This window comes from Oncorhynchus mykiss, chromosome 5 (genome assembly GCF_013265735.2).
Source record: "Oncorhynchus mykiss isolate Arlee chromosome 5, USDA_OmykA_1.1, whole genome shotgun sequence".
NCBI classification, from domain to species: Eukaryota; Metazoa; Chordata; class Actinopteri; order Salmoniformes; family Salmonidae; genus Oncorhynchus; species Oncorhynchus mykiss.
In genome coordinates this window covers 18000066-18071984 of record NC_048569.1, presented here as the reverse complement: position 1 = coordinate 18071984, position 71919 = coordinate 18000066, and the positions used below count along the sequence as shown (strand labels likewise).

The 71919-nt window shown below is 42.8% G+C and overlaps 4 protein-coding genes across 11 annotated transcripts in view; 2 read left to right on the top strand and 2 right to left on the bottom strand.

Annotated features, from left to right (window-relative positions):
• Window positions 1-4635, bottom strand: part of arhgef28a (Rho guanine nucleotide exchange factor (GEF) 28a) — a 109686-nt gene extending 105051 nt beyond the window's left edge. For all 4 annotated transcript variants that reach the window (XM_036976985.1, XM_036976986.1, XM_036976987.1 and 1 more), the window contains exon 1: window positions 4346-4635. The gene's annotated coding sequence lies outside the window, so the exon portion shown is untranslated. The remainder of the gene's footprint in view (window positions 1-4345) is intronic.
• A 7379-nt stretch (window positions 4636-12014) lies between these two features.
• ankra2 (ankyrin repeat, family A (RFXANK-like), 2) lies at window positions 12015-19015 on the top strand. Of its 4 annotated transcripts, none has more exons than XM_036976984.1 (9): window positions 12015-12169; window positions 12835-13239; window positions 13386-13544; window positions 13693-13758; window positions 13968-14065; window positions 16745-16870; window positions 16997-17063; window positions 17337-17417; window positions 18234-19015. In XM_036976984.1, exons 2-9 carry the CDS (start codon window positions 12957-12959, stop codon window positions 18287-18289), a joined length of 936 nt encoding a protein of 311 aa, XP_036832879.1. In that variant the 5' UTR covers window positions 12015-12169; window positions 12835-12956; the 3' UTR covers window positions 18290-19015. The 4 variants fall into 4 exon arrangements, with proteins under 4 accessions (XP_036832879.1, XP_036832876.1, XP_036832878.1 ...); XM_036976981.1 differs by having other exon boundaries at window positions 13693-13776; XM_036976983.1 differs by having other exon boundaries at window positions 12042-12169; window positions 12896-13239; window positions 13693-13776.
• A 5338-nt stretch (window positions 19016-24353) lies between these two features.
• Window positions 24354-31282, bottom strand: btf3 (basic transcription factor 3). 2 transcript variants are annotated; one of them, XM_021601989.2, is made up of 6 exons: window positions 31107-31282; window positions 27627-27695; window positions 27384-27497; window positions 26913-27114; window positions 26416-26472; window positions 24354-24688 (listed from the first exon to the last, which is right to left on the bottom strand). In XM_021601989.2, exons 2-6 carry the CDS (start codon window positions 27693-27695, stop codon window positions 24642-24644), a joined length of 489 nt encoding a protein of 162 aa, XP_021457664.1. In that variant the 5' UTR covers window positions 31107-31282; the 3' UTR covers window positions 24354-24641. The 2 variants fall into 2 exon arrangements, with proteins under 2 accessions (XP_021457664.1, XP_021457665.1); XM_021601990.2 differs by having other exon boundaries at window positions 31172-31258.
• Window positions 31283-37343: 6061 nt separating this feature from the next.
• Window positions 37344-39165, top strand: foxd1 (forkhead box D1). The gene has a single exon (XM_021601988.2). It carries the CDS (start codon window positions 37612-37614, stop codon window positions 38629-38631), a length of 1020 nt encoding a protein of 339 aa, XP_021457663.2. The 5' UTR covers window positions 37344-37611; the 3' UTR covers window positions 38632-39165.
• Window positions 39166-71919: the final 32754 nt, after the last annotated feature.

The window sequence follows — 71919 nt, the reverse complement described above, 5'->3', positions numbered from 1 at the left end:
ACTAGCTGTTATTGGAAGAGAGGTTCTTACTGGTCTCTTTCTTACTGGTCTATTAACTCATTTAATGCCTGGTGGAAAAAAATCTATCCTACCAAAACAGGCTGAAAAGGCCTTATCATCATTTTCACAATTTCACAGTATTATTCCAACCTCATAGTGTGGAAATATACTGAGTGTACAAAACATTAGGAACACCAGCTCTTTCCATGACATAGACTGACCGGGTGAATCCAGGTGAAAGCTATGATTCCTTATTGATGTCACTTGTTAAATCCACTTCAATTAGTGTAGATGAAGGGGAGGGTTAAAGAAGGATTTTAAGCCTTGAGACAATTGAGACATGGATTGTGTATGTGTTCCACTCAGAGGGTGAATTGGAAAAACAGAATATTGGAGTGCCTTTGAACAGGGTATGGTAGTAGGTGCCAGGCGTACTGTTTTGAGTGTGTCAAGAACTTCAATGTTGCTGGGTTTTTAACACTCAACAGTTTCCCTTGTGTATCAAGAATGGTCCAACACCCAAAGGACATCCAGCCAACTTGACACATCTGTGGGAAGCAATGGAGTCAAAATGGGCCAGCATCCCTGTGGAACGCTTTCGACACCTTGTAGAGTCCATGCCCTGAGGAACTGAGGCTGTTCTGAGGGCAAAAGGGGTCGTACAACTCAATATTAGGAAGGTTTTCCTAATGTTTTGTACACAGTGTATGTAAAACACTGGACAATCTCACTTTTTACTGCCTCAGGCCTTTAAAAAGAGCTGTCATTACACAATAAAAGGCTCGAAAACAACATCAAAACAACCCCATGTGATTCACCAGAAGATTCTGACAGGTGATAAACTGAGTGGTGTGCTGGAGAGTTGTCACGGTGTTGTGTTGTCTCTCTTGTCATGATGTGTGTTTTGTCCTATATTTTTATTTTTATCCCAGCCCCCGTCCCCGCGGGAGACCATTTGCCTTCTAGTAGGACGCCATTGTAAATAAGAATTTGTTCTTAACTGACTTTCCTAGTTAAATAAAGGCAAATAAAATCAAATTTTAAAAATGAATAGCACTGTCCTTTTCACTTACTATAGCTATTTTGCCAATAAAGAAAGTCCTGATGCCACAGGCTGGGGCATGATCCTCCTGATCCTGTAACAGGTACTACTATTATTATTGCGATACTCTACTGTATCGATGTTTCCCCCATCCCTACAGTTTATGTGTGTACTGTGTAGGGTGGCTGTTTGTAAGCTCAGGACAAGTAGTGTGTGTATCCTGGCCAGATGAGCCATGTGCTGCCATTTAGGAGTCAGAGAGGGACTCCCTGCTTTATTTGCATGCCTATTTTCCTATTAGGCCTTAGACTTTGGATTACACAACACACAAGATAGGTCCCAAACAAAAACACACTCCACTCTCCTTGAAAAAGACCTCCTAACACTGACCCCTGACCTCTCTACCTCTTCAGTGTGTCTGTGTGTAACAAACCAGACACTAGAACTGGCCCTGAGGAGACTAGCTAACGTGAACAATGAACAGCACACAGTAGAGTACAAAAACGTCAAAACCAGAAGGAACACTAGTTTTGACATCTGGTCATGTGCCAGAAATATTTTCAAATGTGAAGGTCCAGAGAGGTCAAGTGTGAACAAATCTGTTTCCTCTCACATGATATCACCCACATCAACCGTACATCACCTGAACAGGTAAATCTTGATTTCACCATACTATTTGGTAATTAGAAAATGTACCAGCTCATTGTCTTTGGCACATTGGCCACTTAGGTGTGGTTGTAAGATTGTTCTCAGGAACACCCAGCTATATACTCAGTTATGCATTAGAGAATGATTAATGGCCCCTGAGAAAAGGATGCAAGGTGGAATGATGACAATGTAACACAGCTGTCAAGAGAAGCACAACAAAAGTCCCCAGTCTAGGAAACGAATAGCTTCTACCCCCAAGCCATAAGGCTGCTAAATAATTAGTTAAATAGTTAACAAAATAGCTACCCGGACGATCTGCATTGACTGTTTTTGCTCTAACCTTTTTGTCTCATCACATACGCTGCTGCTACTGTTTCTTATCTGTCACTTTATTCCTAGTTGTGTACATACAGTATCTGCCTCGTACCCCTGCACATGGACTCAGTACTGGTACCACATGTACACTGAACAAAAATATAAACGCAATATAAAGTGTTGGTCCCGTGTTTCATGAGCTGAAATAAAAAAATGACGTACATTTTACATACACACAAAAAGCTTATTTCTCTCAAACGTTGTGCACTAATGTGTTTACATCCCTGTTAGGGAGCATTTCTCTTTTACCAAGATAATCCATTCACCTGACAGGTGTGGCATATCAAGAAGGTTATTAAACAGCATGATTATTACACAGGTGCACCTTGTGTTGGGAATAATAAAAGGACACTCTAAAATGTGCAGTTTTGTCTCACAACTAAATGCCACAGATGCCTCAAGTTTTGAGGGAGAGTGCAATTGGCAGGAATGTCCACCAGAGTTGCTGCCAGAGAATGTAATGTTAATTTCTCCACCATAAGCTGCCTCCAACATCGTTTCAGAGAATTTGGCAGTGCGTCCAGCTGACCTCAAAACTGGTTACCAAGTGTAACCACGCCAGCCCAGGACCTCCACATCCGGCTTCTTCACCTGCGGGATCGTCTGAGGGGTTTTTCTGTCTGTAATAAAGCCCTTTTGTTGGGGACAACTCATTCTGATTGGCTGGGCCTGGCCCCCTAGTGGGTGGACCTATGCCCTCCAAGGCCCACCAATGGCTGCACTCCTGCCCAGTCATGTGAAATCCATAGATTAGGGCCTCATTTATTTATTTCAATTGACTGATTACCTTATACGTACTGTAACTAAGTAAAATCTTTGAAATTGTTGCATGTCGCGTTTATATTTTTGTTCAGTATACATAGCCAAGTTATCATTACTCATTGTGCATTTATTATTACTTGAATTATTAATTGTTTAACTTTTCTATTTCTTCTCTATTTTCTTTCTCTCTGCATTGTTGGTCAGGGCCTGTAATGTAAGTAAGCATTTCACTATTTGTCTCCACCTGTTGTTTACGAAGCATGTGATGAATAAAATGTGATTTGATTCGATTTTTGTAGACAGTATAACCTATTAAAACTACGGCTGAACTCTTTGTCTTCCTCATAAGTGCTCCATTAGCTCACTTTTTGCAACCTTTTATAAGATAGCTGATATGGAAATATGATGAATTTTATGGTTGTGGCAACGTTATCTATTTTCTGTTATTAAGGAGCAGGTTTCAATAGAATATGGTACATTTTTCTGACAGAACAACTACACAGATCAAACAATCATCTAACATTTCACTCTCATCATCATCCTCCTCCTCCTCCCATTCCCCTCCTCCTCCTCCTTCTCCCTTCCCTTCTCTTCCTCCCCTCATCATCCTTCTCCCCTCCTCCTCCCACTCGTCCATATCCTTCTTCTACACCTCCTTTCCCTATCTAAATAAAACAATCATTATCATCTATCACCCCCCCCCCCCCTCCCCCCTCCCTCTCCTCTTTCCTCTCCAGTGAACCAGAGAGTGTGGAAAATAACCTTCTCACGCCAGGTCAGTCCAGGCCACCAACAGGATATAATTTCATACGAGGAAGTGAAACAGCTCTTAGATAATCAACAATACACACAATGCCTTATAAACGCTCTCACTACACTCTCAAACATGGATCCTTATCCAGGCTAACGGAGCCAATGACCTTCTCTAACAATACATTAGGAACTGACACATTTTTTGTTATTGTATTGCATTCGTTACAAAGTGATGAACAAAAACCTGGTTGGACCTAAGTACCCAGAAAGAACAGCGCAGGATGTCAGTGGCAAATAACTGCAGAGGTATGGAAGAAACCTTGAGAGGAACTAGACTCTAGAGAGAGGGAGCCCAACCTCAGCAGTAGTCTACACTTCATTATACAGGTGTGATTATGTATTTATAAGACATTGTATCATCAACATTATCCTTCTATAGACGCAGTCAGCTGAACTATGCCAATGTCCTATTGAAAGAGAAGTAACATACAAGTGCTTGAATTTTGAGTGGCATCAGAAAGCTATGCAGAAAGCAAGTAACGTTCGTTCAGCATCTTCATCTTGTACCTCTATCCTCTGCTCTGCTCAACAACTTTTAGACATGTTAGATAATAGTGACTTATTTTCAAGAATCCCTTTCAAGAATCCCTTCATCAATGTTGACAAAGAGACATCGCCTACGTGTAGGCTATATTTCGACATTGTCTGGATATATGTTTTGCAAGAGTAGGTGTAAAGCGCTAGTGTTCTCGGATTTGACATTACCTGAGTCGTCCGCAATCTGCAGTTAGACCTTGCTTCCTGTGTAGAAAGTTGAGCGACACTTTCCAATGTATTTTCTCCTAAAAGTCTGATGGTTTAGTCATTTCCCCAATAAGCAATGGTAAAAAAAACGGAGAAAAATAAGCGAATCTATTCTGTGAAGTCTTCCGTTCGGTAAGAAGAATGTAGTCAAACTTTATTTTTGGAGAAGTGGGTTTTCCAAAGCACGGCTGCCAGGCTTCGTTCAATCCGTCCTGTCCTCCACCCCGCGCCACGGTCCAGCCCCTCCTCTATCCGTGAAGAGGCAGGTCTCTCCTCGCCCGTTCACCGTCCACCGCGAGAGCCACAATAACACCGTCACGTGTTCACAGACCTGGATGAGATGGGAGAAATGACGCAACTTGATAGAACCCTTTTCATACACAGGTGAGGTTGTGATGAGTGGGAGTCTGTTTGCCATGTACATAGAATAGAATAGAATAGAATAGAATAGTATAATAGTATTGAATATAATAGGTTCCCTTATCACTGCCTTCTGAAGAGACAATAGTCTTTTGAAAATGTTAAAACTGTTCCCAAAAACGGTTGTTTTGTTACAGTAGCCTATTGCATGGTAAAATGGTAGCCTAATTAATAAGTAATAACATAAGAATTCATCTGTATGGAACAGTTTATTTCCATGGGTAGCTGGATGAGTATGCGATCCAAAACACTAAATATGCATGGGTAGTGAATTTTGCACTTTCTATTGCTCTGCTTGGCCTTCCATAAGGTCCACTATAAGTGACCAGTCTTGGAGCCTCCAACCCCCAACCATACTGAAAACAGATATCTTGCTGTTCTCCACTAACTTGTTGCTGCACTCGTGTATACAAGGTCATACTCGTACTAGTGCCCATAGCAACAGGGGAGGAAATGAAAGGGAGACCAAATGGAGTGCCCGCCTTTCCTGCTCTTTAGCCATTAACTAACATTGAGCAAATATTGAATGGAGAATATCTTTAGTTTAGGCTACAGCTCATCGGCAACAGCAACAGGAGCAGCAGTAAAACCATATATTAACATCAGCCTATGAGTATGCCTACAACGCATAGGGGGGCTGTGGAAACAGTTGAAGACCAGGCAGAGACCACTGCAGTGGTACCATTGTAACCCAAATTGGCTGCAGCAATTATTCAGCTGAGTTAATGAAGAAATGTGTGAAATGTATGGCAACACCAAAGGTGGTGGCTAAATGAAGATAGTTCACTCAGTCCGTGTACCATTGGAGAGAAAAAAACACAAATGCAATAGCAGCTGGGTCTGGTCTACTTAGTTTATTGACTTTTATTGAACCAGAAAAAAAAGTGAATGGGGTGTCTCGCTTCCTCTTCCATCTCTGACAACACTTAATTCATTAAGGTGATTAGACTTAACAAGGTCTGCCATCTGCAGGCAACATGATTCATATGCTACCTGTAGAATAATAGTTTTTTTGACCAGTCCAACATGTGCATATGATGACATATGACTGCATATACTGCATAATACATTGTTTTCTCAGAGGCTTCTCTTATACCCAGTATCTGAAAAATGAACTTTATAAATATTTTTGTTTAAAGACAAAACTACACTTTCATATGTTGTTAGTACAATCAGATTTGCCAACTCATTGTATGAGACACGTTCAATAGCAAAAAGTTTAGTTCAGCTACTCGTCATGAACTCGATTCAAGTGCAGGTATGTCAGATTGGTCTATACTGTCCCCCAGTGGTCATTAGATGACATCATATACTGGGATCAAATGCCCTAGCTGCAGATATAACCCCCATTTACCCAACACCGGTACAACCTTGAGTAAAGACCTTGAGTAAAAACTGAAATTTAGATCAGTTTAACTTCATCTTACATCCATTGACATGTTTTATTTTCTATTAAGGTTAAATAAATTAAATAAGACATGTTTATGTTATCCACATGTATTTGTCATACACTATTTAAAAAACACAGTTCTCTATTAGCCTGGGTCCCAGTTGGTTTCTGCATCAGCAAAATGTTGGTTTTGTTGACACATCCAATTTTTGTTACGAAGTCAACAATGTATGATGATATATTGTCATTCTGATTAAATGTACACGTTGAAAGACTTCACAGTATATTGTGGTTGTGGCATCTTCCAGACACATACATGAGTGTGCACCAATAATCAGATTTAACATCATTCTGTTACGCGGGGTTGAGCAGGTGAACAGGAGTGCAGACTCAGACGAGGAGACAGTGATGAGGTATTTATTGAAAAGTGATGGATGGGGGGGGGGGGGGGGGGGGGGCTTGTAGCAGGGAACCAGGAACTGAGGCTGCGGCTGGTGCAAAGGAAGCAGGGGCAGGGTAAGCAGGTCCGAGGCGGAATCCAAGGAAGCATTAGAGCGGAGGTCCAGGGCAGGGAAGCAGGACTTACGAGACAATGGGACTGGCGACAGGGACCGGAGTCAGAGCGAACTAAATTGTGGTGGAGAGAAAAGCAGGATCAGGTTAGGGAAACCAGGCACCACAAGATAATAAGCTCTATGCAGGCACAACTGGCTTGACCTGCAGACTGACTGAGCAGAGGCTATAATCTGACAGCATGGAAGTGGCAGGGCTGAGTATTTGTAGAGGTCTTGATTATGGAACAGGTTGCAGCTGGTGGGGATCTGCTCTGACTCCAGCACACCTGTCTCCACTCAAACAATCAGATACACCCACACAGAGGGAGACACAGGATGAGAAGTAGAGGGCGTGGCAGGGGCAGATGTAACACATTCAGTCTGGTAGAGGGTTGCGGTTAACTCTGCATCATTCAGTCAGGTAGAGGGTTGCGGTTAACTAGACATCATTCAGTCTGGTAGAGGGGTGCGGTTAACTCTGCATCATTCAGTCTGGTAGAGGGGTGCGGTTAACTCGGCATCCTTCTTTCAATAGCTAAGCGACAGGTAGCCTAGTGGTTAAGAGTGTTGGGCCAGTAACCCAAAAGGTTGTTGGTTTGAATCCCAGAGCCGACTAGGTGAAACATCTGTCACTGTGCCCTTGATCAAGGCACTTAACCCAAATTGCTCTAGATAAGCATGTCTGCTAAATGACTCAAATGTTAGCTGAGTTAACATGCAAGTCAGTAGGCTATTCTGTAGATGGTGTGAGGTGTATGAGTTATGGTCACAGCAGGAGGGCAGACTTATCGTGTGACTGTCCATCGTATGCTGGGGAAATAAGGTGACTCAGGCTTGAGCTGCGTGTGATAAGTGACATAGATTTTGGAGCGAGGTGATTTGCTCCATGCTATTGACCTGGAAGCTTTTTATCCTGCTGACCCCCTGTTGTCCCGTACTGCGCCAGTGGCAGGCCACAACCCCTGATCTCCCTCATTAGAGACTCTGAAAACAAACAGACAACTAAACAACAGTACAAAAGAGGATCCTGTGACAAACCCTCTGCCGTGGCTGGTTGTGTTGCATGAAATCACATCATGGGCTACGGTCATCCAGCACCAAACAGCAGGAGGCAGAGGACCAGGCATGGGAGGCACAAAGGACCCACAAGGACCCAGGCGCTGTGAATGGGATTGCTGACAACAAGCCCACAGATAATACTGTTCATTAGGGCATATGGACTAGAAGACGCATATGTGCCATCCAGCAGCATGGCATGGTCTACTCCCTTGTTACCCACCCCCCTACCCCAGCCCCCTCTCGTAGGCTAAAAGCCCCACTACCCATCTGGCCCTTGACCACCACTCTCAAAAACACTGGAAAGTCACAAAGCGTGTTTGGTTTGAGATGGTGCAATTGGTTCATTAACTTAATTGAAACAGTGTAAAAGCTATCCCTATCTCTCTTGGGATGCTGTACATTTTTATTCATAGAAGGCTGGAAAAGAAACCATTTCTCTCATTCTCAACTTTTCGTGTTCAGACTTATTTTAGACCTACAAGGCTTTTCTCATTGATCAGACAGCATGTTATAAGTGTATGGAATATATTGTGTATGAAATAGTTGACTTCTGACCTAAAGTTCACGTTTTTCATTCATGTAGGGGTAATCAGTTTTCAAGTAGTGGTAATCTCTACTTTAGACATGCACAATATGCCTTAGATGAACAGTGTTTTTCACTTTAAAATGAGGTGTGAGGCCTCAAGTGAAACTACAGTGATACATCATTGTGAGTGCATTGTTATAATATTTGCTTTATTTGTGTGTAAGCATGCAGAAAGAGAAAGTATGCACAAACAGCAAACAGGTTAGAGGTTACTTAATGTATGTCAATAGTGGAGATTATGGGCCTAATGAAATGCATAAATACTCCAGGGGCTTGAAAACCGTTTTCATTCAGCACAGCAGCAAAGCCTAATCATGTAGTCAGGAAATCTCCACTTTGCAGCAGCTTTGCAGACCTAAAAATAAACAAACAATGAAAGCAAGGCCACATAAGAAATAGAAGTCAACCAATACTCAATAGAAGGTGAAACGGATCTATTAAATCTACCATGGTTTACTTTCCTAGAGAGGCATCTTCTGGTTAAGAGGAAATTATGTAGCCTAATGAATGTGTCATTAACTATTTAATATGTCTTGTGATTTGCATACAGTTAGTTTCAGGAAGGCGTAATACCAGTAACACCCAGACATTGTTGTGACAAAACACCAGACTAGAATGGGTTGCTGTTAACAAACTATTCAGTGACCACATCTCAATGGTCAATTAAAATACAAACTATTCACCATGACCATACAAAACAATCTTTATTACTCAGACATAAACAACCCAGAGAAAGAAAGCTGTGATATGATATATGTTGAAAGTTGCTTGATTTAGCTGTTGATACTTTGTATCAAATCAGATTTCCACAGACAGAGAAATCCAATAATACTTATTGTCTATAGGCCTATTGATCCCTGACCAAAACTAATAACCATGTCCTGCAAAAATGTTATTCAATTATTCATACATTTTATGAGCTAAGTGAGCTACATTGTAAGTGCCCTAGCCATATCAAGTCAATCGTTATTTGTCACATGCACCGAATACAACAAGTGCAGACCTTACCGTGAAATGAAATACAAGTTAAGGGCTTGTATTTACCGTGAAATACAAGCCCTTAACCAATAGTGCAGTTCAAGAAGAGTTAAGAAGATATTTACCAAGTAGACTAAAATAAAAAATAATAAAAAGTAACACAATAAAATAACAATAACGAGGATATATACAGGGGTACCGGTACCGAGTCAATGTGCGGGGTATAGATTAGTTGAGGTAATTTTTATATGTAGGTCGGGGTGAAGTGACTATGCATAGATAATAAACAGCGAGTAGCAGGGGGGGGGGGGGGTCAATGTAAATAGAAATAGTCCGGTGGCCATTTAGTAAATTGTTCAGCAAAGTTGTTCGGAAAGTATTCTGACCCCTTGAGTTTTTCCACAATTTGCTTACGTTACAGCCTTACTTAAGAATGTATTACTTTTTTTGCTACATCAATCTACACATAATATCCCATAATGACAAAGTGAAAAGAGGTTTTTATATATTTTTGCAAATGTATTAAAAACTGAAATATCACATTTACATAAGTATTCAGACCCTTTGCTATGAGACTCTAAATTGAGCTCAGGTGCATCCTGTTTCCATTGATCATCCTTGAGATGTTTCTACAACTTGATTAAAGTCCACCTGTGGTAAATTCTATTGATTGGACATGATTTGGAAAGGCACACACCTATCTATATAAGGTTCCACAGTTGACAGTGCAAGTCAGAGCCAAAACCAAGCCATAAGGTCGAAGGAATTGTCCGTATAGCTCCAAGACCGGATTGTGTTGAGGCACAGATCTGGGGAAGGGACCCAACAAATGTGTGCAGCATTGAAGGTCCCAAAGAACACAGTGGCCTCCATCATTCTTAAATGGAAGAAGTTTGGAACCACCAAGACTCTTCCTACAGCTGGCCATTTGGCCAAACTGAGCAATCAGGTGAGAAGGGCCTTGGTCAGGGAGGTGACCAAGAACCTGATGGTCACACTGATAAAGCTCTAGAGTTGCTCTGTGGAGATGGGAGAACCTTCCAGAAGAACAACCATCTCTGCAGCACTCCACCAATCAGGCTTTTATGGTGGACTGGCCAGATGGTAGTGGCCAGACAGAAACCACTCCTCAGTAAAAGGCACATGACAGCCTACTCAGAGTTTGCCAAAAGGCACCTAAAGACTCTCAGACCATGAGAAACATGATAATCTTGTCTGATTAAACCAAGATTTAACTCTTTGGCCTGAATGCCAAGCGTCATGTTTGGAGGAAACCTGGCACCATCCCTACGGTGAAGCATGGTGGTGGCAGCACAACCTGCTTTAGAGCGTTCAGGACCTCAGACTGAGACGAAGGTTCACCTTCCAACAGGACAAAGACCCTAAACACACAGCCAAGACAACACAGGTGTGGCTTCGGGACAAGTCTTAATGTCCTTGAGTGGCCCAGCCAGAGCCTGGACTTGAACACTGATCGAACATCTCTGGAGAGACCTGAAAATAGCTGTGCATCCAGCCTGACAGGGCTTGAGAGGATCTGCAGAAAGAATGGGAGAAACTTTCCAAATACAGGTATGCCAAGCTTGTAGCGCCATACCCAAGAAGACTCAAGGCTGTAATCGCTGCCAAATGCATAGTAAATACTAGCGGTTGGAATAGAGAGATGTGCCCCAAATTCCCTGATCCGGACAGGGGTCTGGCTGTAAAAACACCTAGACAAAAACAAAAGTGAACAGTGGTTAATTTAAGCATACACTCTAAGGCAGGACTTGACAGATTAGAGAGAAATATTTGTCATATCCCCCTAAATCAGATGAGCATTTTGCAACTTTGACCAGTGAAGGGGAACCTCTGACCGCCTCAAACAAATGCGTAATTCCAGATTATTCAAGCAGAAATGACACACTTCAAATGGCGAGATGAACAGATTTTGCAGCACAAAGGAAACACTTAAAAAATAGCAAGCTAGGTCAATGCATGTTTTTAATTTGATCTGAATGGTACCATATACATTTATACATACTGTACCTTTCCCACTCCATTTTAGAATGAAATTAGCAACATAACATTTAACAAATCAAAGATTAAATAAACGCCTACCACACTTCTGCCTGGTTCTATTTCCTTGATAAATTTAATAATGAAACATTTCATTTGATACATGTAGTTCAAGGAAAATATGCCATTATTGTTCTAAAGAACCTGTGGACTTGGAAAAATAACTTTGCATGAACCAACTTTTAGCATTTGACCAAACTGTGATCTCTAGTCTCACAGCAGTGTAACCGGTGTGAGTGTAGCCCAATCTATTATTCAACATTTTGTATTAAAAGGGATTAAACAAACACTGCAAAATGTCATGGTAACTTTAATTCAACATGATTCAGGTTTTTAGCACTGACACAGGTAAAAACACAGGTCCCCAAGGCTTCAACGATTTTGATGCATAGGCCTACATGGGGCCTTTTGGAAATATCAATATTCTACCCACATTTTTAGTCCGTAGCCTGTATCTAATTTAGAGGTGGAGTTATTTTAGTGTAATTCATTTAACCAATTCACCCATTAATTTAAGTTAAAATACAAAAATATGTTTTAATAGGTCTTTCACTAGAATAAATAATTGTTTTCTGAATAGCATCGTTCACCCATACCTTTACAATTAAATCTGTCACATGTGGAGAAAAAAAAAACATTGATCTGAAGAAACTGCTCATGCGCGAGAAACATCAAAACAAGCTCAAAGCCAGCTGTCAAATCGTTGCAACACCGGCGAACATTACACAATGTGTTACTAGGTAAGATATCATTATGTATTATTGTGACTCACCTTACTACGGTTTCATTTGTGCTTGTAATCAGTACGTTAGTTTGCTTGTAAGGGATTCTGATGGGTCTGTTAGCTAGCTAACCATGCTAGCTAGCTAACACTAAGACCGAAGTACTTCAGACTTGGTTAGCTAGTTAGCTCTCGTTCACCCAAGAGGGCATACCTTGGGCTAGTTAACAATAACGTTAGCTAGACAGTTGGGGTTCGTAAGTCGGACAGAATTTGGTTGAAGGTTCAAGAATTAGCTAGCTAGCTCTTTTAAAACGAGCAAGTTGCATAGACAATGCTAGTCTCAACTGACGCTGAATACAAGCCTTCGAACTTGTTTGTGCACGCATGTTGTTATTTAGGAATGATCATTGTCTGTTAACTTACAACCCCACTCTCTCCTGTTGGATTTATGCATAACATCACTAACGTTACCCATTTTTTTTTATTTGAATTGTTGACACTTATTGTTTAAAAGGTATATACACAGCACACAGACAGTAGTAATTCATGATTGTTGTGGTATTAAATATTTATTTTTTTTACAAAAGAGATCAGCTTTACATGCTTAAATTGATGACATAGGCACACAGTAACTTGTATTAACGTTACAACATTCTGATATTGCTTTTGTATCCATTCAAGGCTTTTAGACGCATCTTCTATTGGAGACCGGATGTGGTGATCAAAGCGTTTTATTTACCAGATAGATCAAATCCACCCAGCGCAGAGTTGACCCTCTGACTCACTGTGTCACTGCCTCGGTCATGGACACCGGTTCAGTAGCAGGTAGGACCAGTTCGGTCTCCGAAGAGATGGAGGGGATATGTGTGATGCCAGATATGAGCAACATCAAGTCGGAACACCCAGGTGGGAGTGTGGACGACACAGGTGCACAGAACGTGGCCATGGGGATCAAGTTCATCCTGCCCAACCGCTTTGATATGAACGTGTGCTCAAGGTTCGTCAAGTCGCTCAATGAGGAGGACAGCAAAAACATCCAGGACCAGGTCAATTCCGACTTGGAGGTGGCGTCTGTTTTATTTAAAGGTACCAACTGACTACCAAGTGTTGATGCACTCTTTATTTGTATTACAATGTGATTTCCATATTTGACCCCAGAAAATCAGGAGATATTTTGCTCCTCAATTGAGCTGAGCTGATGGTTGATGCTATATCTCTTTTGCCTCTTTCAGCCGAGTGTAATATTCAGACGTCGCCCTCACCAGGGATACAAGTGCGTCATGTTTACACCCCATCCACCACCAAACACTTCTCCCCCATCAAACAGTCGACAACACTCACCAACAAGCACCGTGGAAACGAGGTGTCCTCCACTCCTCTTCTGGTCCACTGTAAGTACCTGAGCTCATCCTAAACTAAAAAAGTTTGTCACATGTCACTTACCCTCTTAAACATAGACTACAACCTAAAATGTACTCGACTCTAACATTGAATTATGGCTGCTTGACCTCTGACATGTGACTTATGCCTTCTTTCCAGCCCTGTCCATTCACCAGCTGGCAGCACAGGGAGAAATGGTGTTCTTGGCCAGCAGGATTGAACAAGGTGGCAATGTCCCTCATGGTGGAGTTGTATTTATATCTGTTTGTTAATGGTATATTGATGTTGGGTTCGTTACAACCATGAACAGTCACATAATTAACAGTTGGTAAGATAAGAATAACATTTACTCAAATGTCTATAAAGGGCTTCACAGGTTGACTAGAAATATGTGAAACATGTTACTGACCGCTTTGATGTTTGTATCGCTGTAGAGACGGTGATTAACCTGCAGGATGAGGAAGGCTTCACCCCCCTGATGTGGGCCGCAGCACACGGACAGATAGCTGTCGTAGAGTTCCTGCTCCAGAACGTAAGAACAACAACATGTTGAGACATGCACTATACACTACCGTTCAAAGGTTTGGGGTCACTTAGAAATGTCCTTGTTTTTGAAAGAAAAGCACTTTTTTTCTTTCCATTAAAATAACATAAAATTGATCAGAAATACAGTGTAGATATTGTTAATGTTGTAAATGACTATTGTAGCTGGAAATTGCTTTTTTTTAATGGAATTTCTACATCGGTGTACAGAGGCCCATTATCAGCAATCATCCTGTGTTCCAATGGCATGTTGTGTTAACTAATGAAATGTTATAATTTTAAAAGGCTAATTGATCATTAGAAAACCAAAGAGGACAAGTACATTCGTGTCTAGTTTGAGAATCGGACGCCTCACAAGTCCTCAACTGGCAGCTTCATTAAATTGTACCTGCAAAACACCAGTCTCAACGTCAACAGTGAAGAGGTGACTCCTGGATGCTGGCCTTCTAGGCAGAGTTGCAAAGAACAGCTCTAGTTCACCCAAGAGCAGGCCTATCTTGGGCTAGCTAACAATAACGTTAGCTAGACAGTTGAGTTTCATCTTTATTATTTCCTTAGACGTATTAGCTAACTATCAGTAATCGTAAGTCTGACAGGGATGCTGGCCTTCTAGGCAGAGTTGCAAAGAAAAAGCCCAATCTGACTGGCCAATAAAAAGAGAAGATTAAGATGGGCAAAAGAACAAACACTGGACAGAGGAACTCTGCCTAGAAAGCCAGCATCCCGGAGTCGCCTCTTCACTGACGTTGAGACTGGTGTTTTGCGGGTACTATTTAATGAAGCTACTCCCTTCACAGAAAAGCGCAAATTGGCCTTAACCAGAATAGAAAGAGGAGTGGGAGGCTCTGGTGCACAACTGAGCAAGAGGACAAGTACATTAGTGTCTAGTTTGAGAAACCAATGCCTCACAAGTCCTCAACTGGCAGCTTCATTAAATGGAACCTGCAAAACACCAGTCTCTGTTTCTGGACATTTTGAGCCTGTAATTGAACTCACAAATGCTGATGCTCCAGGTACTCAACTAGCCTAAAGGACAGTTTTATTGAATCTTCAATCAGAAACAACAGTTTTAAGCTGTGCTAACATAATTGCAAAAGGGTTTTCTAATGATCAATTAGCCTTTTAAAATGATAAACATGGATTAGATAACACAACATGCCATTGGAACACAGGAGTGATGGTTGCTGATAATGGGCCTCTGTACGCCCATGTAGATATTCCATAAAAATATCTGCCGTTTCCAGCTGCAATTGTCATTTACAACATTAACAATATATACACTGTATTTCTGATCAATTTGATGTTATTTTAATGGACAAAAAAATAGCTTTTCTTTCAAAAACAAGGACATTTCTAAGTGACCTCCAACTTTTGAAGTGGTGTATATACAGTGGTGTATATACAAAAGTATGTGGACACCCCTTCAAATGAGTGGATTTGGCTATTTCAGCCACACCCGTTGCTGACAGGTGTATAAAATGGAGCACACAGCCATGCAATCTCCATTGACAACATTGGCAGTAGAATTACCTTACTGAACAGCTCAGTGACATTCACTAGAGCTGCCCTGGTCAACTAAGTGCTGTTATTGTGAAGTGGAAAGTCTAGGAGTAACAACTGATCAGCCGCAAAGTGGTAGACCACACAAGCTCACAGAGTGGGACCGCCTAGTGCTGAAGCACGTAAAAATTGTTTATCCTCGTTTGCAACACTCACTACCGAGTTCCAAACTGCCTCTGGAAGCAACGTCAGCACAAGAACTGTTCGTCGGGAGCTTCATGAAATGGGTTTCCATGGCTGAGCAGCCACACAAGCCTAAGATCACCATGCACAATGGCAAGTGTCGGATGGAGTGGTGTAAAGCTTGCCACCATTGGACTCTGGCGCAGTCATCTGGCAGTCCGATGGACGAATCTTGGTTTGGCGAATGCCAGGAGAATGCATAGTGCCAACTGTAAAGTTTGGTGGAGGAGAACTAATGGTCTGTGGCTGTTTTTCATGGTTCGGGCTTGGCCCCTTAGTTCCAGTGAAGGGAAATTGTAACGCTACAGCATACAATGACATTCTAGACGATTCTGTGCTTCCAACTTTGTGGCAACAGTTTGGGGAAGGCCCTTTACTGTTTCAGCATGACAATCCCCCAGTACCAAAAGCGAGGTCCATACAGAAATAGTTTGTCAAGATTGGTGTGGAAGAACTTGACTGGCCTGCACAGAGTCATAACCTCAACCCCATCAAACACCTTTGGGATGGATTGGAACGTTGACTGCGAGCCAGACCTAGTACCCCAACATCAGTGCCTGACCTCACTAATGCTTGTGGTGAATGGAAGCAAGTCTGCTGCAATGTTCCAACTTCTAGTGGAAAGCCTCTTCGCGGCTGTTATAGCTGCGAAGAGGGGACCAACTCCATATTAATGCCTATGATTTTGGAATGAAATTTTGGGCAAGCAGGTGTCCACATACTTTTGGTGATGTAGTGTAACAACCCAGCAATTGACTATTTCAGAGATATGCAGCATACAGTCAGATACTGTTACCTAAAATGTACATAAGACAGGAAAACACCACAAATAACATTAACATACTGTATACCGTATGTATTGTTGAATCCGTTTAGCCCAGATGCTTTTCTCACCAATGGTCTCTTCCATGTCCTCTTCCTTTAGGGAGCGGACCCCAACCTGTTGGCTAAAGGCAGAGAGAGCGCTCTGTCTCTGGCCTGCAGCAAGGGATACACAGACATCGTGAAGATGCTCATCGACTGTGGGGTGGATGTCAATGAATATGACTGGGTAGGAATGTTACATCAGGATTTTCATCTGTATTCTTGTGTATGGCTTAATTGTAATGTACAGTATGTCAAACCAATCATAGAGCAACATTTGTTCCTGTTGAAGATTTTACTCTTACGGTTTCAGAATGGAGGGGTTCCCGTTCTCTACGCTGTCCATGGAAACCATTTGCGTTGTGTGGAAATTCTCCTAGGTAAGAACTGCCTGACTGAGGGGCTGGAGCATGTACAGTAAGAAACGAACCCCAGACTGACCTTCCATTCAGCAGACATACTGTACTAACCAACCGCATTGGTGGCAACTGTCACTTTCTAGATGATGATTCTATGACTTTTATTAACTGAGACAATATGTTGTGTTAAAAGCTTGGTCTGCACTGATTTTGATGAGATATGTTGCTTATATTTAGGCTGTGTTGATCCAGGCAGGTCTGTAATCTGACATCTTCCATCCTTTCCTGTCACAGAAAGTGGCGCCGACCCCACCATTGAGTCTGACTCTGGCTTCAACGCTATGGATATGGCTGTGGCAATGGGCCATAGGAATGGTATACAAATATGCATCTCATACAGATCATATTTAGGCTATATACTTCTCATCATGAAGAACAAGTTCAAATATCATGACTAAAGAGGTCTTGTAGTCTAGCCATACATACATAAAGTGGAAATATAGCATTTATTTATTTGTGTTATGCCCGGTCTACTTTCATGAAGATATTGTGCAGCGAGATTACTATCTTGGAATATGTTTAAAGAAATACAAGGGTATTTGGTGAGTTCCTTCTAGTCCGTGTATAACAGGAATCCCCCCCCCCCCCCCCCCCCCCCCCTTCCACATCCCCTCTTCCACAATCAGATTTCTGTGTTTTGATACAATTATGCAAATGAAGCCATCTTAGCAGGATCTCCTCTGATTCTAACAGTCTGGTCCACTGGTTCCACTAGGATCAGAAGTAAACTTTTTTTTATAGTGCTGTGTATGCCAAGGATAAACATGTAATCTGTTATGGTATCAGATCCCACTTTACAAACCATGCTCAAAATAAGCCCAGTAGCTGTTAAGATTTCATGACTTGGATGTTTGTCCTATGGTATGAACAGTATGAACGTTTAAAATGCTGGTATTTTGGCACTGTAATTCAATGATATTTTCTCAGTTTGAGGATAGCTTTAACTAACTAGCATTCCTATTTACATTTAATGAACCCTACCAGATACTTGCCTTTTTTGTTTGCTCAATACTCACCAAACTTTCAGACATTTGCTTTTAATTTTTTCTAACTTCTAAAACCTCAATCTTTGCATGATATCTCTGTGCAGTAGTAGGCTATGGCTGAAACATGTCTCTCTTCTCTGACCAGTTCAACAGGTGATGGAGGCCCACCTACTGAAGCTGCTGATGGGGATCAGAGAGTAACCCTTTAACCTGGGGCACAAGAGGGACTGCCTGTGAAGGGAAATACAGTGGACACCATAAAGAAATAAGGCTGAGGATGAATGTGGATCATGTTGAGACTTCTCTGTTAGGGTGAAGTACAGGTGTGAATGGTTTTGATGAAGCATGTTAGTATTTATGGAGACATGCAACTCAAATGTGTCAGTTTCAGGCCACCGTTCTGGGTAGATGCCCTTTTCTTTGAGTTTAGTTTGTTATGATGTAAATAAGTTTTGAGCCAAATGCTAATGTAAAAGTAGTGCTTAAACCCTGCTCTAATCATGCATTAATATCAATGGAAGATTTTTGTGAAAGTTAAAGTGCACAATTTTCATTTGAGAATTTTGCTCCTCAAGTAACGGGTAAACACTATAAAGTTGGGATGAAATTAAGTAGGTCAAATGGATTGCTTTGGGAAAAATGTGTGGATGCTTCTGTAGGTAGAATGTTTGAATTTGTTTTTTTTTATGACTGACTTACATTGGAGGAAATGAGTTGTTTTCAAGTAAAAAAGAAACCGCACACTGCTCTTGATAGTATCACTGATATTTAATAAGCTTACGTATCGGCCTCACGGCCCTAGTCAGAGCTTTTGTTATTTTATTTTAAATTAGCACCCTTATGTAGACCTAGCCCCACCCACATCCGTTCCACACATCAAAATGGGTTGGAGGCGAAGGAAAAACAAATAAATGCTACCAAATATAACAATGTGCATTTCATCAATATTACATCTTAAACACGTCTGTAAAACCACAATGAGGACATAGCAAGTTTTCATTAATCATTGGGTACATCGTAGGAAAAACATCAATCTTAAATAGGCACATAATTCATGTTCAAATTCATAACATACATAGGCATTTCATCATTAAGTCCTTTAGGAAATAATGTCTGGAAGGTGAAAATCCAAAAACATTCTCTTTTACTCAGAGTATTATTAATATCACCTTCCCTGTCTGATATCTTAACTTTCTCTATGCCACAAAATCTAAAGGTAGAAAGGTAATTAAAGTGTACTGCGACTGGATAATGCCTGTCGTTTCTACTGATTGAACTTCTATGTTCACTAATTCTCTGTTTGAGAGAGCGGGAAGTTTTACGACATAGCAGAGCCCACGTGGACATTTAATAATGTAAATAACATGGGTGGTGGAACACATAATAATGTCATTTATTTGGAACTGTTTTCCTGTGTGTGGGTGGCAGAAATATTCACACTTCATCATATTGTTGCACTGTGCGCATCCTCTGCAATCAAAATGGTAAAAAAGAAACAGCTTAACAAGCGCACTTTCTCAAGCCAAAATGTTGCTAGGACTGTCTGGGAGTAATCTACGTGGGGAGGGGGAAACAAGACGTTATTGGCAGAGAGGTTTGGAACTACTTCTTATTCCATTAATGGATTTACTGCCTGGTGATGTCATAGGCAGGCAAAAACTCCATCCCACCAAAACAGGCTGAAATTTCAGGTAGTCTTTTCAAACAACTCTTACACTACAATTGCAGAATTTTCACAGTATTATTCCAACCTCAATGTGGAAAGATATATTAAACACATGAAAATAGTAATGCATCATAGCTACAATAAAGACTACAGTAAGAAGATGGGCAGATACTGGTTCTCCGATAAAATCCTTGATACCACTTGGCTACCTAAACTCATGCGCAGAAACACGTTATTGGGTTGTGCCTCGCGCAAGTGCATGCCGTCAAGTCAAAGGCTCTCAAATAAAATTGTATTGGTCACATGCACATAATGCTTGTGTTCATAGCTCCAGTGCAGTAGTATCTAACAAAACAAAGTTGCTTTGGAGCTAGCAGAGCTGCCATGTCTGTCGTCATCTCCTTGTTTTTTACGAAAATGAAAACATGTCAGTTTGTCACTTTTTTAAAATTTATTATTTTACCTTTATTTAACTAGGCAAGTCAGTTAAGAACACATTCTTATTTTCAATGACGGCCAAGGAACAGTGGGTTAACTGCCTGTTCAGGGGCAGAACGACAGATTTGTACATTGTCAGCTCGGGGATTTGAACTTGCAACCTTCCGGTTACTAGTCCGACGCTCTTACCACTAGGCCTGAACGTACTTTGGTGCGAAAATTGCAAATCAATCCCAGTACTTTACCGAGGATGGGGTAATAACATGTTCAAATACTTTAAACAATGTCTCGATTCTAGGTTGTGCCTTTAAATTGTGAAAATTAACGAAGGAAGAATTTGTGATTTCTCTCATTGACTTCTCAAACCCCTGCCTTGTCAAGCGTTCCCGGAAGTCTCGTGATGTTGCACCTCGGTTTATAAACTCAATGTACTAGATAGGGGATAACACACTATTACATTTCATAACATTTAAACTATTACCTGCACTCCAGATCGTCCAATCAGTCAATATATGTTATGGGCATATTTGTCTAGAACACATTAATCTGTTTATATCAAGACAAAGTATATATTACGCTTAGATGTGCTCAATCTAAACTGCACCAAATTATTCAATTTAATTTCCCCTTCAAATACCATCTCGGGTCGTTGTTGGCATACCAACGTAATCTGCACTCACTCTGGACAGAGACAACTGTAAACTGAACTCTTGAGATACTCTTAAATGTGTTTAGGCGATTATACAGCAAGCAAGTTACATAACATGCAGATTTTGACTTACAGTTGAAGTGGGAAGTTTACATACACTTAGGGGGAGTCATTAAAACTCGTTTATCAACCATTCCACAAATTTCTTGTTAACAAACTATAGTTTTGGCAAGTCGGTTGGGACATCTACTTTGCGCATGACACAAGTAATTTTTCCAATAATTGTTTACAGAGATTATTTCACTATATAATAATTCACTATAATTCACTGTATCAGAATTCCAGTGGGTCAAAAGTTTACATACACTAAGTTAACTGTGCCTTTAAACAGCTTGTAAAATTCCAGAAAATGTCATGGCTTTAGAAGATTCTGATTCTGACACCATTTGAGTCAATTGGAGGTGTATTTCAAGGCCTACCTTCAAACTAAGTGCCTCTTTGCTTGACATCATGGGAAATCAAGACCTTAGAAAAAAATTGGAGACCTCCACAAGTCTGGTTCATCCTTGGGAGCAATTTCCAAACACCTGTAGGTATCACGTTCATCTGTACAAACAATAAGTACGCAAGTATAAACACCATGGTACCACGCAGCCGTCATGCCGCTCAGGAAGGAGACCTGTTCTGTCTCCTAGAGATGAACGTACTTTGGTGTGAAAAGTGCAAATCAATCCCAGAACAGCAAAGGACCTTGTGAAGATGCTGGAGGAAACCGGTACAAAAGTATCTATATCCACAGTAAAACGAGTCCTATATTGACATAAACTGAAAGGCCGCTCAGCAAGGAAGAAGCCACTGCTCCAAAACCGCCATAAAAAGCCGGACTACGGTTTGCAACTCTACATGGGGACAAAGATCATACTTTTTGTCCTCTGGTCTGATGAAAGAAAAATAGAACTGTTTGGCCATAATGACCATTGACCATATGTTTGGAGGAAAAGGGGGAGGCTTGCAAGCCGAAGAACACCATCCCAAACGTGAAGCACGGGGGTGGCAGCATCATGTTGTGGGGGTGCTTTGCTGCAGGAGGGACTGGTGCACTTCACAAAATAGATGGCATCATGGGTGAGGAAAATGATGTGGATATATTGAAGCAACATCTTAAGACATCAGTCATAAAGTCAAAGCTTGGTCGTAAATGGGTCTTCCAAATGGACAATGACCCCAAGCATACTTCCAAAATTGGAAGCATACAACAAAGTCAATGTATTGGAGTGGCCATCACAAAGCCCTGACCTCAATCCTATAGAACATTTGTGGACAGAACTGAAAAAGCATGTGCGAGCAAGGAGGCCTACCAACCTGATTCAGTTACACCAGCTCTGTCAGGAGGAATGGGCCAAAATTCACCCAACTTATTGTGGGAAGCTTGTGGAAGGCTACCTGAAACGTTTGACCCAAGTTAAACAATTTAAAGGCAATGCTACCAAATACTAATTGAGTGTATGTAAACTTCTGACCCACTGGGAATGTGATGAAATAAATAAAAGCTGAAATAAATCATTCTCTCTACTATTATTTTGACATTTCACATTCTTAAAATAAAGTGGTGATCCTAACTGACCTAAGACAGGGCATTTTTACTAGGATTAAATGTCAAGAATTGTGAAAATTTGAGTTTAAATGTATTTGGCTAAGGTGTATGTAAACTTCCGACTTCAACTGTAGGTATTATAGTGTGTAGATACATTAGCTAGGTTTTGTAGTCGACTTGAATTGCAATGGATTTCCATAAAGACTTTGTTGCTACCAATATTATAACGACAAATTGAAACATTTCACAAAAAATATTGTTTTCACAGTGGTATCTAACACTATTATAGGAATTAGTGGCTTGGTTTATCCATTTTACCAAGTGTAATGCACAGATGCAAGTCATTTGGACAGTTGACAAAGGGCCTTTTGAAGGTAGACTACATGGTCAAACGTGGACACCTGCTTGTCGAACATCTCATTTGAAAAGCATGGGCATTAATATGGAGTTGGTCCCCCCTTTGCTGGTCTAAAAGCCTTCAACAATACATGTACTGTATACAGTATGTTAATGTTATTTATGGTGTTTTCCTGTCTTATGTACTATGTGCACTTTAGGTAACAGTAGCTGACTGTTTGCTGCATATCTCTGAAATAAAGTAATTTGCTGGGTTGTTAGACTACATGACCAAAAGTATGTGGACACCTGCTAGCTGAAAATCTCATTCCAAAATCATGGGCATTAATATGGAGTTGGTCCCCCCTTTGCTTCTATAACAGCCTCCACTCTTCTGGGAAGGCTTTCCACTAGATGTTGGAACATTGCTGCAAAGACTTGCTTCCATTCAGCCACGAGCATCAGTGAGGTCAGGCACTGATGTCGGGCGAGTAGGCCTGGCTCGCAGTCAGCGTTCCAATTCATCCCAAAAGGTGTTTGATGGGGTTGAGGTCAGGGCTCTTGTCTTTATGTTATAGCGATAACATTTATCTTCAATGGAACTAAGGAGCCCAAAACATGAAAAACTGCACCAGACCATTATTCCTCCTCAAACTACACAGTTGGCACTAAGCATTCAGGCAGGTAGCGTTCTCCTGGCATCCCCCAAATACAGATTTGTCCGTCAGACTGCCAGTTGGTAAAACTCGATTCATCATTCCAGAGAACGCGTTTCCACTGTTCGAGTCCAATGACGGCGAGCTTTACACCAATCCAGCTGACGCTTGGCATTGCACATGGTGATCTTAGGCTTATGTGTGGCAGCTCGGCCATGGAAACCCATTTCATGAAACTCCCAACAAACGGTTATTGTGCTAATTATGCTTCTATAAGACATTTGGAATGCTGTAGTGAGTGTTGCAACAGAGAACAGACGATTTTTAGGTGCTTCAGCACACAGCGGTCCCGTTCTGTGAGCTTGTGTGGTCTATCACTTCATGGCTGAGCAGTTGTTGCTCCTAGACGTTTCCACTTCACAGTAACACCACTTATTGTTGACTGGGGCAGCTCTAGCAGGACAGAAATTTGACAAACTGACTTGTTGGAAAGGTGGCATCTTATGACAGTGCCACGTTTAAAGTCACTGAGCTCTTCAATACGGGCTATTCTACTGTCAATGTTTGTCTATGGATATTGCATATCTGTGTGCTCAAGTTTATACACCTGTTAGTAACAGGTGTGGCTAAAATACCCAAATCCACTAATTTGAAGGTGTGTCCACATCATTGTGTCATACTTACCAGCATTAGTCAAGATAGCAGTCATGGTCAACGCTACCCCATGTCAGCTCGAGCATAAATTACCTTTAAAACTTCAGTGTCGTCTGTCCAGTGTGCTGCTCTATAGCATGCTTTACATCAAATCGTGGCTTTAGGGTGCAACTAAAAAAGTAAACAGTATGTTCATTTAAAATATACAACTGATAAGAAGAATCACCTTTGTCCCCTTATTTCAAGTAATCAGATAAAACACCACAATTCTCTTAGTTGACAATAGCAAAATGTTTATTCCAGATATTATGGTTTCAGCCAGACTGCAAAGAAATAAGGTTCAGTAACATGGAGGAAACTGCTGAAGACCTCGAACCCCAGAGAGACAACATACAGTAACGTACATACAATCTCTCACTGACTCTCAAACTGGACACGGCCAGCAGTGCACAAAATAGCATTTGGAGAATCGGGTGGCAAGAAAGAAAAATAACGCCTTGTGCCCACCCCACGGCCTAGTCAAGTCCTGTTGAGACTCTCCTGAAGGTCTGTTGTTTCCTTTAGTTTGCCTCATCCTTGGAAGCCTCGTCAAAATTCTCCACCAGATCTGAAACAACAAGCCAACTTGTCAGTCAGGGAAAGAAACAAGCAGTACTCTCTCCAAACATACATGCCTCCATCAGTCTTTCCACTGGTCTCAGTCCACTTAAGAAAAAATGTGTTTTACCTAAAAACATGACCCCAGGTATAATTTCTACCCCCCCCCCCCCCCCCCCCCCAATAACCTGATAAATCTGTCGGGTCCATATTTGGCTCAGTGGGGTCGAGGGTTATAATTGAAACAATTCTAAAAGGTCTGCATATAATTTAAAGTGGGGGTGGGAAACTAAACTCCGTTAATGATATGATGGCATAGACCATTAACCCCGCGTCATCGGGCTTCAACCGCTCCTCACTCTGAATTAGAGTAATTGTTTGTTACATTTGTGAAAACGTTTGGTTACGAGAAAAGGAGAGCCTTGGGAAAAGCTGTGGGTAACTAATGGCAACCTCATGTGTATGGACCATTTTTCTCCACAAAGAAAAGCAAACGGTGCTTTCAGAACTCAAACAACAAACATTTCAAACACTAAACCCACCACCCCGACTCCAATCACCATCAAGTGTTCAGTCATTGTTAGATCTCTTTAGCATGACCCCCTTCACTTCCTAAAAGTAAGCAAACATGCCACGGTTCTATTATATGCGGGAAAATACAAGTCACACAGACATAGGAGAAAGTATAAATTACCACAATGTGAAATAACACTACACGTAGTTGTTGTGGAGAACCAACTCTTATAAGTGTCTAGGACAAAAAGTCATTGTTGAAGATACCTACACAATCTCTATGGTCACGTTCAAATAAGGAAGGAGGAAAATTAATCAATAACTGGAGATGTGTCAATCCATGCCAAGAGGGTGGGAGTGGGATGGCATCAAATCAACTGCAAGAGGCTGGTGTGATATTCTCACACAATGACACCACTATTACTACACTTCCACCTAAGACTAAAGGCTTCCCAGAAAAAACAGTTTGGAAAAATGTGTACGTATATTATGACAACATTGTGACGTTTTCATTAATTTTGGACTCAGGTGAGGGTTTTTCAGCTGTTTGGGCACACTACATTTTTTTTCTGGAGGTAAACCGAAATTGGTCGCTGAAGTCTATGCCCCTTTGTCAATGATTGGTCAACAGTAGGGCTTCTTCAATAAGTCTCGTCATTCAGCGAGAGACAACTCGTTTTCATGTAAATTTGTTCGAGAAATACTGCACCAAACATCTTAGTTAGATGTAAAATTCAAGACTAAGATCTCCTTGTCAAAAATGTCAAAATTAATGACCGATTTATTGAGTTTTCTTAGATTCATTCAATACTATTTTGAGGCCTTTTAAAATGAACAAGCAGTACCATTGTCGCTTTTTTTCTAATTTTTCAAGGTGGGGTCTTTTCAGGGAGTACGCGAGCACCCTCATTTGGGCCGCCAGCCGAACTGAAGCATGCTGACGCCTTTACCCCAAACCAGTGTGTCGTCAGTGTTTTATGTTAATGAAAGCTCCAGTATAATTGCGTTTCCATCAGGAGTGTGACAAGACTTGTGGTGAGCAGAATCAACAACCTCTGCATCATCAAGACAGTTGCTTTGTGAGAAGGTGTTCCAAGTTCAGTTGGCCATTGTTATGTAAATTACAAATGAAATGTACCAGTCAGCATTTTGGGTAACACCAGGGATGTAAACTCAATGATCAATCATGACCTTTTAACTGTGAGATGGCTGTTCATGACCCACCTGGAACATCATCATCTTCCTCCTCTATGGGGGCGATTGGTGCTTTTCCATCTCCAGCTGTGAGGAAGAAATAACAGATGTTACAAACCTGTTGCAGAGCTATGTACAAATGCCTCTGGTCTTCAGTTCAAGTTGTATACAATACATGATCATGACCTTTATAAAATAGTCTGTTTAAACAAATGGTATTTCTATTACAATGTCAGTGCCTGCCCAGTGCTCAAAATCAATCCAAGACCCTTCAGCCCTACCTCAAATCCCCCCCATCCCAAAACTTTGAGATTACTACTGTGCATGTTAATCTGTTTTTTTTTATATTACCAATCTGTCTGTTTCCTAAGCAAAAAGTGTAACAAAAAATGTACTCCAAACAGCAAAACCTTTTGCAATGAAAACCGGCACTGTTTGGGCAGACACTCCGCCAGTACTCCTGAACCATTAGAACCAGTCCCCCCTCCCCATCTCCCTCCCTCCCTCCCTCCCACAGCCCCACGTACCCTGTTTGGGCAGAGCCTCAGCCAGTCTCCGGAGGCTAGTCAAACTGTCTGCTCCCAGCTGGTTGAGGATGCTGGGGAGCATCTCTGTCAGCTGCTTGGTCTCGGCGTGGCCAGTGATGGTGAAGGTGTTGGCTGCCAGGGAGGCCTGCACTTTGGGGTTGTTGAAGTGGATCACTGTCCCCTGGTTCGTGAACATGTTCACCTGCGAGGAACAGAGGAGAAACGAGAACGGTAATGTGATGTTATTCGCAGTTATAGACATACAATCTGAAAGACTAGACACCTCCCTTTCTGAAGACTCAAATACAACAGCTAGCTAAAGTGGGCCATGAAATGAACCCTCCTTTGCTCTCAAAGAAATCAGTGGCTTCCAATTTAATTTTCATACCAATTAAAGTACTCCAACATCCATTTAAATAGGGATGGTTACAGAGGGAGAGAGGACCAGTCTAACCATGAACCAGATCTTACCTCTTCGATGCCAGAGATGTTGTTGACTCCTAGTTTCTTTAAGGAGAACTGAAGTTTCTTGTCATCTGCAGTTGCAGTTCTGTGCACAACCTTCTTCTTTCTGCGAGCAGTGCCCTGTAAAAGAGAACAGATATATCAGGTACTCGAATCTTTTAACACGTGTGAGACATGAGCTTCATATTGACATATTTTTCTAAACATTCACTCTGAAGAAATAATTGATTGGTGTGAACGGCTTCTTACCTTGCCGCCGATGCGGACTTGTGCCTGAAGTTTGGCAAGTTTTTCTTGATTCATTATTATTTCTTTCATCTGAAATAGACACCGTATGTGTTGAGTTATTATATCACTGTCCTTTTGTTTCTGGTTATGTAACATTACATTTTGAAAAACATTTGCAAACCCTGCCTCACTTAACTCGCTAGGGCTTTATTTAAAAAATATTATTCATAAATATATATTTATTTATTGGGGGTGCACAATATAAATCGGCGAACATATCGGAATCGGCCAACACTAGCTAAAAATGCCAACATCGGTATCGGCCGTTGTCTAGTTTAACGCCGATGTGCAAAACCGATGTCAAAGCTGACGTGCAAACCTATATAACATGATGTAATGACGCCACTTAACATTTTGCGCTATACGTGCAACACAGCATTCCTAAACTAGCCCACAATGTCTGCTGTGTGGATCGAGCAGTCATTTGAAAGAGTAACACATTTTCAGCGAGACCAACTCAAAGGCGAAATCCATTAAAGTCAAGATAATAGAAATCATTGCCCTTGACAATCAACCGTCGTGGTGATGTTGGCTTTCGCCGACTGGTTGAGCACCGGTACATACTACCAAATGCGCTATTGTTCAGATGTTGCCCTACCGGAGTTGCACAGTAATAGCGTCACTGCTATTAGCTTCACGACATACATACTATGGAACACCATTTTGGTCTTTGCGTGTCAAAAAAGATACAGTAGCACTGTCAAAGCTGTACAAAAAGTCTGCAAACACCAGCCATGAACGATGTGTTTACAATAGCGCATTGGTAATGAAGCATAATTTTTTCGACCACAACTTCTGGGGTAGCTAGCTTTAGCTTGCTACCACCAATACAACCAGCCTAAAAACAATGACCAGTAGAAACTGCAGTCATTTTCATTATTCTTGGCAATGATTTAGTATTCTTTGTGAGTAAGTATTAGCTAGGTTGCCACTTGTTGTTCGCCTATTGAAATTGAACTTCAGTTCATGAAAATAAATAACTAGCCAGCAACTTAACCCCGTTGTCCAAAGCTAACTTTATAAGCAGCCAGCTAGCTTCATCTGGCTAATGAGGCTCAACCGGACCGGGTTATGTGTTGTGAAACTAGCCACAATAAGGATTAGGCACAATAGGAGATTTTGCAGTTTGCCTTCAAAATAAAAGTATGTCATTGACAGTGATGCAAATGAATACAAATAGTAGAATTATGCCATGCTTTTATTTTGAAGGATAACCGCAAAGTCCACTAATGTGGCTAATCCTTATTGTGGTTAGCTTCACATAGATGGGTCCGACTATTAAAGAACTGTTTTATAAATTTGGGTTACTTTAGATGATGACGCCTAGCTATAGAGTTAGCTAGCTAACTATAGCTACTGAAACCGATTATGTCGTTTTGCTATGCTTTTGGGGAAGGACATTGTTTGCATCCATGAGCTAGCTAGCTTTTTTTTTTAATGACCAACACTGTAGGTGCGTGAGACAACTTTACCAGCATCATAACATACGTATCGATGAATCGTTGTGACATATGAAATACGAGTGATAGTTATTACACATTGATTACACTATGTAAAAAATTAATGAAAGCGTAAAATGATTATGTGACGTGCAGTCATATTCAGGTCGTGACTGGTCAACACGCTTATTTGACACGTCAAATAATGTTATTTGACGTGTCAAATAGTGTTACATAATATATTATTTGACACGCAAAGAAAAACTGCATTCCATAGCAAAGACCCAAAAGGCGTTCCATTGAAATCCTGGTTGAGAATGAAACGACTGAATAACAGCACAACAAGTAAGTGAAATAAATAGGTTTTGACTATGTTGTTTTACTGGTAATGGGGACATACGTAAATGCCAGCAAAATAACTTTTTGGTCAGTGTGGTGTGTGCGTCTGTAACCTTTATTTAACTAGGCAGTTAAGAACAAATTCTCATTTACAGTGACGGCCGACCCCAGCCAAACCCGGACGACGCTGTGCCAATTGTGCGCCGCCCTATGGGACTCCCAATCACGGCTGGATGTGATACAGCCTGGATTCGAACCAGCGACTGTAGTATCGCCTCTTGCACTGAGATGCAGTGCCTTAGACCGCTGCGTCCATGTGACTATTTAACTTTACTAGAATGCTTAAAAGGCCGCTAAAAATTTTAATATCGGTTATTGGTATCCTTTTTTTTTTTTGCAAAGAAAATATCAGCCAAAATGTTTATATCGGTGCATCACTAATATTAGCTAGCTACAGACATCACACAAACATCTATCTTAATTGTGTCATAAAATACAAGTTGAAGGCGTGCCTAGGAAAGCCTAGGCAAGTGAGTACTAGTATTCTGTTCATATTCTGTAAATTAGAAAATACCCCAATACCAGCAAATCAAGATTATGGTTGGAAATTAAGGCAAAGCTGCGGTATGTCTTCTAAACTGCCTGTTGAGCAGTACAGTATCATCTTTTTTTAAATTGTACCTTTATTTAACTAGGCCAGTCAGTTAAGAACAAATTCTTATTTTCAATGACGGCCTAGGAACGGGTAGAACGACAGATTTGTACCTTGTCAGCTCAGGGGTTTTGAACTTGAAACCTTCCGGTTACTAGTCCAACTCTCTAACCACTAGGCTACCCTGCAGCCTCTAGCAGCTGCCATTAACTAGTTAACGTTAGCTAATTACAGTAGAAGCAGAATGTGGAAAAAGTTAGACGCTTCCTACAGACACAGACCTGCAAACAAAACAAACGATTCGAGGTTTCCCAGTAAGTTAATGACAGACGGCTTACACATTAATTAACTGTACCTAATATTACCTAGTTGTCGTTTGTCTGCTGGACTGAGACTATCAACCAATTTACCAGTAACGTTAGTTAGCAAGTTAGGGCGGCAGGGAGCCTAGTGGTTAGTGTTGGACTAGTAACCGAAAGGTTGCAAGATTGAATCTCCGAGCTGACAGGGTTAAAAAATATGTCGTTCTGAACAAGGCAGTTAACTGTTCCTAGGCTGTCATTGGAAATCTTTTTTTTTTTTTAACTGACTTGCCTAGATAAATAAAAGTAAATACAAAAAAATACAAATGTCTGTCCGGATATGGGTGCTAGCCAGCTGGTCGTTATAACGGTTAACTAATGCTAACGTTCGCAAACTAGCTACCTACACTAGTTACGAGCGGGATATGGCGAGAAAATTGAAAACCTTGACCATCGACACGCCTGCTAAATATCTACAAGCATTTGAGAGATTGACGATTACCACTGATAAATATAAGCCAGATAGTAAACGATTTAGTTAACGGGCCTTGTGCCGCTGCTGGCTAGATACCAGGCTAACAAGTTAGCCAACGTTAGAAAGGGGCCTGTGAGTTGGACTCAACCTCTTAAGTCTACACTCATTTACGAAGTCCCCGTGAGTTCAAACTCCAAGATTTTCACCGGTCTGATAACTAAGGATATTGTTTACCTTGTGTCGTTGAAGGATGGCAGAAACAGTGCAGGAAAGAAGGTATTTTAGAGCTCCTAACTGACCTGCACACTAGCAGCGCGCACACGCGGGGAGCAAGATGGAAGCGAAAGAGGCTGGAGGAAGTGACGTGCGGGCAGAGGTGCAACCGCGAGAAGGGCCGATGGGCCAGTAGAAATGGCCCTATCTCTAACTAAATGACCAAGGGAGTGAGTGCCCTGTCCTGCCCTCACCAATATAAAACTTATTTCAGTGAAATTACATTATTAATTTTACTAGATTGAATAGCAAGCCTTAATAGATATATATGAATAGATTGTAATATATATGAATAGATTGTAATTACTCATCAGTGAAAGAGTAGAATAGAACTGTAGCTAACTATTCTCCGGTGTAGGCCGTCATTGTAAATACGAATTTGTTCTTAACTGACTTGCCTAGTTAAATAAAGGTTCAATTCTGTTGAGTAGGCCTAGCCCTACCTTTCACTTGTTCATCTTAGTTATGTTTTAGAAGGAATGTCTATGGTGTGATCAGCTACACACAACACCCTGCATTCTCAGTCATATTGTAAGATTGGCCTTCTCATTCTGTGGCTGAGAACAAAGTGGAAAGTGCCACCATAGCCCAGACCAAGCCTAGCCTACACGTGGAATGAAATTATATTTTTTATTCAGCCTAAAGCTTGGATCCCATATCTAAAGCCTGTCACAATGCAATTGCAGTAGGGCTATATGTACTCACACTGGTATACAACTGGTGTACCTGTTAATGGAATTTTCTAAGATTTTCAAGAAATGTCCAGTACAATACAAAACTCCCATGGTAATGTGAACACAAAAATGTAGCTCTCAACCTTTGCCTATAGCGTTTCATAGTCACCACTACATTACCAGATCGAAGTTAGCAATGTTCATTTTGTCCCAACAGACACAATCTCAAGTATTTTCACAAGTATTTGTTAAGTTGCCTATTTATGAATTCTGATTATTTGCAGGGATACACAACATCCGGAAATATATGTACAGTGCCTTTAGAAAGTATTCATACCCCTTGATTTATTCAACATTTTGTTGTGCTACAGCCTGAATTCAAAATTGATTAAATATATTTTCTTCTCGCCCATCTACACACAATACCCCATAATGACACGTGAAAACATGGTTTTAGAAATTTTACCACATTTATTTAAAATGCAATACAGAAAGTATTCACACCTCTGTTAGAATCCCATTTGGCAGCCATTACAGCTGTGAGTCTTTCTAGTCTCTAAGAGCCTGGATTGTACAATATTTGCACATTATTCTTTTAAAAATTCTTCAAGCTCTGTCAAGTTGGTTGTTGGCCATTACTAGAAAGCCATTTCAAGTCTTACCATAGATTTTCAAGCCAATTTAAGTCAAAACTGTAACTAGGCAACTCAGGAATATTTAATGTCATCTTGGTGAGCATATTATATATATTTGGCCTTGTGTTTTAGGTTATTGTCCTGCTGATTTCTCTACCAGTGTGTATTGGAAAGCAGACTGAACAAGGTTTTCCTTTAGGATTTTGCCTTTGTTTAGCTCTATTCCATTTCTTTATATCCTAAAAAACTCCCTAGTCCTTGCCGATGACAAGCATACCTATAACATGATGCAGCCACCACCATGCTTGAAAATATGAAGAGTAGTACTCAGTAATGTATTGTGTTGGATTTGCCCCAAACATAACACTTTGTATTCAGGACATAAAGTTTGTTTCTTTGCCACATTTTTTTGCAGTCTTACTTTAGTACATTATTGCAAACAGGATGCATGTTTTTGAATATGTTTTATTGTGTACAGGCTTTTTTCTCTTCACTCTGTCATTTATGTTAGTATTGTGGAGTAACTACAATGTTGTTGATCATCCATTTTCTCCTATCAAAGCCATTTAACTCTGTAACTGTTTTGAAGTCACCACTGACATCATGGTGAAATCCCTAAGCGGTTTCCTTCCTCTCCGGGAACTGAGTTAGGATGGACGCCTGTATCTTTGTAGTGACTGCGTGTATTGATACACCATCCAAAGTGTAAATAATGACTTCACCATGCTCAAAGGGATGTTTACCCATCTACCAATAGGTGCCCTTCTTTCCAAGGCATTGGAAAACCTCCCTGGTCTTTCTGGTTGAATTCACTGATCGGCTGAGGGACCTTACAGATAATTGCATGTGTGGGGTACAGAGATGAGGTAGTCATTCAAAAATCATGTCAAACACTATTATTGCACACAGTTATATGAGTCCATATAACTTATTATGTGACTTGTTAAGCACATTGTTACTCCTGAACTTACCTAGGCTTGCCATAACATAGGGGTTGAATACTTATTTACGCAAGACATTTTCAGTTTTATATTTTTTATTCCACTTTGACATTATGGGGTATTGTGTGTAGGCCAGTGACACAAAATCTCACAAAATGTGGAAAAAGACAAGTGGTGTGAATACCTTCTGAAGGCACTATAGATATCTTTATTATAAATAATACTATACCACCCTTGATAGTGTGATGCTGAAGTGTTAAAAATGTCTCAACTTCAACGTGCCCCATTCTCCCCTACACTCACTTTCTCTTTGTCTCTTTGTCTCTCTCTCTCTCTCTCTCTCTCTCTCTCACACACACACACACACACACATGACACATCATGCCTGATCACGGACATGTACCCACACACACGCACAGGTATTGTCTTGCCTTTTATGCATGTGATACATATTAATCACATGCTACCAAGTCCCCAGAGAGAGACTGACTCTTTTGATGACATTTATAGGATTTGTCAGCGCGAGAAGCAGGGATTGCGTTCAGCAGTAAGTGCTTTCTTGGTACCCCGTGGCACTGAAACACCATCCGATCGTAGAGAGGAATTTATAAACACTTTAGAAGTGGTTTACCACAAATGCGAACCCTGCTTTAAAGACGGACTCCAGCGTCAGTTCACGAATTAATTTAACTATAGCCCAAACCATGCCTATACTACTAACTAACTCAAATAAATAATTTCGAATGAGGATTTATAGAACACCTGATGCAAACAGGCTAAATGTGTTTCCCACAGCCAATGTAGGTGACAATCGTGACATATCAGCCCATAAATCTATACATCAAAACCCATTTTATTCATCTTCAGGAAGCGTCAGTGTCGAGCACAAAAATAATTCATTAAAATAGATGATTATAGTTATTATCAACTTTCACCTATCATTAACTTTTAATATCGCTAACCAGGCCCAGGTCTATCAAATCTATTGAATCAATTTGTGATTATTATTCGGTTTACGTGACTGGTCATTTAATCTCAAAGTTACTGGTCATTTGGTCTCCGGGTCTTTCCGTAGTCCTCTCCAAGACTAGGTTATTTTATGTCTAAAATAGTATTTTAAAAAAAGGCAAAGGCCTATTAAACGAATTAAGTTCAACAAGGCTTTGTTTTCAAAAATAGCAATTAATTTGCCATGCACTGTCAGCATCACCCGAGATTCTTTAATAGCCAAGTATTTTCTTACAGAAATAAAACATGTAATATTCAATTCACTTAGGTTTACCTTACTCTTTTACTACCTTAACATTGTAACATTATATACATTATATATACATTATATATATCTAATGTAGTGCATGTGGAAATAAGTAGGCCTACTTGTGGTCACTTTTATTTATTTTACCCTGAATGATTGTACAACAAAGACTGCATAATGTCCGTCATAGTCAAAGGGCCAATAGCTATTAACAGCGCATACATTTGCCATTTACTGCACTAGCACAATAAACTAATAAACAAACACTGATAACCAGTGTCACATGCGTGACTTTTGCTCCAAATAATTCAAACCGGTTTTTACGCACGACTTTTTTACGCACGAAATAACTATTCTATACCAATGGTGTGTTAATTCTGAAGAGTTAAATCAAAAGACCATTAGTTCGATAGTTATCAAAAATATTTTTAAGACCTGTCTGAGAGAGATATGTATTTGAGAGAGTTCTAGTTCTAATGGTCCGTTGGCGAGGTGTAGACTTGAGGCAATTGTCAGCCAATTGGTCATTTGTGAGAGTGAAAGGGCTTGCATGTAACTGATAAACTGTTACTGTAATATAAATAGTATGCAGATTTAATTCAAAAGAACGAAAGGGAAAACAAAAGTGCTGCCATTGTCAAACATTTGACAGCTGAAGTTGTCAAAGTAGACATCGTGTTGAGAGGACAATTTCTCCGCTAGATGGTGCTGCATGGTCCAACATAAACGCTACAGTAGAGTTGTTGACAGGCCAGAGAAAAATAAACATAAATCATCATACAACTCTGAATCAACCATGGGTTAGCTATTATATGGTCATCATCAAGCACCAGACATTTTCTTATTGACATAAAGATCACCTAAACCCATTCATCCTTATCTCTACAATACAACAGATGGATTTAATCGTTCTATGTAGGCTCTATTGTTGTAGTCTAGGCTACTTTTGTAGTCTATAGGTTTTCTGAACTTACTAACATAACTATTTGGGGGACATAGGAGACATTGTGATAACAACAGTAATAAAGAATATATTTGAATTCAAATATAGTTTTACCCTTAGGCCTACTTTATTGTTGCAAACAGTCACGTTCTTTATCAACGAATGGTGATGTTTGATAGGTTTTCAGCGCTTTTAAAACGTATTTTATGTAATGAAAAGTTTTATTTCCTACCGATTTGTTGTTTCATGCACCCAACATTGGTATATGAGAGATATGATCAAGTGTCACTCACGCCAAGCTGAGGTCAAGAGATGTCTTACATCTAGTTTTGTGGAAAATATGCATGATTTAGCCTATACATGACTGACATCCATAATGTTTGATTTTAGTGCACTAACAAAGCGAGTCCCAGTTTAAATTGTAAGTGTCAGATTTTGAACCAAAATGTGACACTTAAAAATGTTGATTCTTCACAGTCGACCAACTTCATGACAGTAACTGTCTCCTAGGTGTTAAAAGGGGTTCTGTAGAATGAAATTTAGAACCATAGTCTTTAATTAAAATTTGATTGGTGAGAAGGAAAATATTAGCAGTCATACGGTGTAGCTTCTCGTGCGTACTTCTCGTGCAAAGGCAATGAAATGGAAAATCACAACCGGGAAGTTGTTTTGAAACATAATTTCAGATAATGAAAAGTTCCGTTTTACAATATAGTTAGTTATAAGCCTACATTTCATACTCTTTATATATTTCAAATGAATTACTTCAAATGAAAAGCATCCTATGTCGGTGTAGTTTTAAAGTAGGCTTCTATGAATAAGGAATATGAAAGGTTGCTGTGCGTTAAGCTATTACGCACGTGTAGACCTACAGAAATGTCTGCACACTCTTTTGCGGGAGTCGTATCACGTAAGGATGCTTTAGCCTACACTGTTACATGGATACAATTATAATATTGTACACTAGATAACAGGATCCAGATAAACCAAATAAAAAACATTATACTGTATGCGTAAATATCACAATCATTTATCAAAAATCATATCAACTCATCAAAACAGCAGATTTATTTGATGTTTTCCCCCTTTATTTAAAAAAACATCAATCAGAGCTATAAAGTCAGTGCATGGCAGAGGCCCTTATTTCTCGAGCTGCTCGCATGCTCTGCGTGACCCGTGACTGATGCGAGTTAACAGCTGACTCTTTTCTATTATAAATGGCTCGCGGATAATCTAGATAACTACTGGATCACGCAAACTATGAAACGTGGAGAGTGGGTCATGAAACTCCGACTGTGAACATTTTTTATTTATTTTATGAATCATGAATTACCTGAACTATTACATTGTTTCTTAAAATCCATAACTTTATAAATACTTATCATTTATGTCAATTATTTAAAACATAACATTCCACTATCATGTTACAGCTTTATATCACATTAGATGATGATCTATAAGGGATAGTCCTACCAGCATGGGCTTTGTTCTGCATGCAGCCTTCTTCTATCTTCTATGTTCATTGATATAGGCCAATTTTTTTGCCAAACATTTAGCTGAAATGAAAGGTTTAGATTAATTATATTTGTATACAAAGATGACCACCAAAAAGAGAACCAAACTTTTTTAAATCGTCCACAGTTACACAATTGTTGCTATTTTTTTTATTTTTTTTAAATCTCTTCATTTGCCTTGGTGACGTTCCTTCGACATGTGATCAGAGCTCTGGTATAAAGCGCGAGGGAAGATCCGCCCTCTTTAGGATTCAGGTTTGGCCTTTTTCAGGTCTTTCCACAGGCTAGTATCCGGATGTGCGATATTGAACAACGAAAAAAGCCCTAAAACATATGGTAGTGGTTGGGAAAAAGGGACATCTATTACCGCCGGCGTGCTCCTCTAATTCCATCATATGAGTTGTCTTGGAAGAGGGCAGAGTAGCACCGGCAGTATATCCTCTTCCTATCCGCCGTAGCTTCTGGGAGCGCACAGTGCAGCCTCTACACAGCTAGCGGTGAGCCATGACTCTGAGCTCCGAGATGTCGGATGCCTCCATCCTTTCGGAAGAGACAGACATCGACGTGGTCGGCGAGGGGGAGGATGGGGACAGCCAAACTCGCTCTTACGTAGACGAGGTGGCGCAGATGCACGATGACCTGCTGTCTGGCTCCCCGCCATGCCTGGACAGCTCCTCGTCCCGGGATCCTTACAAACCAGCCAGTAAGAACACCCTGGTGAAGCCCCCTTACTCCTATATCGCCTTGATCACTATGTCAATTCTTCAGAGCCCCAAGAAGCGGCTCACCCTCAGCGAAATTTGCGATTTCATCAGCAACCGTTTCCCGTACTACCGGGAAAAGTTCCCCGCGTGGCAGAACTCGATCCGACACAACTTGTCCCTGAATGACTGTTTCGTCAAGATACCGAGGGAACCGGGGAACCCCGGGAAGGGAAACTACTGGACCCTAGACCCGGAGTCCGCCGATATGTTCGATAACGGCAGCTTTCTGAGACGACGGAAACGCTTTAAACGGCAGCAGCAGCAGGACTTTCTGCGGGAGCACAACAGTTTTATCCCCGCCGCTGCGTACGGCTATGGACCTTACGGCTGCGGCTACGGTATCCAGCTGCAGTCCTATCACACACACTCTGCGATTTTCGCGTTTCAGCAGCAACAGTCCAGGCATTCACACACGGGGACCATTATTCCGGCACCGTCCTTAATGCCCACCTCCACTGACTTGGCCAGGAGCCGGTTCTATCCCCAGCTCAGCCCCAGCCTGGCTTCACCCATACAGACTGCAGCCAAGTCCAGCTCGCCTGTCCAGCGCTCTCCCTTCTCCATTGAGAGTATCATTGGTGGGTCGCTGAGCCCTGCGCACTCTCAATGTGCCTCGCGGACTTCTCCTCTTGTTCCAATGTTATCGTCCTCCCTCGCGCCACAGTCGCCCAACCAGTCGCAGAGCGTGCACCCAGGAACTGTTTTACACACGGTCGAGAACTTTCCCACCAGAATTGTGAACGGTACTAGTGGCTGTTAATTTCTATAAACTAACTTCAAAGTTTTCAAGAAATATGAACAAAAACGCCCCTCTTTGAAGGTAGGATTATTTTCGTATGTTTTTGTTGTTGTTGGGGTAACACGCAACTTAATGATGGATATTAACACTAGGGCTTATTCATGCCTATACATGCTGTAAAAATATATATTATATTTATGTTAATAACATTTTAGTGTCAATCTAATTTTCTCTCCACGAAATGTTTCGTTGTTTATGAAGTGATTCGTTTAAGTCACTGTCTAGGGCGTCTCAGGATCGACTTAATGAAACAGCTTATAAATGATCACGTCTAAACAATGTATATTGTGTCACACACACCAATGTTTTTGTAGTTTGGCAAATTGAAACATTTTTACTGTTTTGATTTGTGCTTTGTATTGACAAGACACAAAGATGAAAGTAATTCATTTATATGCAGTGTGTGCTTATTTCAGTAATAAAACATTGTACATTCTTTGGCAAGTATTGTATAATTTTTTACACGGTTTGTTTTTCAACAAGAATAAATATTGTTTTACAAAAAAAACTCTTTGCCTGGAAAGTAACTTATTAATAAGTAAGTAATAATCTCAGTCTAGAAATTAGCCTAATGTAGGCCCACACTTGACCACGTGCATGAAGTAGCCTTTAGTGTTGTTTAATGATTTTGAAAGACCTATCCTTTTCATTTTTGTTAAGAAATATATTACCAAAAAGTAATAGACAATGTAGGCTATAACCTATTGAGTGGGCACATAATAATAATAATAATATCAATATGACTACTGCCCTTATAATAATAAACTACTAACACTACAACTACTAGTCCTAGCTGCTGTTAATAAATAAATAATAATAATAACAATGCATCTAAATTGCTGTTACAATGACTCATGGACATTTTTTATTATATAAATAATAATGAACTTTCAGTGTTAAATGACCAAAACTGGCACCATTACTTTCAACAGGCCAAGGGGTGCAAGACAAACTTCATATTCGCTACCTATAGACCTTTAAGAAACTTTGCGTGCGTGTGTGCGTGTGCGGGAATGCGTGAGTGTGTGTGTGACTTTAAGAACATGTAGGCCTACAACTCTATACCATTAACATTCTGAATAAATATTTTATTCAGGCTTTTCAACATGTATCTTTACACACACAAACAGCCACAATTTAGTCCTCGTGTGTGTGTGTGTGTGTGTGGCCTAGCTGTGTCTGAATGTAATTACATTTTCCTTGCACGGGATGGATGACAAACCTTGGACCTACAGGTCCATTTGCCCTCTCCCACATGTATCCTTGTAATTACGCTTGGTGGACAGGCCGGTGTCACTGGGGTGACAGAGACTGTATTTTGCTACCTTCAGGACCGACGTTGATTATCACGCGGGTGATCCGAGGCAGCTGGCTCGGACTCTTGAGAAAACACTGCTCCTCGACCAATTCCTTATCTCCTCATACTTGTCACAGTTGCCACGAGAGAGAGAGATGTATTGGTCAGCGAGGCTATACTCCTTAACATCCATAGCCCAGAGCAGTAGAATACAGACATGCGCCGTGGCGAGGGTTGTTGCAAGGAAAGTAAGACGATTTGATGCGCATAAGGAAACATGTGGCTATGTGAATAAAAAAAGACTAGCCTATATATTAAAACGCGCGTCAGGAGCATAACGTAATTATCATGCAATTATGCATCATTAGATATTAGTATACATATAGCCCACATGTCATTAGTAGAAGCCATAACATTAGATCTATCCGCCACTGTCCTCAATGATGAGCCTATGGATAATAATAGGACCATGAAGTGTATAGGCTTTGGCTATATGATGTTATTTTGGATGATGCCTAAACAATAGACCTGCATCTCTTTACTAAATATACCATTCCACATTCAAAGCAGGTGTTTGTAAGAAAAGGCTGGAAAGTTGATTTTCAGAAGGCCTCAATCTCACAACATCAAGGCTGTGGCGTGATGCGTGGGCCACAAGCCAAGAGAAAGACCCCCACTCTCTCCGAGGGAAGGACCACTGTTTGGCGTGTGTTATCCATCCGTGACTACAAATGCGCATCCCCGTCGCCCGGTCGCGTGTTAATGGCGCCACTGCGTGCTTCTCAGTTGCAGAGGAAATGCGTGTAGCAATAGCTAGATCCACTCAGCGCCGTGCGCCGCTCAGAAACAGTTCACTAGGCCACCGGAGGACAGCAGCATGCGTGATGATGTAACACGCAAGCCAGGCAGCCAGAGCAGAGCGAGAGTCCCTGGCTGTGCCATGGCCTTACACTCACACCACGCCGGGTCGCAACCTGCTTATTGGAGACTGAGGTCACATATTTGTTCGTGCTAATTGATAAATATACCTCGTAGAAAAGGGTCAAGCAGGAGCGAGACATGACTAAAGACGACTTTTAGCAATTCACAGGCAATAGGTGTATGTATGCAGGGAGCCGCCCGTAGCTGACAGATTGAGAGATGACATAAATGGAGTCTATTGGCTTTATGGATATGGAAATATGGATATGTAATGCCATACAAACTCGGAGTGCTGAAATCTAGGAAATGTACCATATAGGCCTGCAAAAATGTGAATATTTTCAACAATCCTACGATGTTGTTAACAATGAATCTAGTTTGAAATAACCTAATAATTTGTAAATGTTGAATGTTTTCATCACACACACACACACGCACACATGCACACTATAGGCCCATGCACAGAAAAATATGTTGTCTTTCTTGTAAATCTCTATAAAATAAAAGGCCTATTGCTACATAAACTGCCCTCATAATGTAATTTGTATTAGTAGCCTTTAATCCGTGTATGTTTATGTTCACTTTTATAAATATGGGCTACTCAAATGCACAAATATAAATGTATTAGATTTCAGAAAATATGTCACTTTTTGTTGGATCTTTTATGATCGGAGAAACAGGATTGTATGATTAAAATAATTTGTGTGGTAGGCCTACAAGTTCTGAAATAAGAGAGAAACGGCCTGACCAGCTTACACTTCACCATCGCTGGATTGTAATGAAGTGAGACTAAAATGGTTTGGTTATGATTGTGACTGAACGACAGTAGTAACTAGACGAGAATAGAATAGAATAGAATAGAATAGAAAATAAAATAATAGAAAGCGAAAAACACGATACGTCTGAGAAAAGAATCTTCACGCAATGACACTACAGAATATTAAGACACATTTAAAGCAAATCAATTCAACAGTGTAAGATGGTGTACAACGTTCAAAAAGCCGCATAGGACAATAAAATGCACACATTTATAAATGAATGGATACATATTTATTCATATTGAATCCGTTGGAATATAGACTACATTCTTTCCTAAAAATGTATTTTTTTGCGACTGGCATTCCATTGGTCTTGTAAGGCCTAGCTTCTGCAGTGTTCCCATATAATTAGAAATTAGAATACGTAATTTATTAGGATCTCTATGAGTGTTCCAATGTCAATCTATGTAACCAAATGAAACAATTTTCAAAAGTTGTGTGGCATGCAATAGCCTATTTATCTTTCTAGCAAACCTAATATGGAAGAGTAGTCTGCCCACGAAAGGGTGAAGTACAGGCTACCCACAAAAAATAAGATAAAATAAATGTTTTCAACGAACACAAACAAGTTCCCTTCATAATACCATAGAGGCGTTAGGCGTACAAATAAATAATTTGATGGTCTGCATGCGCATGGAAACCCACTAGCCTACCTTTTTCTTTATCCGCCAGAGTGATTTGAATAAATACGTGTTCAATTTGATTGACTCACATGTTCTCCCTTTTTTCCCATTAAAAACAGAAAATGCGTTAATTTATTTTATAAATCTCTTTTTACAGTTTTCACAAAGTGCTTTACAGATACCAAGCCTAACATTAGTAACTTGCTAAGTTGATATTAATAACATGTTAACAACAGTTAAAATGTCTTCATACCGAAGGTCTGCATGATCTTCATAACTTGCTTTGTTTCTGCTATTGATATGGGAGAGCAGTTTGGCGGCTTTGTTAGGTTTGACATATATGTCTATAGCCTGGTTGTTCTGTGTTGTTATTAGCCACCGCAGCACGGCATATCAGATCACAAAATTGTTATTAATAGCCATGTTTCGACAATCCCTTGTTGGCTTTATTATGTATTTGACCCTTTCTTGAAAGTTTAGCCTAACAGGCCCTAAACCTACATTCACTTAGAAAAAGTATAACCTTCTCACCCCAATTTATATTGGATGTTGATTGGATAAGCTGTAGCCTATTCGAGATGTTAACCAAAATAAAAGTAGCCTAACTTGATAACTGATCACTAGGACTCAACGGACTTCATATTCAATTATTTGGCCAGTTTGATTTGCAATTTTTCAAATTAAATAAATAAATACAATTTTATGAAATAGTACCACATCGATATATATCCAAACCGATGGTTCAACTTCGAGTATCGAGTTGGAGTCGTTTAGTGTGTTCGATGACGGAAGTCCACAAATGTAGCCTATACAATAAGAAAAGGAAAAGTTATAGTTATATTATAGTTATAGGTGACTGTGCGGTTAACACGCGATTTTTAGCAAATTTCACGGATCATGTGGGCATCAGTCTCATTGAGAGCGTGACTGAAGCTCCGCAGTTAGCAGTTTATCCTTGGCGGGTCACACAGGTCACCAAAAACGGGGCTAAAACCAAAACACTCAGCTCACAAAGCAACCTGAAGGCGCCGATAAGCCAACTTAGACTAGAGAAGGAGCAGAATTATAGCCTATTTCGAGAGTTTTTCTAACATTATATCCAAGCGAATTCAGGAATAAAGGCATTTATTCAAAGTTGTTATTTTAGTCACTTAATTTAAAATAAATATTGCTGTAAGATAGGTTGCCTAAACCTCACATTTAGCCAGTGCCTCGAAAACAAAAGTTAGGCATAATGGTCTTATGCTGTGCAGCTGAAAATACAACAAATATGTTTACAAAGACACATGATTGATGAACAACCAGTAGGTCTAGCCGCCTAGACAAAGGAATTAAGAATTTCTAAAATTAAATCCACCTTACTGACTCAGTGTGGGACAAAGTTTTGTGCTGGAGCTCAGTGGACTACATGGGGAATGAATCCACACAGTCTTACTATTGCGTGAGAAGTCAACCTATATCTTTCAGATGAGAAGAGTGATACACAATACTAGAATGGGTGGTAGAGCTAGCTTTGTGGAACATTAAGGGCCTAGGGGCACACCTTCAGATCCTCAGACAGTCTCTTTGCACCATCACCACCATCACAGACAACACTCTCAACAACTTTCAATTCAATAGGACTGAGAAAAAGCTATGTTTTTTTTGTATTGTCAATGGGTGTACTTAGCTCATGATCTTTCAGTTTAATGTTTAGGATTATAGTTCCAAAATCATCCTTGTGTGTACGGATAGAACATTTATTTTAATATATGCCAATTAGCAGACACTTTTATCCAAAGCAACGTAGTCATATGTGCATACATTTCATGAATGAGTGGCCGTAGGAATCGAACCCACAACCCAGGCATTGCTGACGCCATGCTCTACAAACTCAGCCACACAGGACCACGAACTGTTTCGCTCTGTATTGAAAAGCTTTCAAAAGTTTGTCTTTACATTACATGTGTTGCTCCATAATCTTGACTTGTATAGGCTACTAACTTAGTTTTATTGAGACATAAACCTACAATGTCATTTCAGGACTATACATTTGCTATAATGTACACCAAAACGACATAAACTATTTACATAATCTATAAAGAATTCATAACACATCATAAATAATTAATAGACATGATATAAACCCACTAAATCTGTTTACCAAAGTTTTATGACTTTTATATCATATATTATATTGCATAGTATTCAATAAATATGACATCAAAGTGTATTTTCTATCCATAGTTCCATCTGACTGACATAATGTATATTAGATGCATTGTAAAATACCTTGTCAACTTTTAACAGTGCTCTGCAGTGTATAACTTTACATCGATACATGTAAATAATGTAAATCATCTGAATCAGTGTGGAAGCCTGTGTCCTTCCCTCCACCTTCCTCGTAAAGTTAATCAATCATTCATGAATTATATCTTTTAAGAGAAAGTCCTTGGTTGGTCTGTGGTCTGAAACTTGAGCTGCAAAAATGATATTATTTTATGGACATGGTTTGAATCAATGATTTCTTTTACTTTCCATTCTACTCATTTCCATGGTACTCTCTCTAACTCTCTCTCCCATATATAATAAAGCACAAAGCCTCATCAGTCCCTACTGCAATAGTCAATAAACTTTCCTTCATAGATACACACTTCCGTCACATTCATACAGGTGTCCACAGATTATTAATACACTAAACTCAAATTCAAATCTTTCATTTATGGTCACTCCAATGACCGGAATCCAAAACTTACTGAGTTAGGTTGACAAATATGTAAATACTGGTAAGTTGTTGCTTAGTTTGAAATGGAATGGAATATCGTCTGAAGGCATGTTGTCTCTTCTCAGTGCAGCGCAATTCTTGTTATAATGAGTCTAATAAGATAAACATGTGTACTCTGTTTGGCATGTTCTGTTGCATTGTGTTTATTTCATTGGAGTGAAGAAAAAGCATTTGTGTGCATGTGCTTGTGTGCTTGCATGCTTCCGTGAGTGTGTGTGTGTGTAAAATCTAAAATACACAGGGAAAAGAGAGAGGAGGGGGGCAAAGAGAGAAATTAGAAAAAGCAGAAAAATAGAGAGAAAGGGAGAAAATAGGAGAAAAAAGGAGTGAATACCTCCCAGGGAGGCGGAGAATCCCTTCATCTGCTTTTCAGTGTGTGGAACACTGGCTACACTTATCCCCTCTCTCTAAAAGGAGCTCCGCTTTCCGCCCCATTAAAAAGTTTGGGAACTAATGCCACCCCTGAATACTAGTCTAATTAGAGTACTACCCAGAGCTGCAAGGGCCCAGCAACACAAGAGGAGCCGGAGGCTAAGGGAAAGCATTCTGTAATTTCCCTTTTGTAGAACCCATCTTTTTTGTGTTGTTTTTTTTGTCTTTCTTTTTCTTTCACGTTCCGACTCTCTCTCCCTTTCTGGGTATTCTCTCTCTTCAACTTGTGTATAGAGAGCAGGAATGAGGAATCCTACTACAGCTGAACCGATCTTTAATCACAGAGACACTTTTGATCTGGGAGACAGGCCCAGGTGGGTTATGACAATATGAATGGTGTCAATCTCAATGAGGCAATACAGGATACTGTCACTGGCCTTTTGGGGGATCAGTGAAGAGTAAGGCATTTATTTTGAATTAAATGGAATGATTACAAAACCAAGGAACTGTGATAATTTTGCTTTTCTAGGTAACGATAACTATAAAACAAAGTAAAATAGATTTTTACTTAGATACAAATTCATTGCAAGACAGGCTTTCTGTGTAACTCAATAGCATTTTATGAATCACACAAACTCACAAAGTATGTGTTGTGCATGTAAATTTGGGCATGCCTGACACTACTGTAAATTATGTAAATTGCAAAATAAACGTTGACAACTTTTGTCTATATATGTCTATATGTCACTAATGTGTGAGTGTGTTTGATGATGGATGTCCACTTATGTAGCCTATACAATAAAATAAGGAACATTCTGAAAAAGTTAGAGTTATATTGTAGTTGTGCGGTTAACTGTGCGGTTAACTGTGCGGTTAACTGTGCGGTTAACTGTGCGGTTAACTGTGCGGTTAACTGTGCGGTTAACTGTGCGGTTAACTGTGCGGTTAACTGTGCGGTTAACAGGGGCTCTCCCAGGGTCACTTTTTGATGCGATCTGAGTCATGGTTTGACTCTGGATGGGCTTTTCTCTGGAGGCTTCCTCCTTAAAGTGTGAGTCAGTTTGCGTGGACCACAGAGCTGTGATTCTGAGGCTGTGTCCCAAATGGCACCATATTCCCTATGGGTCCTGGTCATTAGTGAGCTACAGTACATAGGGAATAGGTCTAAATGCTCTGTTATGTAAAGTCAGACTGCTGAGGTCAGGTCAATTTGACTTTGGCATTATAGGATCTGCTCAATAAATCTGGCTTAATCATCTTAATCACAAGCCCTAATACACTATACACAGGGGTGGCCTTTATTCAGACTAACCCAAACAGTGTTGATTAAAGAAAATGTTTATCCTAAAAAACAAATCTCATCAGATTTCGCAGGATGGAGCATTTCATGGGGGAGAGAGAGAAAGACGTTCACTTATATCAATAACTCATCAGGACAGAGAGAGTACTACATAGATAGATAGCTACAGTAGATAGACAGAGAGAGAGAGAGAGAGAGAGAGAGAGAGAGAGAGAGAGAGAGAGAGAGAGAGAGAGAGAGAGAGAGAGAGAGAGAGAGAGAGAAATAGAGTGAGTGGGTGGGTGGGTGATGGCAGGCGAGAGAAATCAGGGAAGCTGAGAGAGAAAGAGAGAGAATCATGGAAGCTGAGAGAAAAAGAGAATCGGGGAAGCTGAGAGAGAAAGGGAGGGAGAATCGGGGAAGCTGAGAGAGAAAGGGAGGGAGAATCGGGGAAGCTGAGAGAGAAAGAGAGAGAATAGGGGAAGCTGAGAAGAAAGAGAGAGAGAATTGGGGAAGCTGAGAGAGAAAGATCTACTCAATGCTTAAGTTCTACACCTCCAGTATCGAAAGCATCTTGACTGGCTGCATCACAGCTTGGCCTGGCAACTGCTTGGCAATCCGTCCGCAAGGCGCTACAGAGGGTACCTGGGCCCCCTATGTAGTGCCCTATGTAAACTGGTCAAATGTAGTGCTCTTCATAGGGAATAGGGTACCATTTTCATTGACAGCCTTCACTATCCCACTTAATTCATGCCACCACCTCCATTGTATCTTCCACAATGTCCTCCGACCTACATCATTTATTCAGATGAAGAATTTTGAGTTTGGAGGTGTTTTTATTGGTCCGACATCTTGTCTTTCTCACCTCGCAATGACCTTGTTCTGTCTGAGATTTCCGCTGCGGAATGATGTCGCTGCGTCTCACCGACCCCTAGCACTTTCTTTCTTTCACTCTATTTTTATTTTTTATTTTCCCCTCTCCATGCTTGTTTTCTTTGGCATGATCGGTGCTCCTACAAACAACCCAGAGCCCATAGCTTTATCCATCAGGCTTGCTCAGAATGTGATAATAAAATAACAGGCGGACTGAAACAAACCATTTGTTACAACTCACAGATATATTATTCTGTCGACTTGAAATGAAGCTCAGAGGTTAGCGAGGCATCTCCTACTGAAGCTACACCAATAAATAGAACAAACATTATTGCCGCCATTGACGTCGATAGGGCCACTTGCCACTTGAAAAGTGCCGGAAAGTCTTGGGTCTTGGGTCATCCTAAACGACGCCAACCGCCAGCAGCTGTCGGAGGTCACAGCTAGCAGCGAACAGCGTTTCCTGGCGGTTTGCATCCAATACATCATTTAGCATCCTGCACTCTCCCCAGCTTGCTGCTATTCAGAGGGATTCTGGCAGAACGTGTAGCCGTTGTATCTGGTGGACTGTCTCAGCTGGCTGGCTACCAGTTAGTAACATGCAACAACGCCATTGGGCTCTAAACACTTCATCGACGTCAAGCAGCCCGTTCATCATAGTGACACCTGCAGGTAATGCACACCGCCTAGCTACAATTTGGCTAACAGCCCAGCTCCAGCCCAACTACAGCCCAGCTAACAGCCCAGCTCCAGCCCAACTACAGCCCAGCTAACAGCCCAGCTCCAGCCCAGCTCCAGCCTAGCTAACAGCCCAGTTCCAGCCCAACTACAGCCCAGCACCAGCCTAGCTAACAGCCCAGCTAACAGTCCAGCTCCAGCCCAGCTAACAGCCCAGCTCCAGCCCAACTACAGCCCAACTAACAGCCCAGCTCCAGCCCAGCTAACGGCCCAGCTAACAGCCCAGCTCCAGCCCAGCTAACAGCCCAGCTCCAGCCCAACTACAGCCCGGCTCCAGCCTAGCTAACAGCCCAGTTCCAGCCCAACTACAGCCCAGCACCAGCCTAGCTAACGGCCCAGCTAACAGCCCAGCTCCAGCCTAGCTCCATCCCAACTACAGCCCAGCTCCAGCCCAGTTCCATCCCAACTACAGCCCAGCACCAGCCTAGCTAACAGCCCAGCTAACAGTCCAGCTCCAGCCCAGCTAACAGCCCAGCTCCAATCTAGCTAACAGCCCAGCTCCAGCCCAGCTAACAGCCCAGCTCCAGCCCAACTACAGCCCAGCTCCAGCCCAGCTAACATCCCAGTTCCAGCCCAACTAACAGCCCAGCTCCAGCCTAGCTAACAGCCCAGCTTACAGCCCAGCTAACAGCCCAGGTCCAGCCCAGCTAACAGCCCAGCTAAAGCCCAGCTCCAGCCCATCTCCAGCCCAGCACCAGCCTAGCTAACGGCCCAGCTAACAGCCCAGCTAACAGCCCAGCTACAGCCCAGCTACAGCCCAGCTACAGCCCAGCTAACAGCCCAGCTACAGCCCATCTCCAGCCTAGCTAACAGCCTAGTTCCAGCCCAGCTCCAGCCTAGCTAACAGCCCAGCTAACAGCCCAGCTAACAGCCCAGCTACAGCCTAGCTAACAGCCCAGCTGACAGCCCAGCTAACAGCCCAGCTCCAGCCCAGCTAACAGCCCAGCTCCAGCCCAACTACAGCCCAGCTCCAGCCCAACTACAGCCCAGCTCCAGCCCAACTACAGCCCAGCTCCAGCCCAGCTACAGCCCAGCTAACAGCCCAGCTACAGCCCATCTCCAGCCTAGCTAACAGCCCAGTTCCAGCCCAGCTCCAGCCTAGCTAACAGCCCAGCTAACAGCCCAGCTAACAGCCCAGCTACAGCCTAGCTAACAGCCCAGCTGACAGCCCAGCTAACAGCCCAGCTCCAGCCCAGCTAACAGCCCAGCTAAGAGCCCAGCTAACAGACAAGCTAACAGCCCAGCTTCAGCCCAGCTAAGAGCCCAGCTCTAGCCGAGCTAACAACCCACTTGTAAAAGGTCAAATGGGATTTAGAATTTATTTTCAGAATATGTTGCCAGGTTAATTAATGTACTATACCGTATATGAAATCATATTTACTAGATCAATACATCTTAATAGGAAAATATATACATTAATTGCGTGCATATATGTACTGTATGTGTGAGTGTGTGTTTGTGTGTGTGTGCGTACACCCAGTGGGGAAATTTAACTTTAGAAGTTTCTGCCTGTATCCTCTGTACTATGTCATCCATTCCCTCTCGCCCTCCATAGCGACGCCCCTGTCACTCAAAAGATAAAAAAAACATCAACAGTGGAAGCCACCCATGAAGACGCACTCCCACTCTCCTCTCCCCTCTCTCATGTTTTTTTCCCCTAACTAGCTTTCACTCCCTCTGTCTCACTCTCTCCCTGACTCCTACTCTCGACTCTCTCTCCCTGACTCCTACTCTCGACTCTCTCTCTCCCTGACTCCTACTCTCGACTCTCTCTCCCTGACTCCTACTCTCGACTCTCTCCCTCCCTGACTCCTACTCTCGACTCTCTCTCTCCCTGACTCCTACTCTCGACTCTCTCCCTCCCTGACTCCTACTCTCGACTCTCTGTCTCCCTGACTCCTACTCTCGACTCTCTGTCTCCCTGACTCCTACTCTCGACTCTCTGTCTCCCTGACTCCTACTCTCGACTCTCTCTCTCCCTGACTCCTACTCTCGACTCTCTCTCTCCCTGACTCCTACTCTCGACTCTCTCTCTCCCTGACTCCTACTCTCGACTCTCTCTCTCCCTGACTCCTACTCTTGACTCTCTCTCCCTGACTCCTACTCTCGACTCTCTCTCTCCCTGACTCCTACTCTCGACTCTCTCTTCTCCCTACCTCATTTTTCTCTCTCTCTCTTTCTCTCTCTCTTTCTCTCTCTCTCTCCTCTCTCTCTCTCTCTCTCTTTTCCCCATCTATCACTATATGACTCCCTCTCCCCCCCTTCTCGCTCTCTCAGCCTCATTGACTCAACCACAAAGTGTCTGCTGCAGATGCCCACAGCTTCTAAAAGGACTAGCAAAACACCAGAGCTAAGCATTTAAGTGGGTATATTCTGCTGCGTACCCCCCTCCTCTATGCCTGTGTGTTTGTGCACGTGTGTGTGATGTGTGTGCAATTGTGTGTGTGTGTCTTCCTAGCCTGTTCCCAGTCTCTTGGAGGCATGCCCAAAAGTCTCCCGACACGGGGATCAGTATTTGACAGACGTGTTCTCATAGCAGTAGATCAACACCGCAATTAAATCCAGAGGCCTTGTGATACACACAAGACCCCTGTCCCATGGCCCACCCCCTGCCAAAAAGTGAGCCACATCAGAGGCAGCACCAGATCTGATATTTTCGTCATTTAGCAGACACTCTGGCTTACAGTAGTGAGTGCATACCTTTTTTCCCTACTGATCCCCCATGAGAATCAAACCCACAACCTTGGCATTGCAAGCACTATGCTTTACCAACTGAGCCAAACAGCCCCTGAGCCACATGGGACCCCACGACACTCTGTAACACATTAGAAGGGCTCGCGGCTTTGATATTCTGCAAGATACTGATCCCAGACCAGAGGCTATGTATGGGATTTTCGAGGTGAGGGAAATCCCTCAGAACTATGTGTGCTTCAATGTTATGGCGGTTTATGCTGTATGACGGACTAAAACCACTGATCACAGACATCAGCTCCATGTCTAGTTTTGATTTACATTTGGTTGTCAACTAACGTGAATTCGATGTGAAATCAACAAAATATTTAATGTAATTGGATTTATGTTGATGACTTTTTGCACATCCAATCAGTTTTCAGTGTCATCACAACACTCCCCAGTGGGGAGCTGCTATGTGAACAGGGTGACGTGCTCTAAGCCCAGTAAAATAACCTCTTGATCTACAATAAAGATTACTAAACAACTTGACAGTTCTTTGCACTGTGAAAGCCCTATACAATTGCAAGTGATAATCTCCTGATCCACAGATCCATTGTCTTGATAAATGATTCTAACACCGTTTTGCTGTGTGTGTCTGTGTGTGTGTGTGTGCATGCGTGCGCATTCACACTTTAGATGTCTCTTTGATTGACAGATTCAATTAGCCCTGAAATAGAGAAAGCAAAGATGGATGACATTTTGACAGTGATTATGCCCTCCATAATTCTGTCTTTTCACAGAAAATATGCAGTTTTATGTTTCTTTATTAAATATGGTTTGGCTCTATTTCACTACGCAAATCATGGCATTTCTTTTAATTATGTCACTTTCATTTTATTAGTCCATTCAACTTTCCATTCATTCATTCGTTCATTCATTTATTCATGTTTGCTTGATGTTGAGTAAGGTTTGGATTCAATCCAAAGAGTGGAAGATCCGCCCTATGGCGCGACTAAAATGTAAAGCAAATTTCTAAATGAGTTGACTTATGCAGCGTTAACCGTGAATGCCGTCTCTGCGAACGCGGGAACATTGCCTTAGAAAGTCTATCCTGCTATAGCACGGATCTTCCACGAGTGGATCTTCTTTAATCTATGTCTAAGCAGGCAGGTCGCTCAAAATATACTTCAAAAATGGTCCTGAAAAAATCCTCAGGTAGTCTGGAAATGCCTTCAATATTGTCCAAACGGGGCAACAGCGAGCACAATTACTATCCAGTAGGTTTGGGTTTTGCTAGGGCATTGCCGATGGGCGTAATTCCATGGATCTGAATCTGAAGGTTGCCTGTTCAATCCCAGTGGTAGACAGTTATTTTGTATTGTTTTTCTTTTAACCCTTTCCCAAACCTTAACCCGTAACTTAACCCGTCAGAATGAATGCCTAAACTTAATGTTTTAACCCTATCAAAAACCTTAAGCCTGTACTTCAAAATTTGGAGCAACTTCGATTTTTGATGTTTGGAGAAATGTGGATCAGAATCTGAAGTCAAAATTGGTTAAAAATCTCTATATATATATATATATATATTCTTAAAAGCTGACATACAGTGCCTTGCGAAAGTTTTCGGCCCCCTTGAACTTTGCGACCTTTTGCCACATTTCAGGCTTCAAACATAAATATATAAAACTGTATTTTTTTGTGAATAATCAACAACAAGTGGGACACAATCATGAAGTGGAACGACATTTATTGGATATTTCAAACTTTTTTAACAAATCAAAAACTGAAAAATTGGGCGTGCAAAATTATTCACCCCCCTTAAGTTAATACTTTGTAGCGCCACCTTTTGCTGCGATTACAGCTGTAAGTCGCTTGGGGTATGTCTCTATCAGTTTTGCACAGACTGAAATTTTTTCCCATTCATTTTTCCCACAGCTCGAGCTCAGTGAGGTTGGATGGAGAGCATTTGTGAACAGCAGTTTTCAGTTCTTTCCACAGATTCTCGATTGGATTCAGGTCTGGACTTTGACTTGGCCATTCTAACACCTGGATATGTATATTTTTGAACCATTCCATTGTAGATTTTGCTTTATGTTTTGGATCATTGTCTTGTTGGAAGACAAATCTCCGTCTCAGTCTCAGGTCTTTTGCAGACTTTCAGGTTTTCTCCCAGAATGGTCCTGTATTTGGCTCCATCCATCTTCCCATCAATTTTAACCATCTTCCCTGTCCCTGCTGAAGAAAAGCAGGCCCAAACCATGATGCTGCCACCACCATGTTTGACAGTGGGGATGGTGTGTTCAGCTGTGTTGCTTTTACGCCAAACATAACGTTTTGCATTGTTGCCAAAAAGTTCAATTTTGGTTTCATCTGACCAGAGCACCTTCTTCCACATGTTTGGTGTGTCTCCCATGTGGCTTGTGGCAAACTTTAAACGACACTTTTTATGGATATCTTTAAGAAATGTCTTTCTTCTTGCCACTCTTCCATAAAGGCCAGATTTGTGCAATATACGACTGATTGTTGTCCTATGGACAGAGTCTCCCACCTCAGCTGTAGATCTCTGCAGTTCATCCAGAGTGATCATGGGCCTCTTGGCTGCATCTCTGATCAGTCTTCTCCTTGTATGAGCTGAAAGTTTAGAGGGACGGCCAGGTCTTGGTAGATTTGCAGTGGTCTGATACTCCTTCCATTTCAATATTATTGCTTGCACAGTGCTCCTTGGGATGCTTGGGAAATCTTTTTGTATCCAAATCCGGCTTTAAACTTCTTCACAACAGTATCTCGGACCTGCCTGGTGTGTTCCTTGTTCTTCATGATGCTCTCTGCGCTTTTGTCGGACCTCTGAGACTATCACAGTGCAGGTGCATTTATACGGAGACTTGATTACACACAGGTGGATTGTATTTATCATCATTAGTCATTTAGGTCAACATTGGATCATTCAGAGATCCTCACTGAACTTCTGGAGAGAGTTTGCTGCACTGAAAGTAAAGGGGCTGAATAATTTTGCACGCCCAATTTTTCAGTTTTTGATTTGTTAAAAAAGTTTGAAATATCCAATAAATGTCGTTCCACTTCATGATTGTGTCCCACTTGTTGTTGATTCTTCACAAAAAAATACAGTTTTATATCTTTATGTTTGAAGCCTGAAATGTGGCAAAAGGTCGCAAAGTTCAAGGGGGCCGAATACTTTCGCAAGGCACTGTAATCACCACAATCTAAGCAATTTTTGTGTGTGTGTGCTTGCGTAAGTGTGTGCGTGTGCGCATGTGTGTGTGCATGTGTGTGTGTGTGCAGGACAGAAGTTTCACTCCACATGGTGTGTGGCTGCATCCAGCCAGGGAGTCTCATCACCAGCACCTCTGCAGTATTATGGAGATTGACTGAAATCAAGGAAGTTCTCTTTCCTTCTCCCCATCCCCTCTTCCATCCTTCTCTCTTCCCCTCCTGAGGTCGGATGAAATAATACCAAAATATCATATACCTAGTGTGCAACATCAACATTGACTCTCTCAAAGGTCGGAAAAAAGACCTTAAAACAACATTGTGTTTCCTATAGAAGGAGGCAGGCTGAAAGAACCCTTTTGTCTTGTAGCAGAGAACACACACACACACACACACACACACACACACACACACACACACACACACACACACACACACACACACCCAGCTCATCCCTCTAGTGTTCACAAAGCCCATGCAGAAAGTATTTAACCAGAAAATCTCACAGAAGTGGAAAAAGATGCTGTTTGATTTGATACTTCCTCCCTTGGCAGTAGGAACTTCCTTTGCCCCATCACAACTGTTTCTAGAGCCCCTGTTGGAGTTTGGCTTCAGCTGGGGGGGAAGGGGGTGGGGGGGGTGGTAGTAATGGGTGTAAGGAGGGCCCCTGTGCTCCGAAGTGGTCAGGGCAGCAGATTTTGAGCGGATCCCTGTTGGAGATGTGGGGTGGCTCCATGGTAACTGGATATATAAAGCACACAGAACATATGCAGGGCACACTGGGGGGTAGCTAGCCACCTGCTGGATGTCCACTTGGTGTGTGCGTGTGTGTGTGTATGTGTGTGTGGAGGGTCTGCGTGTGTGTCTGCGTGTGTGTCTGTGTGTAGCAAGTTCCACACTAACAGTCTCCACTGTTAGCACAAAGCTACATTTACCTCTGCTCAGTATGGAGGTAAAAAACTGCAGTGAGCTCTTACACTCACCTCATGCAGATAGCGAGTATTAGTGACCGTTCACAGAGTGGTGGAGAGGTAGCCTGTCCATCGTATGTGTGTACCAACAACGCCACCATTATTTGACCCCTATTCCACTCATGCCCATTGATCAGTGATCCGTCTGTTTGGTTTTCATAGTTGTGTTTCTGCTCCCAACTCTGTTAGTGGTTCACTTACAGGTTTCATTATGCACCTCTCGTGCACGGCAAGCCTGGAGAAGAGGCTTTTATACACCCACACTCACTCACTCACTCACTCACTCAAACACATGCATACAGAGTCAAATGAGCACACTACCCAAATTGGTGGTTTAGCCACTATCCAGACCTTTGCAAATGGCTGAGCGATCTTCATCCTCACAGAGCTTGCATGATGAGTGTTGGTTTTCCTATATGTTGCTGATGCTCTGAAGTGTGAACTCTTTTTATTTGACAACATTTGTAGAATGGGCTCTAGCTCAAATCTCTTCCTGTTAGGCATAACATGGCAAAGCAAAGCCGTAGGCTGTGCCAATGATTTTGATGTATTTATTTAATTGAACCTTTTCTTATTTAAGTTAGTCTTTTGAAATATAATCTGTTGTTTGAAGAGATAGAAGTCTGGTCCAGACCTGGTCAGTATTAGAGGTGAAAGAGAAACGTCTTTAAAAAGACTAAAAGTTCAGAGATCATCTCCCATCATCCTCTCTGTCCAGTGTTTGGTCAGGTGTTTACCCATAGTCCTTCGGGGCACATACTGTACTGTCTGTTGTGTCTCTTCCTGTTTGTTTTCTAGTGATTTACTAGTAAACCTCTGAGAGTTTTGCAGGCTGGAATAGACGTATTTAACACAAGCAATACATGTTTTAAAATTCATCTAGAAACTTGGATAATATTTGGTTTCTGTATCTGACAGGTTTTGCTAAACATACTGTATGCTGTGCTTCTCCTAATTGTGGTCCATAGTATCCGAAACCTAAGACGACATTCCCTACATTTGTTTTAACTTTGTGTTTGTTGGTTTAGCCAGGGAATCAGTCCAGGGGTGGACGTTGGTGACTCTTTCTTTATCCTTTACAGATTCATGTACTCTAATTCATGCTGCTAAGTTAAACAAGGGACAACAATACATTTTGAAACGTTAAACAAAGCTCTACAGCCATTCAATTATGATTTTAGTTTTCAGTAAAAATGTATTTGATTAACTGAGTTGAGTTATCTGATTTTAACAGATTTATTTTAGATGACTACATAAAACATACACACATAGACAAACATACAAACAGACAGGATTTGACACAACCGAACAGACACAGGCCTCAGTGCCCATGCAGGGGTACACACATACACACACACACACACACACACACACACACACACACACACACACAATCAAATATATATGGTAATAAATACAATACATGTTCAAGTAGAACAGGCAGACCAGACATAGGAAGCACAACCCGATCACAGAGGAAAAGGCTTATAAAACAATTACCCTGGAAAGAAGTGAAACGTATGTCCCAGTACTTAGCAAGTGCACTCAGAGGAGCATGGAAGACAGGTAATAAGAGTCCAGGTACTTGTGGTTAGCCATACCTTATGTGAGTCAACAGTGCCTTGAACAGGTTTGGATGCCATATGTACTATAGCGACAAGCCAGTTAGCTAAAAACTCCCAGGCTTATTGTCTAATATTCCAGTGGAAGTCACAGATACTTACGATATATTTGAGGTATTAGTTGGGTATTTTTGGTTGGCTTATGTAGTAGTAATATTCGTATGGTAGTATTTAGCATTAGTGCTGCAATAATGGCAGACAGTGACACTTATGTTTGTGTTTTGGTGAAATGTAACAAAGTATGACATTTTAATATAATCTCCTTCCTTCACTTCCTTCTGCTTCTCTCTGTATTATTGGAAACATCCACCGCCAAATTTGGTTTCAGCCATAAAAATGAGAGTTGTGTGTAATACATGTGGGGATTTAGCACTTTGACATTATGAAGTTTTACTAGTTTTAATTTCCTGTTGTGTAGCAGTAAAGAAAGTGCATTGTTTGAATGTGAGATCTTCCATGACTTGGTGATGGAAGCCACAATTGATATACAGTAATTTGGTCATAGAAAAGTGCGAAATTGATATTTCTATTTATTTTAGAAATGAATAAGAATGAAACAGTGAAACAACCCCCCCAACTTTGGTGACATGGTTAATTGGTGTAAGTAGGGTAGCAGTGTACATTCTAATTACACTGATACTGCTGTTAAGTTCTCTGCCAGTATGTCTGTGCAAGCCCGTTGTTGTTACAGTGTGTAATTGATTCCTACAGTCTTCTTCCTCTCCTTTTGATCCCTCCATCCTCTCCAGTCATGTCTCTCTCAGGTGGAACCGGCTAGCAGGAGGTCCAGCCTTGCTCTGCGTCCTCTCCTCTCTCCCGGCACGGGCAACATATGTTACACAGATCTGCGTGTTTCCATCCTAAACTCCCTCCTCACCCTCCCTGGCGCGTATGGATAGAGTGTCTGTGAGCCAACTAGGGAAGGGAAATGTAGCGCTGGTCGGACGGTGCTAGGATGTCACAAAACAAACACAGAAATCTGGACATTGTTAGCTTTGGAGTTTTTTCCTCCCCTGGTTGCGTGAGCCCAGAGTGACCTCTGGCCTCCCTCTCTCTTTCCCCATATTTAGATACCGTTGGTTGGTGAGCTGAGCTTCATATTTGGGTTTGGATTCACGGGTTGAGGAGAATGCTCACTGGAAAAACACAACTTAAAGATATGTTCTGGAACTTTGGCAACTACCAAGTATTTTTTAAACCTCCCGCTTTGGGCTGGATGTGCTAATGTAGTTCATACATGCATAATCTATGAGCAGAATTAATGTTTTACCTCAATTAGCCATGAAATCCCTAGTTTGAAAGAAACAATTTTTCTCGAAGCTGTGCTGCGCTATTTCCCTACATTTTCCCCATGTGGGCCAGCCCCCTAGCAATTTGATTTTAGCCAATGCGCTTCAGCCGTTTGAGTGACAGCTAGGAAGATGCACACAAACAGCACTTTTGGCTCATGAGCTACTTTCAGAACTAGCGATTGATAACTATACGAAAGTACCGGAGAATCTCTTTAATGAGGATTATAGAGAAATAAATGTGGTAATTTACATAAATATAGAAACAACACCACTGCCAATTTTTTTCCTAACAGACTATTTTCTACTTCTGTTCAGTTGATCCTTTGTGTTTCCTAGAAAAACCTCTCATGTTTTGTCTTGTGTGATTGGCACCCACCAATCGTACAAGAGTTCTATGGATGTGTATCAAAGGACCTTCACACCCAGGCAGTTGTTCCTTCGCCTCTCATCGAAGCAGAGGAGTAGCAGGACTGCATCCCAAATGGCACCCTATTCCCTACAAAACGCACTACTTTTGAACAGGGCCCGCCGTAGTACACAATACAGGGAAGAGGGTGCCATTTGGGACATAGCCCAGAAGTCGGTCGGTCTGGGGCGGGCTGGTCTGGGTCTGACAGTGTAACAGCATGTCAGATTGATGCTTCATCATTAATGCTTAATGACTTTACCATTCTAAACAAATAATCAGTCTCACAGAAGCCAAGCACGGGGATTCATAGGGCTATCAATTCACAGTCTTTAGGGGTGGAGGACAGGGAGGGATAAGGAGAGGGAGGGGGCAGGGAGGGGAGGAAAGAGAGGGATGAAGGGAGTGATTTAAGGAGAGACAGAGGGAGTGCAGAGGTGGAAAAGGGAGAGAGGGACAGAGGAGAGTGGAGGGTGGGAGGAAAGAGAGTGGAGTGTGGGAGGTAGGGAGGAGGGTGTGGGGGAGGGAGGAGAGTGGAGGGTGGGAGGGGGAGAGGAGGGAAGGATGGAAGGAGGAGTGGTGGAAACTGAAGAGAAGAAGGGATAGCAGGGAATTTATCTCTCTTGTCTTGGACTTTCTCCAGGTTGCTCCTGGGAGGCTGTTCAGTGGGGTGACCTTTCCCCAGAAGGAGGAGCCTGCTGGTGACCCTTGTATTCTCCCCTGTACACCCCTCCTCAGCCCCTCCAGTCCTCCAACCCCGGCTCAATGCAGGCCATTCATAGCTGTGTGTTTTCCTGGGGATGCTCTGCAGGGACACTATCCACTGACATTTTATGGAGCCAGAAAGAGAGAGAGAGAGAGAGGGGGGGGAAGGACAGCAGTCTGGGGACCAGGAAGTCAGAAAGGTTTAGCTACCCTGGACACACAGCATCCTCTAACAGGTCTGTCCTCCCCTTAATGGACTACTTCATTTCATTTGCTTTTTAGTTCTTGCTCCTAAAAATAATGTTATACAGAACATACAATTTCTGACACTGTTGAGTTGCGTCCAAGTGTGTCCTATGACATTTAACCATATGAACAATGGAGGTATTTGGCTTCATTCAACCCAAACACCCACATCCCCATCCACAAACATCCAGGAAAGGTGCACCTCGCTCCCCCATCGACCCCACCCCAGTGACCCATGCCTGGAGAGTAGTGGGTGCACTAACTGTTTTTACATCTGATGTCATACTTAGAAAGCATTAGACACGCAGAGAGACTGAGTAACATATCAGTATTGGGAAAGGGGTGAAGTGGAGTGGCGGTTCAAGTTTTGGTTAAACTTGTTTGTTTTCTCCCATGCATAGTGTGTTGGGAATTGTTATACTTTTCAAAGTTATAATGAATGACTTTAAAATGCTTTAACTGTGTTTCTAATCTCATGTGCTCAAGTGAGTGGGCTGACAGAATCTCAGAAAACCCCCTTCCAACATTTCACTGGATATGACGAGTGAATTATGACCATTCAAATGTACACAATTACAGAGGAAATCCGCCAAGGGAGACCAACTGGAATGTAACATTTTAACACCTCTACACTGTATAAAGTTATTTCAATGCTGTGGGCATTCCTCTCTGACATGTTGTAGGTATAAATCCAGTCGGCTGAAGGCTCCCATTTTTCTTAGTGTAGCTGGCACGCACACACACACACAAATAGTGCACTGTATAGGGAATATATAGGGGGCCATTCCTCACACAGCCCAGTGTGGAGAGAAGTGGGGCTCTCAGTAGGTCTGGTCTGGCCCATATCCATCTCCTCCTCTGTTCTACTGAAGAAAGAGAGAGTTTGTGCATTAATTCTTATTCCATGTGTTTGTGTGTGCATCATGCATATATACAATGTCTTCAGAAAGTATTCATACACTTTGACTTATTCAACATTTTGTTGTGTTACTGTAATGGCTGTTTGAAGAAGAGGACCAAGGTGCAGCGTGGTACGTGTTCATGATTTTTAATAAAACTGAACACTAGAACAAAAAATAACAAAGCGGAACAAACAAAACAGTTCTGTCTGGTGCAGACACACAAAACAGAAAATAACTACCCACAAAACCCATGTGGGCAAGAGCTACCTAAGTATGGTTCCCAATCAGAGACAACGATAGACAGCTGTCCCTGATTGAGAACCATACCCGGACAAAAACAAAGAAATACAAAAACATAGAAAAAGAACATAGAATGCCCACCCTAGTCACAACCTGGCCTAACTAACTGTCACGCCGCTCTATGGCCAGGGCGTGACAGTTACAGCCTAAATTCAAAATGGATTACATTTATTTTTCTCACCCACCTACACACAATACCCCATAACGACAAAGATAAAACGTTGTAAATGTTTGGAAATGTTTTGAAAATGAAATACTGAAATATCTCATTTACATAAGTATTCACATCCCTGACTCAATACATGTTAGAATCACCTTTGGCAGCCATTACAGCTGTGAGTCATTCTAAAAGCTTTGCACACCTGGATTGTACAATATTTGCACATTATTGTTAGAAAATTCTTCAAGCTCAGTCAAGTTGGTTTTTGATCATTCTTAGACAGACATTTTCAAGTCTTGCGGTAGATTCTCAAGCTGATTTAAGTCAAACTGTAACTAGGTCACTCAGGTACATTTAATGTCATCTTGGTAAGCAACTCTGATGTATATTTGGCCTTGTGTTTTAATTTATTGTCCTGCTGAAAAGTGAATTTGTCTCCCAGTGTCTGGTGGAAAGCAGACTGAACCAGGTTTTCCTCTAGGATTTTGCCTGTGCTTAGCTCTATTCCGTTTATTTTTATCCCAAAAAACTCCCTAGTCCTTACCGATGACAAGCATACACATAACATGATGCAGCCACTACCATGCTTGAAAATATGAAGAGTGGTACTTAGTGATGTGTTGTATTTGCCCCAAACAGAACACCTTGTATTCAGGACATAAAGTTAATTTATTGCCACATTTTTTACAGTTTTACTTTAGTGCCTTATTGTAAACAGGTGTATGTTTTGGAATATTTTTATTATATACAGGTTTCCTTCTTTTCACTCTGTCATTTAGGCTAGTTGTCACGCCCTGACCATAGTTTACTTTGTATTTTCTATGTTTTGATTGGTCAGGGTGTGATCTGAGTGGGCATTCTATGTTTCATGTCTTGTTTGTCTATTTCTATGTTCAGCCTGATATGGTTCTCAGTCAGAGGCAGGTGTTCGTCATTGTCTCTGATTGGGAACCATATTTAGGTAGCCTGGGGTTCACTGTGTGTTTGTGGGTGATTGTTCCTGTCTCTGTGTTCGTTTGCACCAGATAGGCTCAGTCACTTTGGTTTTTTCTTTTCACTTGTTTTGGAAGAGAAGAGAACGAGCGCCATTCTCCTTGCGGAGATGGTGCTAAATACATCAACACGGTCGGTCCCTGGGATTGGGCTGGCTAACACGATTAGGTTTGCTTGGAAGGAAAAGGAGATGGAGCCTTTAGGACGGGAATCTTTTGGAAGGATAATATTGATGGGGATTCTAAAGCTGACGGTGAAGGACGTGTTTTGTTTCCAAGGCAACTCGTTGGAGGGAGCATACGACGTGGCACTATATACAGAGGCAAAACACGATGATATCCTGAGAAGGGCAAGAGCAGTGGGAGGTGAGAGGCCGATGTGCCACTACGAAATAACAAGCCTGGCGAAGAATAATTTTAGGGTTGTAACTGTCAACATTTACAACCCTTACGTTAAGGACGAAGAGGTGAGGGCTTTTCTGGGGAGATATATGGATAACGTCTCCTCAGCAAGGCACCTCAAAGACTCCCTTGGGTTTTGGAATGGGAGGAGAGGTTTCCAGGCCCTCCTCAGAGAGGACCCAAAGGGACATGGTGGCTACCTCCATCCTCCTGCTATGTTCTCCCTAGGGGCTGACAGGGGGACGTTGTTTTATGCACGTCAGCCCCCATTTTGCAGACGCTGTATGGCCTACGGTCACATATTCGCCTCATGCAGTACAAGAAAATGCAGATTTTGTGCATCTGAGGATCATGAGGCGAGGGATTGTGACAAGCCTAAGACGTGCCATGGGTGTGGCTCGTCAGCACACCTGTGGCGGGGGTGCCCGGCCCGTCAGCGGTCATATGCGTCTGCGGCTGGGGGGGGGGCAGGGGCGGGGGATGGGGGAAGAAGAGGAGGGGAAGGAAGCACGCCTCATGATCAGAGTACAGGTCCAGAGGGGAAGGCCACAAGGAAGGAGGAGGAGCAAGAAGCGGCGGAAGGAAGAGAGAAGGAAACGGAAGGCACGGGAGTAGGAGAACCAGGAAAAGCGGCGGAAGACGGCAACCGAGTGGAGGAGCATGAGAGAGAAGAAAGCGATGGAGGAGTGGTGGAGAAGGAGACGGTGGAAGAGCAAGTGGACTGGGGGGAATGTGCCCTGGTGGAAGAGATGAGGGGTATGGTGGAGGAGCTGGCGGGCGGGGGGGTTGGTATCTCTCCACTGCCGTCATCACCAAAGAAGAGAATGAAGAGGAGGGAGCGATTGGCCGACAGTGAGAGGGAGGGGATGGCCAAGAGAGTGATGGGGGTGGGAGAAACCTCTGGGTTGCTGCTGGTTTCCACAGGCTCTCAATATCTGTTGGGTGGGGACACACCTAACAGGACTCAGGACTGGGTACAGGAGGAGGTGGGGAGTTTTTTGTTTGGGGACTCAGCCTCCCCAAATTTTTTCCAATCCAGCTGCAGCACTGGGGAGGGGGAGGATTGTGGGGGTAGACCCAGGGTGCAGGGCACCCCGGAGCCAAACACTATTCCTGCATCCTGGGTTGGTGAGATGGAGGAAGAGGGGGGGATGTTGGGAGTACAGATGGTGTCATCACCGGTAGATATGGAGCAGGGGAGCATCGGGTGAGTCTCCTGTTTTTGTTTTTTCTGTCTGGGTTTAGAATTTGAGTGTATTACATGTTTTTATTTTATTCTTTCATGGGGTCTGATTTTACTTTTGTTAGTTTAAATGTAAGGGGTTTAAGGGATTGTGTTAAGAGGAGGGCGGTTTTTAGTTATTTGGAGGGTGTGGGGTTTGATTTTTGTTTTTTACAGGAGGTTCACCTGAGGGATGGAGGGGATGTTAATAGGTTTAAGAGGGAGTGGGACAAGGGGGAGTCGGTTTGGGGTGTTGGGGGGGTGCACTCATCGGGGGTAGGGATTTTGTGTGGGCACAGGGAGGTTAAAGTGGAGGATTATTTTGTGGTAATGCAGGGGAGGGTTATAGGGGTGGATGTCACGATAAGGGATTGTAATTTTAGATTAGTGGTGGTGTATGGACCACAGGTGGTGGCAGACAGGAGGGAGATGGTGGACTGTCTGACGCCCCTGTGTGTCACAAATAGGAAATTAGTGATAGGGGGGGATTTTAATACAGATTTAGGAAGAGGGGGGGATAGCAGTGCAGGCGCCATTGCCAGGCTAATGGCTTGCCATGGTCTGGTAGATGGTGGTCTGCACACTACTCCGAAAATGGACGGTCCTACATGGCGCAACTCCAGGGGGGTTGAGCGGAGGCTCGACTATATTTTTGTACCCAGGTCTTTGGGTAAGTTGTCTGGGCGGCTGTTGCCTGTTTTCTTTTCGGATCACGACGGGGTGCTCCTGCAGGTGGGGTCGCCAGTCTGCCTCTTTGGTAGGGGGTACTGGAAGCTAGATCGGGATGTGCTGGAGGAGCAGGCTTTTGTTGACGGGTTTTATGGTTTCTTTTGGAGGCTTGAGGGTCTCCGGTCCATGTGCGAGGGGGTGGTAGAGTGGTGGGATTTAGTTAAGGTGAGGATTAGGGCTTTTATAATAGGATATTGCAAGAGGAAAAAAAGGGAGGAGAGGAGGGAGGTGGATCGTATCCAAAGGTTAATTGAACTCGAGTACGAGGCAGGCAACCTCGGCGGGTCGTTTGACTGGGAGAGATCCGCAACCCTAAAGGCGCAGCTCAGGGAGTTGCAGGAGCGGAAGGCTCGAGCTTTCCTGGAGCGTGCGCATAGTGGCTTTCTAGAACATAATGAGACTTGTTCTGCTATGTTCTTTAAGTCGGTTAGGGCCAGACAGAGTAGGAAGGTAATGCATGGCGTTAGGGAAGAAAATGGTAGTATAGTTAGAGAACCAGAGGATATGGTCAGGGTGACAACTGATCATTTCCAAGGTTTATTTAAGGAAAGGGAAATAGATGTAGAGCAGGGAAATGTGTTTTTAGAACACTTGTCCAGGCGGTTGCCGGAGGACATTAGAGAAGTGATGGAGGCCCAGATCTCACTAGAAGAGGTTGAGAGCGCTCTTAGGAGGATGGGAAAAGGGAAGGTGCCTGGGATAGATGGGCTGCCGGCTGAGATTTATCTCAAGTTTTGGGGTATACTTGGACCAGTGGTCCTCGAAGTCTTGAAGGCCATCCTTGAGACGGGGGTCCCGGGGGGATCAATGGCTGTTGGTGTGCTGTCACTTTTATATAAGAAGGGGGAAGTAACAGACCTTGGCAACTGGCGGCCGTTGACCATGCTGTGTGTAGATTACAAGCTACTTGCAAAGGTTTTAGCAGACCGGTTGCGCACAGCCCTTCCCTACGTCGTCCATGAGGATCAGACGTGCGGGGTAGAGGGCCGCTCTATTAGATGGAACCTACAGTTAATCAGGGACTCCATCGCTTGGGTTGAAGATAGAGGACTGCCTTTAATGGTAGCAGCGCTAGATCAGGCGAAAGCCTTTGATCGCGTGAATAGATCATTTTTATTCAGAGTGTTAGGTCGATTAGGATTTGGGGAGAAGTTCATAGGATGGATTCGTACATTATATGTCGGAGCGGGGTGCCGAGTTAGTGTAAATAGTCACTTGGGTGACGTTTTTGACCTCTCGTCTGGGGTCAGGCAGGGGTGCCCACTCTCGGCTCTCCTCTTCGTTCTGTACATGGAGCCTCTGGGGGCTGCCATTAGGGCAGACACAGGGGTGGAAGGCTTGTTGATCCCTGGAAGTGGTGGGCTGCGTGTTAAGATGACGCAGTATGCCGACGACACTTCCTTGCTGCTGTGCAAGGACTCGTGCCTGACAAGGTCCCTTGCCATCTTTGGGGATTTCACCCGAGCGTCGGGAGCAGTTCTGAACCATGCAAAGTCTTCCGTCAAGTTTTTCGGAAGATGGCGCGGTAGAACGGATGTGCCCGGGGGGTTATCTCTCTGTGAGGGGGCCCTGAGGATTCTCGGGGTCCATTTTGAGACCTCCGGCTCAGCGACGCTAAACTGGAACATGCGTATCGCAGTGGTACAGAGGAAGCTAGCAATGTGGAAGGCTAGGTATTTGTCTTTTATGGGCAAAGTCCTGGTTCTAAAGGTGGATGTGTTGCCGTCTCTTTTGTATTTGGCGTACATCTACCCATTGCCAGCTAGTCTGAGGAGGCCTCTAGTGAGGCTTGTGTTTCAGTTCATGTGGAGTGGCAGGTGCGAGTGGGTCGCCAGGGCACGCATGCTTTGTCCCATCGGGGAGGGAGGTAGGGGGGTACCACATTTCCCCCTCAAGCTGGACGCAATTTTTGTTTCTTTCTTGTTAACGGAGCTTGCTCATCCAGTGATACACCCGTCCGGTTACCTCCTGCGGGTGTTCTTCTCGTATCAGGCGAGAAGCGTAATGGTGTGGTCTAACACGGGTCCTCGGGCGGAACAGCTGCCGTGGCACTTTGGTCATGCGGCCAAGTGGCTGCGTGAGCACCCTGAGGTTGAAGTTGCCCGAGTAGGTTTAGATCACAGGCACCTGTACGAGGAGGTCAGAAAGGCAGGGAGTCCGGCGCCTGTAGTGGGCATCTCGGAAGTGGTCTGGGAGGGAGTGCAGGTGCGGGGTCTGGACAACAGGCTCAAGGACCTGAATTGGTTGAGCCTCCATAAGTGCTTGCCGGTACGTTCCATCATGTACCGGTATAGTTTGGTGCAATCCCCCACCTGTCCAAGATCTTCTTGTGGCAGGGAGGAGACTGTGCGCCATGTCTTTTGGGACTGTGCCTTTGCCGGAGTAGTATGGGCTAGGGCACGGGTGTTGTTAGGTTTGGTAAGGGGGGATTTTGTATTGACGTGGGCCAGGTTAGAGAGAGGTGTAGGGAGAGCTAGAGGGACGGATAGGGACAGGTTTCTGCTCTGGCTTCTCATGAGTCTCTTTAAACGGGGGCTGTGGGAAGCCAGGCAGAACATGGTGAAGACAGGGAGAGATTGGGGGGTGGAAGGGATAGTGAGGAGGGTGGAAGGAGATTTGAGGGGGAGGATGAAGAGGGAGGAGAGGAAGTGGGGGCAGCATGCTGCCCGGGAGAGGTGGAAGGGGGGTTTAGGGCTGGGTGTCATTTAGATTTGTAAGGGGATAGATTATGGACGGGGAGATAGGGAAAGGTAGTTTGTAGGATGACGGGGAGGGAAGATGCTCCCCTGAGGTTTTGTTTGGGGTTTTTGTTTTGTTTAAATTAAAATACCACTATTTGAGTTTGTATGGAAATTATGAGTTGTAAAGAATGAATGGTATTGATGATAATAAATTATTTTTATAAAAAAAAAAAATAGGCTGTTTTAGGTTTTCGTTACGTTCATCACGTTCTTTATTTTTGTAGTGTTTGCATTGATTCGTGTTTTACGTTTGGTCATTAAAACATGGATCGCAATCTACATGCTGCATTTTGGTCCGACTCTCCTTCTCATAAAGAATACCGTTACAGAATCACCCACCACAAAAGGACCAAGCAGCGTGTCAACAGGCAGGAGCAGCGCGAGGAGAAGCGCAATAAGGATTTCTGGACATGGGAGGAAATCCTCGACGGGAGAGGACCCTGGGCTAAACCAGGGGAGTGTAGCCGCACTAAGGTGCAGCGGGAGAAGAAACAACAGGAACAGCCCAAGGAGGAGTACAGTATGGAGTATACTACTTGGGAGGAGATCGACAGGTGGGCGGCCGACCCAGGGAGAGTGCCGGAGCCCGCCTGGGATTCGCTGGAGCAGTGCGAGGAAGGTTACCGTAGAATGGAGGCGGTGAAAGCAGAGAGGCGCTGGTATGAGAAGGCAGCACGGCGACGCGGATGGAAGCCTGAGAGGCAACCCCAAAAATTTCTTGGGGGGGGGCTAACAGGGAGTATGGCTACGCCAGGTAGGAGACCTGGGCAGACTCCCTGTGCTTACCGGGGGGCTAGAGAGACCGGACAGGCACCGTGTTATGCAGTGGTGCGCACGGTGTCTCCAGTGCGGGTGCATAGCCCGGTGCGGTATATTCCAGCTCCGCGTGTCGGCCGGGCTAGATTGAGCGTCGAGCCTAATGCCATGAAGCCGGCTCTACGCAGCTGGTCCCCAGTGCGTCTCCTTGGGCCGGCTTACATGGCACCAGCCTTGCGCTCGGTGTCTCCGGTTCGCCTGCATAGTCCAGTGCGGGCTATTCCACCTCGCCGCACTGGCAGGGCGACCGTGAGCATTCAACCAGGTAAGGTTGGGCAGGCTCGGTGCTCAAGAGCTCCAGTGCACCTGCACGGTCCGGTTTTTCCAGTACCACCTCCACACCCCAGCCCTCCGGTAGCAGCTCCCCGCACCAGGCTTCCTGTGCGTGTCCTCGGCCCAGTACCACCAGTGCCAGCACCACGCATCAGGCCTACAGTGCGCCTCGCCTGTCCAGCGCTGCCAGAGCCTCCCTTCTCTTCAGCGCTGTCGGAGTCTCCCGCCTGTTTAGCGCTGTTAGAGCCTGCCTTCTCTACAGCGCTGCCGGAGTCTCCCGCCTGTTCAGAACTGCCAGTTAGCATAGAGCTGCCAGTTAGCATAGAGCTGCCAGTTAGCTTAGAGCTGCCAGTTAGCAAGGAGCTGCCAGTCTGCAAGGAGCTGCCAGTCTGCAAGGAGCTGCCAGTCTGCATGGAGCTGCCAGTCTGCATAGAGCTGCCAGTCTGCATGGAGCTGCCAGTCTGCAAGGAGCCGCCAGAGCTGCCAGTCTGCAGGATGCCGCCAAAGCTGCCAGTCTGCAAGGAGCCGCCAGAGCTGCCAGTCTGCAAGGAGCCGCCAGAGCTGCCAGTTAGCATGGAGCAGCCAGGGCCGCCAGTTAGCATGGAGCAGCCAGGGCCGCCAGTCAGCATGGAGCAGCCAGGGCCGCCAGTCAGCATGGAGCAGCCAGGGCCGCCAGTCAGCATGGAGCAGCCAGGGCCGCCAGTCAGCATGGAGCAGCCAGTCAGCATGGAGCAGCCAGTCAGCATGGAGCAGCCAGAGCAGCCAGTCAGCATGGAGCAGCCAGAGCTGCCAGTCAGCATGGAGCAGCCAGTCAGCATGGAGCAGCCAGAGCTGCCAGTCAGCATGGAGCAGCCAGTCAGCATGGAGCAGCCAGAGCTACCAGTCATCATGGAGCAGCCAGAGCAGTCTGCCAGCATGGAGCAGCCAGAGCTGTCAGTCAGCATGGAGCAGCCAGAGCAGCCAGTCTGTGTCGTCCAGACTCTTCCAGATCTGCCAGTCGTCCAGACTCTTCCAGATCTGCCAGTCGTCCAGACTCTTCCAGATCTGCCAGTCGACCAGACTCTTCCAGATCTGCCAGTCGACCAGACTCTTCCAGATCTGCCAGTCGACCAGACTCTTCCAGATCTGCCAGTCGGCCAGATTCTCCCAGATCTGCCAGTCGACCAGACTCTTCCAGATCTGCCAGTCGACCAGACTCTTCCAGATCTGCCAGTCGGCCAGATTCTCCCAGATCTGCCAGTCGGCCAGATTCTCCCAGATCTGCCAGTCGGCCAGATTCTCCCAGATCTGCCAGTCGGCCAGATTCTCCCAGATCTGCCAGTCGTCCAGATTCTCCCAGATCCGCCAGTCAGCCAGGATCTTCCGGATCCGCCAGTCAGCCAGGATCTTCCAGAACCGCCAGCCAGCCAGGATCTGCCGGATCTAACCACCTGCCTGAGCTTCTTCTCAGTGCTGAGCTTCTTCTCAGTGCTGAGCTTCCTCTCAGGGCTGAGCTACCCATCTGTCCCGAGTTACCTCTGTCCCGAGCTGTCCCTCTGTCCCATGTTATCATTGTGGTGGGTAACCTATTTAGGGACGTTTAGGAGGGGGATTAAAACTGTCATGGAGTGGGGTCCACGTCCAGCGCCAGAGCCGCCACCGCGGACAGATGCCCACCCAGACCCTCCCCTATAGGTTCAGGTTTTGCGGCCGGAGTCCGCACCTTGGGGGGGGGGGTACTGTCACGCCCTGACCATAGTTTACTTTGTATTTTCTATGTTTTGATTGGTCAGGGTGTGATCTGAGTGGGCATTCTATGTTTCATGTCTTGTTTGTCTATTTCTATGTTCAGCCTGATATGGTTCTCAGTCAGAGGCAGGTGTTCGTCATTGTCTCTGATTGGGAACCATATTTAGGTAGCCTGGGGTTCACTGTGTGTTTGTGGGTGATTGTTCCTGTCTGTGTTTTTCACCTGATAGGCTGTTTTAGGTTTTCGTTACGTTCATCACGTTCTTTATTTTTGTAGTGTTTGCATTGATTCGTGTTTTACGTTTGGTCATTAAAACATGGATCGCAATCTACATGCTGCATTTTGGTCCGACTCTCCTTCTCATAAAGAATACCGTTACACTAGTATTGTGGAGTAACTACAATGTTGTTGGTCCATCCTCAGTTTTCACCTATCACAGCCATTAAACTCTGTAACTGTTTTAAAGTCACCATTGGCCTCATGGTGAAATCCCTGAGTGGTTTCCTTCCTCTCCGGCAACTGAGTTAGAGTCTGTATCTTTGTAGTGAATGGGTGTATCATCCAAAGTATAATTATTAACTTCACCATGCTCAAAGGGATATTAAATGTCTCCTTTTAATATTTGTACACACCTACCAATAGGTGCCCTTCTTTGCAAAGCATTGGAAAACCTCCCAAGTCTTTGTGGTTGAATCTGTGTTTGAAATTCACTGCTCGACTGAGGGACCTTACAGATAATTGTATGTGTGAGGTACAGAGATGAGGTAGTCATAGAAAAATCATGTTAAACTCTATTATTGCAACTTATGTGACTTGTTAAGCAAATATTTACTCCTGATCTTATTTAGGCTTGCCATAACAAAGGGGTGGAATAATTATTGACTCAAGACATTTCAGCTTTTCATTATTTTTTAAATTTTTTTTAATTGAAAAGCATTCCATAATGTGTAGGCCAGTGACACTAAATCTCAATTTAACCAATTTTTAATTCAAGCTGTAACACAGAAAAATGTGGAAAAAGTCAAGGGTTGTATGCTTTCTGAAGGCACGGTATGTGTTGCATGTGAGCACTTGTGCGTGCCTGGGTATGTAATGTAGGTAAATGTGCATGTATGTAGCTTGTGTGTGTGTGTGTTATAGTTTTGGGTATAGACATCTCCCCTGCCACACAGTTGGTTGAGCAGACCAATGGACCAATAGCAGCAGCGATAGAGGTGAGAGATGTCATGCAACTACTGGCACAGATACAATTAACATACCATACAGATAGATAGATATCCTCAGGATCTCATTAAAAACCAAATGTAACCATTCTTTACATCCCAAGTAAATACTATATCATTATATTGACAACCTCGTTAGCAACAATGTGACATTGTATCAGAGCTAAAGTACAATGGGGAACAATTAAGTGGTAATGCCAGAGAAGCCGGGGTTTGGAGGATATATTGGCACAGGTGTTGTTAGGTCCGAGATGAAGTCGAGGCCTGGTAAACCGTGCCAATATATCCTCCAAACATTGGCTTCGAGGGCATTATCAGGATTATACAACGAGTTACCAACATATTCAGATAATGATTGACATATTATCATTAAAAATGTTATTTTGATTAATTTATTCATACTATTTCATCCTTCCACGGGATATAGTCCCGACACAGATCTAGGATTGCGAGAGACGCGACCCAGTCTTTCAGTCTTTTTGTTCTGCATCTATGGACACGACCCAGTCGTTCGTTCTAAATGTTTCATACTGGCTGGCAACGTTTTTATCCCTTGCTTGCTAGCTAGCCAACTACAACTAACTTACAGTCACGTCAACCTTTTTTCAATTGACATTCTTTTGTATATATCGATCAAAATGATGCCAGCTGAATCATGATTTCGACTGGCTGAGAAATGCTGTCTGCCTGTCTGTCTCGTCCTGACTCACGATACGTTCATTACTATGGGACAGCAGGAGATCGAATTTGAATATTGAAGCAATTTTGCAAATTTCGGCGAGACAGACAGCAAGGTTTATATAAATCTCCACTGTTGAAAAGTAAATGTTAGCCTAAAATAAATGTGAGATAATGTCTAGATGCTTTTTATAATGGGGATCAAGTTTATAAATTACCTGGCTGGGCTGATGAGACAATTGATAGCACAGTCA

Bases quoted from the DNA above. Each gene is read 5' to 3' on its own strand.
- ankra2 (XM_036976981.1), top strand. From the start codon at position 12,957: ATGGACACCGGTTCAGTAGCAGGTAGGACCAGTTCGGTCTCCGAAGAG. The intron at 13,240-13,385 runs GTACCAACTGAC...TGCCTCTTTCAG, and splicing joins GGCGTCTGTTTTATTTAAAG to CCGAGTGTAATATTCAGACG. The intron at 13,545-13,692 runs GTAAGTACCTGA...CCTTCTTTCCAG, and splicing joins CACTCCTCTTCTGGTCCACT to CCCTGTCCATTCACCAGCTG.
- btf3 (XM_021601989.2), bottom strand. From the start codon at position 27,695: ATGAAAGAAATAATAATGAATCAAGAAAAACTTGCCAAACTTCAGGCA. The intron at 27,498-27,626 runs GTAAGAAGCCGT...TCTCTTTTACAG, and splicing joins AAGTCCGCATCGGCGGCAAG to GGCACTGCTCGCAGAAAGAA. The intron at 26,473-26,912 runs GTACGTGGGGCT...TCTTCCTCACAG, and splicing joins TGAGGCTCTGCCCAAACAGG to CTGGAGATGGAAAAGCACCA.
- foxd1 (XM_021601988.2), top strand. From the start codon at position 37,612: ATGACTCTGAGCTCCGAGATGTCGGATGCCTCCATCCTTTCGGAAGAG.